The sequence below is a fragment of the Oncorhynchus gorbuscha genome, linkage group LG10 (assembly GCF_021184085.1).
Source record: "Oncorhynchus gorbuscha isolate QuinsamMale2020 ecotype Even-year linkage group LG10, OgorEven_v1.0, whole genome shotgun sequence".
NCBI classification, from domain to species: Eukaryota; Metazoa; Chordata; class Actinopteri; order Salmoniformes; family Salmonidae; genus Oncorhynchus; species Oncorhynchus gorbuscha.
In genome coordinates, this window is record NC_060182.1 from 25,264,195 (window position 1) to 25,335,628 (window position 71,434).

At 42.5% G+C, this 71,434-nt stretch overlaps 6 protein-coding genes across 11 annotated transcripts in view; all 6 read right to left on the reverse strand.

Moving 5' to 3' along the window:
* Window positions 1–5,232, reverse strand: part of LOC124045743 (interferon-related developmental regulator 2-like) — a 17,577-nt gene extending 12,345 nt beyond the window's left edge. Inside the window, exon 1 of the mRNA XM_046365319.1 lies at window positions 4,759–5,232. Within this exon, the coding sequence (XP_046221275.1) occupies window positions 4,759–4,798 (40 nt within the window). The 5' untranslated portion in view covers window positions 4,799–5,232. The remainder of the gene's footprint in view (window positions 1–4,758) is intronic.
* Window positions 5,233–7,334: 2,102 nt separating this feature from the next.
* Window positions 7,335–18,234, reverse strand: LOC124045744 (aminomethyltransferase, mitochondrial-like). Its single transcript, XM_046365320.1, has 9 exons — window positions 18,005–18,234; window positions 13,393–13,560; window positions 13,223–13,303; window positions 13,004–13,135; window positions 12,798–12,876; window positions 9,689–9,834; window positions 9,339–9,519; window positions 8,886–9,041; window positions 7,335–8,657 (listed from the first exon to the last, which is right to left on the reverse strand). Exons 1-9 carry the CDS (start codon window positions 18,119–18,121, stop codon window positions 8,479–8,481), a joined length of 1,239 nt encoding a protein of 412 aa, XP_046221276.1. The 5' UTR covers window positions 18,122–18,234; the 3' UTR covers window positions 7,335–8,478.
* A 2,759-nt stretch (window positions 18,235–20,993) lies between these two features.
* On the reverse strand, window positions 20,994–32,442 carry hyal3 (hyaluronidase 3). 3 transcript variants are annotated; one of them, XM_046365323.1, is made up of 5 exons: window positions 32,301–32,442; window positions 27,357–28,334; window positions 23,754–23,843; window positions 21,762–22,025; window positions 20,994–21,725 (listed from the first exon to the last, which is right to left on the reverse strand). In XM_046365323.1, exons 2-5 carry the CDS (start codon window positions 28,302–28,304, stop codon window positions 21,696–21,698), a joined length of 1,332 nt encoding a protein of 443 aa, XP_046221279.1. In that variant the 5' UTR covers window positions 28,305–28,334; window positions 32,301–32,442; the 3' UTR covers window positions 20,994–21,695. The 3 variants fall into 3 exon arrangements, with proteins under 3 accessions (XP_046221279.1, XP_046221277.1, XP_046221278.1); XM_046365321.1 differs by having other exon boundaries at window positions 20,994–22,025; XM_046365322.1 differs by lacking the exon at window positions 32,301–32,442 and adding an exon at window positions 28,853–28,985 and having other exon boundaries at window positions 20,994–22,025.
* LOC124045747 (N-alpha-acetyltransferase 80) lies at window positions 28,704–34,225 on the reverse strand. The gene is made up of 2 exons (XM_046365324.1): window positions 34,071–34,225; window positions 28,704–29,970 (listed from the first exon to the last, which is right to left on the reverse strand). Coding segments are annotated over exons 1-2 (846 nt in total). The 5' UTR covers window positions 34,073–34,225; the 3' UTR covers window positions 28,704–29,126.
* Window positions 34,226–35,563: 1,338 nt separating this feature from the next.
* On the reverse strand, window positions 35,564–54,953 carry LOC124045748 (cAMP-dependent protein kinase type II-alpha regulatory subunit-like). 2 transcript variants are annotated; one of them, XM_046365326.1, is made up of 11 exons: window positions 53,606–54,953; window positions 43,436–43,471; window positions 40,925–41,061; window positions 40,503–40,609; window positions 39,544–39,697; window positions 38,501–38,602; window positions 38,302–38,376; window positions 38,142–38,207; window positions 37,999–38,001; window positions 36,774–36,912; window positions 35,564–36,084 (listed from the first exon to the last, which is right to left on the reverse strand). In XM_046365326.1, exons 1-11 carry the CDS (start codon window positions 53,853–53,855, stop codon window positions 35,963–35,965), a joined length of 1,191 nt encoding a protein of 396 aa, XP_046221282.1. In that variant the 5' UTR covers window positions 53,856–54,953; the 3' UTR covers window positions 35,564–35,962. The 2 variants fall into 2 exon arrangements, with proteins under 2 accessions (XP_046221282.1, XP_046221283.1); XM_046365327.1 differs by lacking the exon at window positions 37,999–38,001 and having other exon boundaries at window positions 53,606–54,951.
* An 11,023-nt stretch (window positions 54,954–65,976) lies between these two features.
* Window positions 65,977–71,434, reverse strand: part of LOC124045749 (monoglyceride lipase-like) — a 28,992-nt gene continuing 23,534 nt past the window's right edge. For all 3 annotated transcript variants that reach the window (XM_046365329.1, XM_046365330.1, XM_046365328.1), the window contains one exon: window positions 65,977–70,296. In XM_046365329.1, coding sequence (XP_046221285.1) covers window positions 70,174–70,296 — 123 coding nt within the window. In that variant the 3' untranslated portion in view covers window positions 65,977–70,173. The remainder of the gene's footprint in view (window positions 70,297–71,434) is intronic.

Sequence of the window (71,434 nt, forward strand, 5' to 3'; positions counted from 1 at the left end):
ACACACTACTCATAAAACAAATTTAGAACTTTAAAAAAAAACATCAAATAATGTCCAAAAAAATAAACATTAATAAAAGAAAATACCATGAGATATATTTTGGCCATATTGCCCAGCCTTAGCTTACATGAAATGTTACATACACAGCTGGACCAGATGGAAACGGACATAGAGGCGGTACGCACCGAGGAACAGGCGCCACACACAGACAGCTGAAACTTCACTGCTTGACATGTATGATGAAATCTTGGTTGAGAATGAAAAGACTGAACAAATGAACAATGAAACAGCACAGCAAGTAAGTGAAAGAAATATTTTGATTATGTTTTACTGGTAATGGGAACATATGTAAATGCCAACAAAATAACTTTTTGGTCAGTTGGGTTTGGTGTCTGTGTAACCTTTATTTAACTAGGCAAGTCAGTTAAGAATAAATTATTATTTACAATGACGGCCTACCCCAGACGACGCTGGGCCAATTGTGCGCCGCCCTATGGGACTCCCAATCACGGCCGGATGTGATATAGCCTGGCTTCGACCCAAGGTCTGTAGTGACGCCTCTGGCACGGAGATGCAGTGACTTAGACCGCTCGGGAGCCCCACGAAATGGGGGTAGAAGCTGTTAAGGAGCTTTTTTGGTCCTAGACTTGGTGCTCCGGTACAGCTTGCCGTGCAGTAGCAGAGAGAACAGACTATGACTTGGGTGACTGGAGTCTTTGACGATCTAACCACTTCCGTATTGAGCAAGTACCTGGTACTTCCTGCTTTAGTTTTTGCTTGTAAGCAGGAATCAGGAGGATATAATTATGGTCAGATTTGCCAAATGGAGGGCGAGGGAGAGCTCTGTATGCGTCTCTGTGTGTTGAGTAAAGGTGGTCGAGAGGTTTTTTTTCCCTCTCTGGTTTCACATGTGACATGCTGGTAGAAATGAGGTAAAACGGATTTAAGTTTGCCTGCATTAAAGTCCCCGGCCACTAGGAGCGCTGCTTCTGGATGAGCATTTTCTTGTTTGCTTTTGGTCTTATGCAGCTGGTTGAGTGAGGCCTTAGTGCCAGCATCGGTTTGTGGTGGTAAATAGACAGCGACAAATAATATGAGAACTCTTGGTAGACAGTGTGGTCTCCAACTTATAAGTCTCTGAGCAATACCCAGAGACTTCTTTAATATTAGACATTGCGCACCAGTGAATGACATTCCACGTATAGCAGTTGTCAGATACTGTGACTCAGAGCAGGTAGGTGAGAAGCTGCTTTGTCCAAAACCCATGCATAGTAACACTAAAGGGGAAGATGTAGCAAAAGCCTTCACAGATCATTTTGAGGAGAGTGGTGTCGATATTAAAAACATTACAACTGACGGTGCCCCCACTAATGGCAGGGAAACAAACAATTCGCAAAGCTGATTGGCCACCCTATGGTTAAATTTCACTGTCATTCACCAAGAGAATCTGTTCCAAGATTTCAAATTCCGATTTTAGGTACTGTGAAAGCTTCTGTAGTTCAAATTGTGAATTTCCTCGTTGCTCACTTGTCTCTGACACAGCCAGTTTGTCACTTTTGCAAGAGATTGAACAAATCCACCAAGACTTGCCTCTTCACTGCAGTGTCAGTGGAGGGAAGTTTCTGGAACAGTTTGTGGAGTGTTTGGATAAGGTTAAAGCCGTTCTGGCTGAAAAGGGCCAAAACTACCCAGAGCTTGAGGATTGGCTTGTAAAACTGATGTGTCACACTGACGTAACAGGTCACCTCAATGAGCTCAACCTGCGCCTGCAGGATTCAGGCCAAACAGTGCTGGATGTGTTCCATGCATGGAAGGCATTCGTTGCCAAGCTAGAAGAAGTTTACTCGCGGGATATTCAAAGTGGAACGTTCCGCTACTTCAAGCAACTCAAAGGGCTGTCAACGCAATAGTCAGTACTGACGCCATCGGAGTGTACATGGGGGAGCTAAAGTCGGAGTTCTCTGTCAGATTTAAAGACTTCAAGCAACATGGCCCAATGTTTTATTTTTTGATCAAGCCAGACAACTTTGAGGAGAGCGTCTTGGATCGGTCTGCGTTTCATTGGATGGGAACCGAGGACTTTGAAATGCAGCTGATCGAGCTCAAGGCATCCTCCCTTTGTGGTCATCAAAATTCATGGAGCTGCGCAAAGAACTGGAAGGGACAGAGCGATCAAGGGGCCTCCATTATCCAATGTTGGGAGAGCCTGCCAGTGAAATGACAGTCTGAAGAAGGTTGCAATGCTTTTAGCATTCGAATCCACGTAGCTATGCGAACTTTTCACACATTAAGTCAATACTGAGCCCCTCACGCTGCCGGCTGACCACTCAGAGGCCTGTGTGCAGCTCAGTCTCCAAATATAGCCCAGATATTACATGGTTCAGCAATGGAAAGCAGGGACAAGGATCGCATTAAAAAATAAAATAAATAAATAGGTAAGATGTGATTTTCAACAGTCGTCTGTCTTTTTTATTGAACCTTGTATTTTTAAATAAATGTTATTTTTTTAATCACATATTATTTGGCCTTTGTAGTTCTGTAGCCTATATTGAAATGTGACTTACACAAAAATGAATGGAGGAGCAATTTAAAACGCATTATTTATTATTAACAAAGATGTATAAATCATATTTCCAAATGTTCTAACAACATTTCCATATAAACGATCAAAATGTAATTTCATCACAATGAAATCTGGATTCTATCTTGATAAAACTCTAACGAATATTGTCCATCATTCAAAAACGTAAATAAAACCAACATTTAGACAGCTTTACAAAATATACATAAAACCACTAACACAGGACATCAAGTCACAATAAAGAACACTTCAAAAGCACACTTCAAAATTGAAATGACCATCGCTTTAAATCTGCTAACCACAACTGCATGTCAGACAAATACACATAACGCAATGGAATAAGAAGCATAAAAGGAACTTACAAACCCGACAAAACAATGGCAAAAATCATTAAGTAGAATACAAAGATCTCTAGATGCGTTTTAAAAAGGAGCGAAGACAGCGGCCTTGGTGTGGCATCACTCATCTGATGTAGCTCGGCCTATAGTGGAGCGCCGTGGTGCTAACGGACAGCGGCCTTGGTGTGGCATCACTCATCTGATGTAGCTCGGCCTATAGTGGAGCTCCGTGGTGCTAACGGACAGCGCCTTGGTGTGGCATCACTCATCTGATGTAGCTCGGCCTATAGTGGAGCTCCGTGGTGCTAATGGACAGCGGCCTTGGTGTGGCATCACTCATCTGATGTAGCTCGGCCTATAGTGGAGCTCCGTGGTGCTAACGGACAGCGCCTTGGTGTGGCATCGCTCATCTGATGTAGCTCGGCCTATAGTGGAGCTCCGTGGTGCTAACGGACAGCGGCCTTGATGTGGCATCGCTCATCTGATGTAGCTCGGCCTATAGTGGAGCTCCGTGGTGCTAACGGACAGCGCCTTGGTGTGGCATCGCTCATCTGATGTAGCTCGGCCTATAGTGGAGCTCCGTGGTGCTAATGGACAGCGGCCTTGGTGTGGCATCACTCATCTGATGTAGCTCGGCCTATAGTGGAGCGCCGTGGTGCTAATGGACAGCGGCCTTGGTGTGGCATCACTCATCTGATGTAGCTCGGCCTATAGTGGAGCTCCGTGGTGCTAACGGAGAGCGCCTTGTTGTGGCATCACTCATCTGATGTAGCTCGGCCTATAGTGGAGCGCCGTGGTGCTAATGGACAGCGGCCTTGGTGTGGCATCACTCATCTGATGTAGCTCGGCCTATAGTGGAGCGCCGTGGTGCTAATGGACAGCGGCCTTGGTGTGGCATCGCTCATCTGATGTAGCTCCATTTACGAGCCAGTGCAAGCCAAGAAACAGAGATACAGTATTGCGATATAGGCCTACATATTTTGTTTACCGATACATGGTTCTGACTGTACTGCCTGCCTGGTGGCCCACCTGCCTACCAGTGACCCTGCCTTTTCTTGGTCTTTCAACTACTCATCTCCTCCATTGCAAAATACTGAATCTTAGTGGTAGTAGGAATTAATCTAAGCTCGGGTTGAAGGGCAAAGAATCAACTCCCCACCACAAATCACAGGCACATGCCATTACTTTTTCAGACTAACACCAGCCTTGCTAGGAATACTCCTAGTGCACAAGCGTACTATGTAAGAGCTATGTGGCAATGTCACTTTGAATGCGTTTGCTTTTCATGTAGTGTAATTGATGTGTATACAGATAGTTATGTATACTGCAATTGTTGTTTATTGATGTTTGACAGGTCACTGTAAATAAGAATGTGTCCTCAATCGACGTAACTGCATAAATAATGATGAAATAAAATGATCAAGTGGTCAATTATAACAAGCAAAGTTAGCTAACGTTAGCTAGTTAAGGCAAAATTGCTTGCAGATAAATCTAGCTAGCTAACGTACTGAGCAAGATAAACAAATTGTCTAGCTCAGAATGCAAACAAAACACTGCACACTGTACATATATATAGTGTGTTATAGCAGTTATATAAGGTGTTAGATAGCTAGCTATTATCAAACACCAGTTTGTCAATGCATTGCTACAAATAATGGTAATTCTATGAGAAAGTAGCTAACTACTGTAGTGTAGTAACTTTGTTCCATATGGAACCGATCAACTCAGGCAGTTGCACAGCATTTATGCCATCTTAGATTGTGATGCAAATAATATATATTAGCCCTTTGCTACACATAATCATATGTTAACAAATAAGACAGCAGTTAGCCAACTTACCCTTGTTTGAACTACGTTTCCCTTTTTTACTCCTTGGCATTTCGCCAATCAGGTTTCTTCACAAATTCACTTCCAAGTCTCAACAGGGCACCCCCGGAGCCGAAACTGAACAATTAATATTCAAGGCCTTGACAGTCTTTTGAAAACAACCTCGGAGGTCACGATGTATTCAAGATCTTAATTAGTGTGATGACACCATATATCAAAAACAAAAATAATTAACGTTAGCTAGACTCGATCCCCCACTTGTTTTTAGTAGCACCACGTTTCACCACCGCAGATGATGTGGAGTTGGCTTTACAAGTCGAGGAATTTGTTTTTCTTCATTACCTGTGATTGTCCCCGGGTAACCGATATCTAATGCCAGATTGAGATACAACATGTTTTTTAAAGTGTTTGGAATGGAGTATCGAGCACGTTGCTGTTCCAAATTCACACATCTTCTTCTTTGGTATAAAGGCGTTCCACAAGCAAACGTTTAAGGTGTATGCCGCCACCTATTGCGCTGGAGTGTGCGATCAATCATGGTTTGCCTAATTCTGTAGTAAGAAAAAACAAATCCCATTAACTTCTATCAAACCCTCCCCAAAAACTCAATCCCTCTCCAAACTTTCTCTATCATGCTCAGACAATCTAACTATAGGATTAAGCAGCATTTAAAAACCATGTCAACAGAAACATCTACTGTTATCCCTAATAACTGTTGCCGTATCCACAATCATTTTCAACCTGACATTTCTGCTTTTCACAATCCGAGTCGTGTTGATAACCTTCCCAAAGTCAATTTTATTCACCAACAAAGTGTCCTTTGACACAGCACATTTATGGGAGCAAGGATTCTGAAAAGGCCTCGAAACCGTGTCAGGAACACTGGGCTATAATAAGTAGGTCGACCAGTAAAAGCACCTGTTCTAACAAATCCACCATCTTCTCCTGGGTAAGTGGTAACTGCTTTCAGACCCACCTCTTATTAGACATATTAGGAAAAGTTGGGTTTTGTAGTCATATGATGATTCTCATTTAAGTGCCCAAAGCATGAATTTGTCTTCGACTAAACTACAGTATCCATAATACCCTAAAACAAATCAGCTGTTGGGGTCATCCGACAATTTCTTTTTGTTGTCAAACGAGCCAAATGCAACCGGTGTGAATTTTACTGTGAAACGCTTACTTATGAGCCCTTTCGCAACGATGCAGAGTAAAAAACATAGGGGCACTATGTTGAGGGTCAGTGTGGCAGATGTGTTACCTAACCTCACCACCTGAGGGCTGGCCCATCAGAGTCCAGGATCCAGTTGCAGAGGGAGGTGTTCAGTCCCAGGGTCCAGAGCTGGGTGATTAGCTTGGAGGGACTATGGCATTGAACGCTGACCTGTAGTCAATGAACAGCATTCTCACATAGGTATTCCTCTTGTCCAGGTGGAAAGAGCAGTGTGGAGTGCAATAGAGATTGTGTCATCTGTGGATCTGTTGGGGCGGCATTGGAATTGGAGTGGGTCCAAGGTGTCTGGGGTGATGGTGTTGATATGTGCCGTGACCAGGCTTTCAAAGAATTTCATGGTTACAGATGTGAGTGCTACAGGGCGATGGTCATTTAGGCAGGTTACCTTTGGGTTCTTAGAAACAGTTGGTCTGTTTGAAACATGTTGGGATTACAGACTGGGACAGGAGATGTTGAAAATTAAGATGCTTGCCCCGCTGGTCTACGCATGCTCTGAGAACACGCTCTAGTATGCAAGTGTTAACCTGTTACTCACGTTGGACACGGAGAGCGAGATCACAGTCATACCGGACAGCAGGGGCTCTCATGCCTGGTTCAGTGTTGTTTGCCTCGAAGCGAGAATTGAAGGCAAGCAGCTCATCTGGGAGGTTTGCGTCACTGGACAACTCACAGCTGGGTTTCCCTTTGTAATCTGTAATAGTCTGCAAATCCTGCCACATCCAACGAGAGTCTGAGTCAGTGTGGTAGGATTCTATCTCAAATTAATCACATCAAATGTTATTTATCACATACACATGTTTAGCAGATGTTATTGCGGGTGTAGCGAAATGCTTGTGTTTCTAGCTCCCCGACAGTACAGTAATATCTAACAATTCACACAACAATACACACAACCTAAAAGTAAAATAATTGAATTAAGGAATATATAAATATTAGGATGAGCAATGTCGGAGAGGCATAGACTAAATACAGTGGAATAGAATACAGTATATACATATGAGATGAATAAAGCAAAAATATGTCAACATTATTAAAGTGACGAGTGTTCCATTATAAAAGTGGCCAGTGATTTCAAGCCCTGCGGTTGCAGGTGGTGCAGTTGCCATACCAAACGATGATACAGCCTGACAGGATGCTCTCAATTGTGCATCTGTAAAAGTTTGTGAGGGTTTTTAGGTGCCAAGCCACATTTTTTTTTCAGCCTCCTGGGGTTGAAGAGGTGTTGTTGTGCCTTCTTCACCTTACTGTCTGTGTAGGTGGAACATTTCAGATTGCCAGTGATGTGTAAGCCAAGGATCTTCAAGCTTAATTATCCACACAGTACACAAATAAGATACATGATAAAATAACAAAATAATGGGAAAATCGAGTTTAATAATTTGCAAACAACAAAATCTTGAATGTTAGAAATACCATGTACAGGGCATTAATCAGCAGTAGATACAGTAGTCTATACATTTTGGCAATTGTCAAACAACATTAGTGACAGATGTTTAACTTACATCTAGTAGAGTCATGTGCAATGACAATTCTCCAAAGTTATGTCTTTCCCCAACAAAGAGAAAGGTATAATATATTATGAATTACCCTGAATTCTAATATTTAATTCTATGTGAATTATAACCTATATTACAAGGAAAATGAGGGTTTCAGATTCAAACTACATCATTACCTTGCTATACAAATTAAGGCATTCACATGAACAAAAGTGAATATCAAAAACATTGAGACAATATTTCAATAGTAGAGGGGAGATGCAAGACCATGAACACCTCTATAAGATACTTCACAGTAGTTACAAGCAAGGTATTGGAGTTTTGCCACACATTACTGCATATATTGTTTAGTTTTAGTTTGTTGGGAATGTGACAACTAGGATTGTGGTACAGGCCTAAAGACAAAGTATCACAAAAGCAATTTGGAATCATGAAGAGTTGTTTGTTCATGCTGACATTTAGTATTAAGTTAGCAATTAGTAAACATTAACACATCATTGTGCCACTTAGCCTGTAAAATGCTAGATTAGATTCATACTATTAGACAGGAGAAAATGTTTTGCTCAGCAGTCCTGAAAACGTGACTTTCTCCTGTGTCTCTTGGTTTACATAGCAAGTGTTGCTGCTTTTGCTGACTGGTCAGTGAGATCCCTGTCCTTCAAACCATATGGCTCATTCACACAACTCACTGTGGTCTAAAGACCATCAACAAGCTTCAGATAACAGGAGTGAAAAGCCTCATCCTCAAGAGTGTAGCTGTATTTGTGTAGTTGAGTGGACATTTGGGTGTAGGCAAGGCCACACACTCTCATAACCCTTTCTCTATCGCTAAAGAAAGCCTTACAGTCCTTCAGGTTTGAGTGTCACTGCTCAAGGTAAACACAAGGGGGCAGCATTTGTTCTGATAGACTGATCTCTTGTTGTCATTTGGAGGCAGTCTGTCCGATCAGGGTATTGTTCGCAGGCTGATCTCATAAGCCAGGTGTCCATTGAGGGACAGATCTAATGGCCAAAGTAGTAGTTTGTAGGCACAAAGGGCATCTTGGTGACCACTGCCTTCACTGCCTTCTTCCTCACTTCCACCTGAATGGGAGTTCCATTCTTGGCGTACGCCACATCCACATAACCCATGGCAATGTTCTGCTTCAGGCAGGGGGAGGGGCAACCACTGGTGACCTCACCTGAAAAAATAATAATAACTGATAAAAAGAAAGCTGCATCTAATCTCAACAGCAATCCACACACAGCTAAATTTTAGGCCTAAATTTGTAGGCCTAATAACAATGACAAACAATAACAGGAAATCATCAGGCCTGGTATCCTGATCCTAAGTAGGCATAATCAAACTCTTACGTATAATTATTCAGATCTTATATCTTGTAATAGCTAGTAGAGATCCTCTAACTGACCTATGACCTTTCCCTCTGGGCTGAGAATGGGGGTGTGCTGTCTGACAGGGGGTCCCGTGGACACCAAGCCCACACGCTTCCTCGTCGTCTTTGCCTTTATCTGGGGGACAATTATCTCAGCACCGTGGAAATCCTTCGCCTGACGCCGCCGCTTTCCTGCAAGTCCATCAACAACCTAATTAAGACAGACAGAGACAGACAGACAGACAGACAGACAGACAGACAGACAGACAGACAGACAGACAGACGGACAGACGGACAGACGGACGGACAGACGGACGGACGGACGGACAGACGGACAGACGGACAGACGGACAGACGGACAGACAGACGTACAGACAGACGTACAGACAGACGTACAGACAGACGTACAGACAGACGTACAGACAGACGTACAGACAGACGTACAGACAGACAGACTCCCTTATAGTGTCTATAATAATGAGGAGTCACCTATGGTCCACACCAGTGTTGCCTCCACAGGGGTGGTGGTCTCATCGATGTCGTTACCATAGAGACAGAGGCCTGCCTCCAGTCTCAGACTGTCTCGCGCCCCCAGTCCTGCCAGCTTGACCTCACTGTTGGCCAACAGGCGCTCCGTCAGGGCCACCACACCAGATTTAGGCACTGAGATCTGAACAGGAGGATGAGGAGGAAATTACTAACACAATCTTGCAACACAACGAAAGAAACACATTTTTTACAAATGCCAATTGCTTTCAGACAAAGGATTCTTAAAAGAAATGCACAGAAAAATATCCATCTCTACTGAAGTACAAAGAAAATTAGAGTGAGAGGCCCACCTCCACTCCGTCTTCTCCAGTGTAGCCACAGCGGGTCACCCTGCAGCCCTGGATCCCAAACACAGTGGCCAGAGTGCTGGTCATGAAGGTCAACTTGCTGAGGTCATCTGTCAATCCCGGCTGGAGCACCTTGGCCATGGAGGGACCTGAGGAGGACATTACAGGGTCATATTCTTTAGTACACATAGTAGCAAAATGATTTGCAAAGGAAAATCGAAAATATCTTATGGGACAAGTTCAGGTAGTTCCTCCCTGTTTCCGTTGGCCAAATCAACATTTATTTGTCACATGCGCCAAATAGTTACAAGCCCTTAACCAACAATGCTGTTGAAGAAATAGAGTTAAGAAAATATTTATTAAATAAACTAAAGGGGGAAAAAAACTCAAATCAAATAATCAAATAGTAACAAGAAAATTACATAACAATAAGGCTTTATACAGGGGTTACCGGTAACGAGTCAATGTGCGGAGGTATAGTTTAGTCAAGGTCATTTGTAAAGTGACTAGAGGTCGACCGATTAATCGGCATGGCCAATTAATTAGGGCCAATTTCAAGTTTTAATAACATATGGTAATGGGTATTTTCGGACGCCGATTGTGGCTGATTACATTGCATTCCACGAGGAAACTGGGTGGCAGGCTGACCAACTGTTAGGCAAGTGCAGCAAGGAGCCAAGTTAAGATGCTAGCTAGCATTAAACTGATCTTATAAAAAACAATCCATCTTCACATAATCACTAGTTAACTAGTGTGGTTGATGATATTACTAGGTTAACTAGCTTGTCCTGCGTTGCATAGAATCAATGCGGTACCTGTTAATTTACCATCGAATCACAGCCTACTTCGCCAAACGGGGGATGATTTAACAAAAGCGCATTTGCGAAAAAAGCACAATCGTTGCACCAATGCCTTTCTTAAAATCAATACACAGAAGTATACATTTTTAAACCAGCATATTTCGTTAAAGGAAATTCATGTTAGCAGGCAATATTAACTAAGGAAATTGTGTCACTTCTCTTGCGTTCATTGCATGCAGAGTCAGGGTATATGCAACAGTTTGGGCCACCTGGCTCGTTGCGAACTAATTTGCCAGAATTTTACATAATTATGACATAACATTGAAGGTTGTGCAATGTAACAGCAATATTTAGACTTAGGGTTGCCGCCCGTTGAATAAAATACAGAACGGTTCCATATTTCATTGAAAGGATAAACGTTAAATTTGTTTTCAAAATTATAGTTTACAGTCTTGACCATATTAATGACCAAATTTGATAGAGCAGTCTGACTGAGCAGTGGTAGGCAGCAGCAGGCTGGTATTTCTGTATGTTATATTATAATTAAGTCTATGATTTGATATTTGATAGAGCAGTCTGACTGAGCAGTGGTAGGCAGCAGCAGGCTGGTATTTCTGTGTGTTATATTATAATTAAGTCTATGATTTGATATTTGATAGAGCAGTCTGACCGAGCAGTGGTAGGCAGCAGCAGGCTGGTATTTCTGTGTGTTATATTATAATTAAGTCTATGATTTGATATTTGATAGAGCAGTCTGACTGAGCAGTGGTAGGCAGTATTTCTGTGTGTTATATTATAATTAAGTCTATGATTTGATATTTGATAGAGCAGTCTGACTGAGCAGTGGTAGGCAGTATTTCTGTGTGTTATATTATAATTAAGTCTATGATTTGATATTTGATAGAGCAGTCTGACTGAGCAGTGGTAGGCAGTATTTCTGTGTGTTATATTATAATTAAGTCTATGATTTGATATTTGATAGAGCAGTCTGACTGAGCAGTGGTAGGCAGTATTTCTGTGTGTTATATTATAATTAAGTCTATGATTTGATATTTGATAGAGCAGTCTGACTGAGCAGTGGTAGGCAGTATTTCTGTGTGTTATATTATAATTAAGTCTATGATTTGATATTTGATAGAGCAGTCTGACTTAGCGGTGGTAGGCAGCAGCAGGCTGGTATTTCTGTGTGTTATATTATAATGAAGTCTATGATTTGATATTTGATAGAGCAGTCTGACTGAGCAGTGGTAGGCAGCAGCAGGCTGGTATTTCTGTGTGTTATATTATAATTAAGTCTATGATTTGATAGAGCAGTCTGACTGAACAGTGGTAGGCAGCAGCAGGCTGGTATTTCTGTGTGTTATATTATGATGAAGTCTATGATTTGATAGAGCAGTCTAACTGAGCAGTGGTAGGCAGCAGCAGGCCCGTAAGCGTTCATTCAAACTTTACTGCATTTGCCAGCAGCTCTTAGCAATGCTTGAGTCACAGCGCTGTTTATGACTTCAAGCCTATCAACTCCTGAGATTAGGCTGACAATACTAAAGTGCCTATTAGAACATCCAATAGTCAAAGGTATATGAAATACAAATGGTATAGAGAGAAATAGTCAATGTGTAATAATTCTTATAATAACTACAACCTAAAACTTCTTAACTGGGAATATTGAAGAACTGGGAATATTGAACCACCAGCTTTCATATGTTCTGAGCAAGGAACTTAAACGTTAGCTTTTTTACATGGCACATATTGCACTTTTACTTTCTTCTCCAACATTGTGTTCTTGCATTATTTAAACCAAATTGAGCATGTTTTTATTTGAGACTAAATTGATTTTATTTATGTATTATATTAAGTTAAAATAAAAGTGTTCATTGTTCATTCAGTATTGTTGTAATAGTCATTACAAATATATATATAAAAATCAGCCGATTAATCGGTATCGGCTTTTTTTGGTCCTCCAATAATCGTGTCGGCGTTGAAAAATCATAATCGGTCGACCTCTAAAAGTGACCATGCATAGATAATAAACAGCGAGTAGCAGCAGTGAAAAAACTAAAAGGCGGGGGTACTTTCATCAAGGCAAACGGTGGCTACTTATATATAAAATATAAAATATATTTTCATTCGTTTAACACTTTTTCGGTTACTACATGATTCCATGAGTTATTTCATAGTTTTTATGTCTTCACTATTATTCTACAATGTAGGAAATAGTAACAATAAAGAAACCCTTGACTGAGTAGGTGTGTCCAAGCTTTTGACTGGTACTGTAGGTCGAGTAGAACTGACGTCGCCATAAGAGAACTTACCTTGAACGGCAATCAAACATTCCTCCAGAAACTCCAGCTCCACATCGTGACCTTCTGCTTTGAACTTGGCCAGTCTAGCCTACATGAACACAGAAAGGATCAGATATATGAAACACAAACAGACATGACACTTCATCAAAGCGTTACAATCCATCCAAAACTTTGAGTGATGGTCGTCAAACACATGAGCTCTGTGGACTACTGACCTTCATGTTGGCGGAGTCCTTGTCTGCACAGCCAGCATTGGACACCACGTAGAGGTAGCCTTGGTCTGTCTTGGTGACGATAAGATCATCATTTATTCCTCCCTTGTCATTGGTGAAGAGGGTGAGCGTGCCCTGGAGATAAGTGTGAGAAGAGTGTGTCGGTGTGTGGGAGAAATAAGTGTATGTGCGTGTCTTCTTGCTTGCAGGCATTTGTCTCACCTGGTTGTCCTTCAGCTCTGCTATGTCTCCAACGATCATAGACTCTATAAACTTGACTCGGTCTCTTCCGTGGACTTTGCTCTGTTTGAGACACACAATGGATGGTATAGCCCATAGAATGAGCACACAATATCGACCCATGCAAATTTGCTAAATGAAATGCCTCTCACCTGTAGCATGTGGCTGACGTCAAAGATGGAGCAGTGCTGGCGGGTGTGAATGTGGGAGTGGATGTGGCTGTCTCTGTACTGGACAGGCATGCTCCAGCCAGCAAACTCCACCATCTTACCCCCCTGGTCCCGATGGAAGTCAAACAGAGCGGTCTTCCTAATACAGGCCTGGCTCAGGAGGAAAACACTCGGTCATTATTGTTGTAACATATTCTGCTGTACCGCCATTACTGTAATGGTATCAGTAATGTAAAACTCATAGCCTGGTCGCCAGTCTGTTTCTGCCCTCCTGCCGACTTCTTATGGTATTGTCATGCCAATGACAATGGAGTAGAGAAAAGCACAAACAGAGTCATGGAAGTTCATGTAATTCGTGTAACTGATTCATACAACAACCGCAGTGTACAGTATAAGTCTGGTGCGCAATATTAATAAAATTCACCCAAGTTATTATGCAGACTTCTTCTACTATAACCATTGTCACTTTTAACCCAGCCACTGCTTGCTCTTATCAGTCAGCCATGCACTTTGGGGGCCGATGTCGGCCTGCTTACGGGTCCAGTATTTTGTGAAACAAGTCCAAAGTCATCTCTCTCTCTCTCTGTGTAGTCTAAACGAACACTGCTAACTAATCTCTACTGCTTAATGGGTACGATGTGTTCAGGGTGCCTCCCTGTTCTTATTCATCTCCTGTAAGAGTGAACAATAGGCACACATACAGTGACTTCGGAAAGTATTCAGACCCCTTGACTTATTCCACATTTTGTTACGTTACGGCTAGGGTTGCACATTTTGGGGAATATTTGGAGGTGGAAACTTTCTTTGGGAATTAAGGTAAATATATGCAAATTATATTAATACCATTTAAATGTATATGTTTTTGCATTGGATATATTTACCATATTATATAGAGACAGAAACATAAACCTTTTACCTTATCATAAGTAGACATAATTGCAAATGATAAAATCCTTCCAATATAATTTTTTTTAAACGATTTAGTTACGAATTGAACTTTAACTAAACGAGTTGACTCTTCACATAGGATGATTTCACTGAACAACAAAAGAAAGTGAATACTGAATGATCCATCGCATCTCCCAAAAACATTTTCAACATACATCTTTAAAATGATAATCAACGCTATAGTTTCTAGACTGTCTTCCTCTCCGGCTTCCATGTCTTCTCCCTGGACCTCCTCAATGTCCACCTCTTGAACATCAAACTCTGAGGCCTCATCTTCACTGTCACTTTCCAACCTTGTTGAGGAAGGCTCGTTGTCAGGCTCAAAAAGCATCACATTAGCCTAGATGGCCCCTAATTTTTCAACCCTTGTATTGGTCAGCCTGTTGCGTGCTTTGGTGTGTCTGTTCCCAAAAAAGGACCAATTGCGCTCTGAGATGGCTGATGTTGGTGGGATTTGATGGATGATGGTGGCAACAGGGGAAAGAGCCTCAGATCCACAGTCCCTTCCACCAGGTGACTGAACATCAGACAGGATTGCATTGTCTCCCTCAATCCGTGCAATGGATTTTCAGGCTGCTTATACCACTCTCTCTCTCAAAATACATCATCCAGGAGGATCCTCTTGATGGGGCTGTCCATATCGGCAGACTGTGATATGGCCATTTCTTGGGGAGACTCCTTCCCCTCCAGGAGATTGTCAAACATGACAACACCACCCCAACGGGTGTTGCTGGGCAGCTTAAATGTGGTGCTCTTATTCTTCTCACTTTGCATGGTGAGGTAGATTGCTGCTATAACTTGATGACCCTTCACATAACTAACCATTTTATTGGCTCTCTTGTAGAGTGTATCCATTGTTTTCAGTGCCATGATGTCCTTGAGGAGCAGATTCAATGGGTGTAGCCAATGGGTGTGATGTGAGGGTAGGACTCCTCCACATTAGACCAAGCAGCCTTCATGTTCGCAGCATTGTCTGTCACCGGTGCAAATACATTCTGTGGTCCAATGTCATTGATGACTGCCTTCAGCTCATGTGCAATGTAGAGACCGGTGTGTCTGTTGTCCCTTGTGTCTGTGCTCTTGTAGAATACTGGTTGAGGGGTGGAGATGATGTAGTTAATTATTCCTTGCCCACAAACATTCGACCACCTATCAGAGATGACAGAAATACAGTCTGCTTTCTCTATGATTTGCTTGACCTTCACTTGAACTCTGTTGAACTCTACATCCGGCAAATGAGTAGATAAAGCATGTCTGGTTGGAGCGGTGTATGCTGGGCGAATACACATTGCCTGTGAGTATGAGGTGAACCATTTGCATACACAGCTTGTGCAAGACATTCATCAGCATTTCACCGACTACGTTCCTCTGCTGAGTCAAAAAAACTTCTGATTCCAGGGGGACCATGAGCTGTTGCTGTCGATAAGGTGTCTGATTCATAATTTTCACCTCGAATAGATGTAGAGGGACTTTTGTCAGAGGTTGCTTGTTGTGAGTGCTGAAGGAACTTTATGCACTTGGCCAGATGATTCTGCATCTTTGTTGCATTATTCACATTTGATTTGGCACAGTATTCGCAAATGTACACAGCTTTTTCTTCTACATTAGCTGCAGTGAAATTTCTCCACACATCAGATAGTGCCCGTGGCATTTTCCTATAAAGATTAGAAAAAAAGAGAAAAAGAATAAAATTCCATGTACAGATAAATAGTTAAGCAGTTAGATTAAACAACTCCTTTGTAAGATCTATATTTTTAAATGAAGCATGTATGGCAACAGGTGAATTAACACTCCTCAGTTAGCAGGCTCAAGCAAGCTAAAACCAAACATGGTAGCAAAAACTAACCAGCAGAAATGGTTAAGTTATAAATGATTTAAACACACTTTGCTGTAGGCTACTATTTACTAGTTAACAAAAAATCATGTGTCATATAAAATATATTCACCCCACCCAGTACTGTATTCAAAACTTACCAGAAAGCATATAAAATGGATTAAAATGGATTAAAATTCAAATAAATCTCTGCAATCTGCACACAATGACAAACCAAAAACAGGATTAATACCTTATTTACATAAGTATTCAGCCCCATTGCTATGAGACTCGAAATTGAGCTCAAGTGCTTCATGATTTCATTGATCATCCTTGAAATGTTTCTACAACTTGATTCAAGTCCAACTATGGTAAATTATATTGATTGGACATGAGTTGGAAAGGGCACACACCTGTCTATATAAGGTCCCACAGTTGACAGTGCATGTCAGAACAAAATCCAAGCCATGAGGTGGAAGGAATTGTCCGTAGAGCGCCGAGACAGGATTGAGTCGAGGCACAGATCTGGGGAAGGTACTAAAAAAATGTCTGCAGCATTGAAGGTCAGCAAGAACACAGTGGCTGGCTCCATCATTCTTAAATGGAAGAAGTTTGGAACCACCAAGACTCTTCCTAGAGCTGGCCGCCCGGCCAAACTGAGCAATCAGGGGAGAAGGGCCTTGGTCGTGGAGGTGAACAGTGCAAAGTACAGAGAGATCCTTGATGAAAACCTGCTCCAGAGTGCTCAGGACCTCAGACTAGGGCGAAGGACAACAACCCTAAGCACACAGACAAGACAACGCAGGAGTGGCTGTGGGACAAGTCTCTGAATGTCCTTGAGTGGGCCAACCAGAGCCCAGACTTAAAACCGATCTAATATCTCTGGAGAGACTTGAAAATAACTGTGCAGCAACACTCCCCCCTCCAACCTGACAAGAGTTTGGGTGGATCTGCAGAGAAGAATGGGGAGAAACTCCCCAAATACAGGTGTGTCAACTTGTATTGGCACGACAATGATTTAATCCATTTTAGAACAAGGCTGTAACCTACCAAAATGTAGAAAATGTCATGGGATATGAATACTTCCTGAAGGCACTGTACATTCTTTCCTACGGTAAATGGCAGCGCGAGGCGTCAACAAGATCTTAATAAGATACTTTATCCCACTCAGAACTGATTAGCATCAACCCGAACTCTTTCAACTGGATAGTAACAGTCCAAGGTCCATTCCTGTAAAGAATCCTGACCTGCAGTGGGCCAAGACACTACACTACACTACATTCATCATTTGACAGTAAATCAGGAAGTCTTCAGCAGCCTAAACTATTAAATGAAATCTCACTAGAACTGATTAGAGTATGACTGGAAGAAAGTGTATATTCAATAAACTAGTTCTAGAGATGGGGATCTGAGGCAGACCTATCTATACCCTGACAAGCCACTATTATACTTTTAATAAAACCATAATCTGCAGCAGCCAGTCAAGCGAAGTGATCTGTGCGGGCTCGGGGGCATTCTGCGGGGACAGATGTAGATTTGATTTGCATGACCAAGCGTGCCACAAATAAGAGAGGGAAAAAACATGGAGCAAACGGGGCAAGCGCAATATGATCTCCGTTCTGTCATATTGCAATAGCTTATGCAACGAAATTATGTTTTTTTAAATCAAGGTTTGACGACTAAATACATCTAAAACATATGAAAAGATAAACAAATTACGTTCTGAAGGATGTGAAACAATTAATATTCGAAATTTCCCAGCACTAGGCCAAATGCATGGGTCGGTTTTAGTGAGAAAGCAGAAATTTGTCCTCGAGGTTGATGGAACAGTACCTCTGAACTTGAAGCATGCCTCCTCGCTATTCCGAGTCCAACGCCACGTAGACACTCCCTCGGAACTCGGAAACAGAATCCGAACCCGCGGCCGCCAGACAGAATCCGAGCCCACATCGTATATTCCTTGCAGACGAGATCCAAAAGTTAACGTAACATAAACACCTCGCCTCGCTGTCGTCAACAGTTTGGACTCCGCACTCAGAATTGTGCTTTCTCTGCAAAACAGCGACCCTAGCCAGAGCAATGTATTTTGGGAAATGTAGTTGATGAAATTAGACATTCTTCAAACATTTGGAGGAAAACTCAAAACACAGGCAGGCCTGTTTGTTGCACATGTTCTGTGTCAATACTAAATGTTGCTGTCATATGAACAAATAAATATATTCTCAACTATTTGTTTCTACACATTTCTTTTTTTATTTTATTTTGGTCTTTCTTTAATTCTTTCTTTTTTCTTTCTTTCTATACATACATATTATGCATAGCCTATTGCAAGTATATTATGCACAGCCTATTGCAAGTGTTTATGATGTAATAACACAAGCAAAATGTTCACACCAATGCTCTGTAACATGTCTTATTGTCATTACCTATATTTGAAAATGTCCATAGGCCTACTGTCAGAGGACACTTTCAAAACACAACAATCTCTGTCATGGCACAGATAGTACACTGACATCTCGCTATGTGACAGTCTGACTGAGGGGAAATTCACAATGCTCAGCACCATAACATAACGTATCCTATACTCAAGAAGAAATGTCATTACCACTGACCCAGAAAATCCAAGGAATTTCTGGATCTGGGATGACAGTGGCTACATCTCAGAAAACCAATAACAATGTATTACACTGTACAGTTAACCAGTAACTGTTATCTTTACACTGTCATTATATCTTTTGTTGTAAATTAATAAAATATGAACACACTAAAAAGCAGTCTTTTTTATATTCATGGACTTTCACATTGCTCTGGGTCCTGTTGCTTACTATACCTCCTCTTCCCCTGTTGGATAATTGAATGATCCTGTGGCCCAGTAGCAGCTATTAATACCACCCTCGTCCCAGCTTCTATTTTAGGGTAGGGGCTGTTGGGGTAGGGGCAAGCAGCAGTGAGCAAGGCAGGGATTGGGGGCACAGAGACACAGACACAGAACACTGGGTCTGGACTCACTTCCATGCGATAAGGCAATTATTCAACCTGGACTATATTCAGAAGGCTAATTAATACAGTTGTGGATGTATATTTTGTTTGATCCTATGACACTGGATAACATTTTCCATCATTTGTTGTTGACACGTATTGGGACCGTATTGACAGCAACTTTCCTTTCTTGAGGAGACGCACACGGAGACGTACTGTACGTGAATTCTCCTCAGATACACATACTATACATGTATCTTTCTCCCCTGTTTCATATTAACAGAAGGTAAGAGCAGAGAGAGGGGAGAATTCAAGGTGGCTGATTTGGTGGAATGGCACTATCTGGACACTTGATTGATTGTGAGGAGAAAATTCATGGGAATTGTGTCCCTAAAGTTTTTGGGTGAAGCCCGGATACCTGAATAGAAAATGGGGTGGGAGTGTCTGGTTTGATGAATCATGCATGTCTTTTTGTGTGTTAGAGAGTAGGACTATATCATGTCTCCCTTCTATCATTGAAATAATAGTGCTTGCCTGTCAATGCCACCATAACAATATGCCAATATACAACTTAGTGTGCTTAAAGCATTCTTGAACATTATATCAACTAGGCTGCATGACTGAAACGGCTTCTCATTTTGGCTAGACTTGTGGAAACATTCCCAGTCAGACAAAGGGCCTGTTCTCAATCACCTTTCCCCTGGCCCTGGCCCTGAGTCCAAATTACAACTTCCTGATAACAGTTTTATTTTGATTATCAGTAATAATATTTAGAAACCTGGTGTCCTCTTCTCTCTCCCTCCTTCCCTCCAGGGATTATGGCGAAACAACCTCCATCCCCTACCACTCCAGTATTTTTTACCCGGATCAGTGATCGGGATCTGACTGAGATCGAGCTACATTCCGTGGAGTCCATCAACGACCTGCACCGCACCCACCCAGAGCACAACCACAAAGGTACCAGATGTTTCCAGGCTGTATTGTGTATAGTGATTGCATCCAAAACCACCATTGAAATGTGACTCTCATTACTCTCCAGTCACTAGAATCTCCACTGTCTCTATGGTCTCTATAGGCAGCAGACGACCTCCCCTTCCTCCTGCTCCCTCCACCAATGGGAACCTCCATCTCCGGGACAGACCAGTTGTCTATCAGACCGAGCATCCAATGAGAAGCCGATGGCAGAGCACGCTCCGAGACCTGTTGATGCCCACCTCGTTTCGATACACCATGGGGTGTGCAGTGACATCACTGACGCTGTTGACACTACTTCTTATCTTCTATTTCTTAGGTAACGATATTCACTTACTCTTTCTCAATCTTGATCTGAAATCCAACCAGGCCTCAACATTTTGCCCATCCCTTTCTGTGACTGTGTTTCTGCGTTACCGCTCCAGTGCAGCAGGGCAGCACTCTCCGGTCCCTAACGGAAGCAGTGAGGGAGAGACAGGCTGTGGCCCTAGAGGTCTCCCAGCTCATCCAGGAGCTGCAGGCGCTGCGCCACAACCTCACAGCCATCACGGGAGGATCCTGAGGAGCAGAGGTCACGGAGAGGAACACCCTTCACCCCTGGACCCTGAAAGCCCCGTCCTAGTGGCCCCTGAACACTAATGTAACACCAACTGTTAACTACCTGCCCCAACATCTCCACTCAAGTAAAATCCCTGCCCTGCACATGGTATTGGAACTTGGGCCCATCCAGAAACAACCCCTACTGCCATATGCACAACAGAGCCCGGGAGTTGGGACCCACAGAGAATGTTTCCATATACTGTACTGTATATTTATGAGTTGTTTGATTTGCAAGACAAATAGGGGAAAGAAAGAAACTCATTCAGTAAGATTGCAGGGTACTGAACACTTTATAGCATCTTTAGTGACATCACAGCTTAAAGGACCACACTCTTCAACTGACAATTAATGTATTTGAACAACTGCATGAGGACAGAAATGATTCAGGTTCGAGATGTCCATGTGATCTGTGACTTAAACATACTGTACATACAGGTTACAGCTGTAACTTTTAGAAGCGGTCCGCTTTTACATGTACGCATGAGACAGACAATGTAAGATGAAATGTCACACCCATTTTGTTACTGACAAAACACAGTGCAAATTTGTTCTGACTATCACAACGTAAACATGTCACAAGTGGAACTGAATTGTATAGAATGAATACGCTGAGAAAGTGCCTTAGCAACTGCCACAGTTTTCACTTCGATACACTTGGTGGAATTGCAATGATGCTACTGTATGCTGCGCATCAACCAAATAAACAAAAGAGGTGATATTATATATTGGTTCATAGAGACTATATATTTTCCTGACACTAAGTGTTAGTGATTGAAGCTATCCTTTCCTGACACTAAGTGTTAGTGATTGAAGCTATCCTTTCCTGACACTAAGTGTTAGTGATTGAAGCTATCCTTTCCTGACACTAAGTGTTAGTGATTGAAGCTATCCTTTCCTGACACTAAGTGTTAGTGATTGAAGCTATCCTTTCCTGACACTAAGTGTTAGTGATTGAAGCTATCCTTTCCTGACACTAAGTGTTGGTGATTGAAGCTATCCTTTCCTGACACTAAGTGTTAGTGATTGAAGCTATCCTTTCCTGACACTTCTCCCCCGCCCAGCCCTGGTAGCACTGGCACAGGAAGTTAGTGCGGAGGTGGCTGAGATCATGAGAGGGGTCAGGGAGGAAGTTGGAGAAGGAGTCAGAGAGTGGGATCATGTGGTCAGAGTAGGGGTCCCTTCTGGCACAGCGACCGTTGCCATGGCATCGCTCCTCGCTGCAACGCTGCACCCCTCTCTTCAGGGTGCTGATGTACACTCCCAGTTCAGAATGAATGTAGTCCCTCAGTATCTCACACTGACGCTGCCGAGAGAGGAAGGGAAAGAGATATTCATATACAAATACAGAACAAAAACAAACAATCTAACAGAAACTGAACTGCATACACACTCAAGGTTGTAGAGGTACAGTGCATTCGGAAAGTATTCAGGCCCTTTGACTTTTTCCACCTTTTGTTACATTAAAGGCTTATTCTAAAATGTAATTAAATAAATATCCTCAGCAATCTACACACAATACCCCATTAATGACAAGTGAAAACAGGTTCTAGACATTTTTGAAAATGTATAAAAAATGAAAAACAGAAATACCTTCTTCACATAAGTATTCAGACCCTTTGCAACGAGACTCGAAATTTAGCTCAGGTGCATCCTGTTTCCATTGATCATCCTTGAGATGTTTCTACAACTTGAATGGAGTCCACCTGTGGTAAATTCAATTGATTGAACATGATTTGGAAAGGCACACACCTGTCTATATAAGGTCCCACAGTTGACAGTGCATTTCAACCTTATAAGCCATGAGGTCGAAGGAATTGTCCGTAGAGCCCTAAGACAGGATCGTGTCGAGGCACAGATCTAGGGAAGGGTGCCAAAAAATGTCTGCAACATTGAAGGTCTTCAAGAACACATCATCACAAGGCCTTCATCATTCTTAAATGGAAGAAGTTTGGAACCACCAAGACTCTTCCTAGAGCTGGCCGCCCGGCCAAACTGAGCAACCAGGGGAGAAGGGCTTGGTCAGGGAAGTGACCAAGAACCTGATGGTCAATCTGACAGAGCTCTATAGTTTCTCTGTGGAGATGGGAGAACCTTCCAGAAGGACAACCATCACTGCAGCACATCAGGCCTTTGTGGTAGAGTGGCCAGACGGAAGCCACTCCTCAGTAAAAGGCACATGACAAAAGGTGCCTTTGACAAAAGGCACCTAAAGGACTCTTAGACCATGAGAAACAAGATTGTCTGGACTGATGAAATCAAGACTGAACTCTCTGGCCTGAATGCCAAGCATCACATCTGGAGTAAACCTGGCACTATCCCTACAGTGAAGCATGGTGGTGGCAGCATCATGCCGTGGGGATGTTTTTCAGCGGCAGGGTCTGGGAGACTAGTCAGGATCTAGGCAAAGTTAAATGGAGCAAAGTACAGACAGATCCTTGATGAAAACCTGCTCCAGAGCACTCAGGACCTCAGACTGGGGAGAAGGTTCCTCTTCCAACAGGACAACGAACCCTATGCCCACAGACAAGACAATGCAGGAGTGGCTTCGGGACAAGTCTCGAGTGGCTTCGGGACAAGTCTCTAAATGTCCTTGAGTGGCCCAGCCAGAGCCCGGACTTGTACCCGATCGAACATCTCTGGAAAGACTTGAAAATAGCTGTGCAATGCTCCCCATCCAACCTGAAAGAGCTTTAGAGGATCTGCAGAGAAGAATATCAGAAACTCCCCAAATACAGGTGTACCAAGCTAGTAGCATCATACCCAAGAAGACTCAATGCTGTAATTGCTGCCGGAGGTGCTTCAACAAAGTACTGAGCAAGGGTCTGAATACTTATGTAAATGTGATTTTTCAGTAATGAGGTATTTTGTGTAGATTGATGAGAGGGGGGGGGACACTTTAATCCATTTTAGAATAAGGCTTTAACATAACAAAATGTGGAGAAAGTCAAGTGGTTTGAATAATTTCCGAAGGCACTGTATGTATATTATAGTGGATGTATATGCACAAACTGTGAGGTTTCCAGGATCTGACCTTTGACTTAGCGAACGCCTGCTCCCCCCACAGCACCACTCCTGCCATCCCCAACGCTGCACTCTCTCCCAGTGTGTGCTCCAGATCCGTCTGAAAACACACACAAAAATACATACACTTGAGGTGAGATGATTGAGTCTAATGGTTAAAGACCTGGAGAATAAACCCTGCTCCTCACAGCTGCCCATGTCCATTAACGTTGATGATGTGGTTGTTACTGACAAGGAGCACATGGCTGAGCTCTTTAATCACCTCTTCATTAAGTCAGGATTCCTATTTGACTCAGCCATGCCGCCTTGCCCATCCAATTCCTGCTCTCCCGCCCCTTCTAATATGACTATCCCCGATGCTCCTCCCTCTTTTTCCCCTGCCCCGCTACAAAGTTTCTCCCTGCAGGCGATCACTGAGTCCGTGCTGCTGAAGGAGCTCCTTAAACTTGACCCCAACAAATACAGTGCCTTGCGAAAGTATTCGGCCCCCTTGAACTTTGCGACCTTTTGCCACATTTCAGGCTTCAAACATAAAGATATAAAACTGTATTTTTTTGTGAAGAATCAACAACAAGTGGGACACAATCATGAAGTGGAACGACATTTATTGGATATTTCAAACCTTTTTAACAAATCAAAAACTGAAAAATTGGGCGTGCAAAATTATTCAGCCCCTTTACTTTCAGTGCAGCAAACTCTCTCCAGAAGTTCAGTGAGGATCTCTGAATGATCCATTGTTGAACTAAATGACTAATGATGATAAATACAATCCACCTGTGTGTAATCAAGTCTCCGTATAAATGCACCTGCACTGTGATAGTCTCAGAGTTCCGTTAAAAGCGCAGAGAGCATAATGAAGAACAAGGAACACACCGGGCAGGTCCGAGATACTGTTGTGAAGAAGTTTAAAGCCGGATTTGGATACAAAAAGATTTCCCAAGCTTTAAACATCCCAAGGAGCACTGTGCAAGCGATAATATTGAAATGGAAGGAGTATCAGACCACTGCAAATCTACCAAGACCTGGCCGTCCCTCTAAACTTTCAGCTCATACAAGGAGAAGACAGATCAGAGATGCAGCCAAGAGGCCCATGATCGCTCTGGATGAACTGCAGAGATCTACAGCTGAGGTGGGAGACTCTGTCCATAGGACAACAATCAGTCGTATATTGCACAAATCTGGCCTTTATGGAAGAGTGGCAAGAAGAAAGCCATTTCTTAAAGATATCCATAAAAAGTGTTGTTTAAAGTTTGCCACAAGCCACCTGGGAGACACACCAAACATGTGGAAGAAGGTGCTCTGGTCAGATGAAACCAAAATGGAACTTTTTGGCAACAATGCAAAATGTTATGTTTGGCGTAAAAGCAACACAGCTCATCACCCTGAACACACCATCCCCACTGTCAAACATGGTGGTGGCAGCATCATGGTTTGGGCCTGCTTTTCTTCAGCAGGGACAGGGAAGATGGTTAAAATTCATGGGAAGATGGATGGAGCCAAATACAGGACCATTCTGGAAGAAATCCTGATGGAGTCTGCAAAAGACCTGAGACTGGGACGGAGATTTGTCTTCCAACAAGACAATTATCCAAAACATAAAGCAAAATCTACAATGGAATGGTTCAAAAATAAACATATCCAGGTGTTAGAATGGCCAAGTCAAAGTCCAGACCTGAATCCAATCGAGAATCTGTAGAAAGAACTGAAAACTGCTGTTCACAAATGCTCTCCATCCAACCTCACTGAGCTCGAGCTGTTTTGCAAGGAGGAATGTGAAAAATTGTCAGTCTCTCGATGTGCAAAACTGATAGAGACATACCCCAAGCGACTTACAGCTGTAATCGCAGCAAAAGGTGGCGCTACAAAGTATTAACTTAAGGAGGCTGAATAATTTTGCACGCCCAATTTTTCAGTTTTTGATTTGTTAAAAAAAGTTTGAAATATCCAATAAATGTCGTTCCACTTCATGATTGTGTCCCACTTGTTGTTGATTCTTCACAAAAAAATACAGTTTTATATCTTTATGTTTGAAGCCTGAAATGTGGCAAAAGGTCGCAAAGTTCAAGGGGGCCAAATACTTTCGCAAGGCACTGTACATCTGGTTCAGATGGTTTAGACACTTTCTTCTTTAAGGTTGCTGACCCTTTCATCGCCAAGCCTATCTCTGACCTTTTTAACTCTCCTCTCTGGGGAGGTTCCCATGGCTTAGAAGGCAGCCATGGTGCGTCCTTAATTTAAAGGGGAGATCAAACTGATCCTAACTGTTATAGGCCAATTTCTATTTTCCCCTGTTTATCTAAAGTGTTGGAAAAAACTTGTCAATAATCAACTGAGTGGCTTTCTTGATGTCTATAGTATTCTCTCGGGTATGCAATCTGGTTTCCGCTCAGGTTATGGATGTGTCACTGCAACCTTAAAGGTCCTAAATGATGTCACCATTGCCCTTGACTCTAAGCAATATTGTGATGCTGTTTTTATTGACTTGGCCAAAGCTTTTGATACGGTAGACCATTCCATTCTTGTGGACCGGCTAAGGAGTATTGGTGTCTCTGAAGGGTATTTGGCCTGATTTGCTAACTACCTCTCTCAAAGAGTGCAGTGTATAAAGTCAGAACATCTGCTATCTCAGCAACTGCCTGTCACCAAGGGAGTACAGCAAGGCCTGATCCTCTTCCAATTTATATCAACATCATAGCTCAGGCAGTTGGAAGATCTCTCACCCATTTATATGCAGATGATACAGTCTTATATTCAGCTGGTCCCTAACCGGACTTTGTGTTAAATGCTCTACAACAAAGCTTTCTTAGTGTCCAACAAGCTTTCTCTGTCCTTAACCTTGACTGGAACAAGCTGCAACAAACACTGAAACTGGACAGTTTTATATCAATCTCTTCATTCAAAGAATCATGGACACTCTTACTGACAGTTGTGGCTGCTTCGCGTTATGTATTGTTGTCTCTACCTCCTTGCCCTTGGTGCTGTTTTGTGCTGTTGTCTGTGCCCAATAATGTTAGTACCATGTTTTGTGCTGCTACCATGTTGGGTTGCTACCATGTTGTTGTCATGTTGTGTTGCTACATGTTGTGTTGTCATGTGTTGTTTCCATGCTATGTTGTTGTCTTAGCTCTCTTTATGTGGTGTTGTGGTGTCTCTCTTGTCATGATGTGTGTTTTGTCCTATATTTTTATGTTATTATTTATTTTAATCCCAGACCCCGTCCCCGCAGGTCTTTTGCCTTCTGGTAGGCCGTCATTGTAAATAGGAATTTGTTCTTAACTGACTTGCTGAGTTAAATAAAGGTCAAATAAATCAATCCAAATAATGCAGGAATAGAATATCTTTCCATTGCTTCCTAGCATCTCCTGCCAGGTGTGCTCATATGTCCCTGTCTGCATGGCAAGGTCAATGAGAGACTAGTGTGATTACTTGTAAGCCACAAAGTGATATCAGCACAAATAATAGTAAATTCTGCCAAATATCATATCAAATAGTTTATAATATTCATAACATACGTGCATCACTGTTAGTGTATGTTTTGAAGGACTGATTATAACTCTGTAATAACACAGTCATGGGATAGGAAACATTTTCCAACTTTACTGTTATACTTTACCTTGTTGAGGAAGTGGAGGGTGTGGGCGAATGCCACTCTGGCATAGGGCAGTACAGGAGTTGCATGGGTGCTAGTGGGGTACTGATTCGCCACCCTCAGGGCCTCCAGAAGCCTATGTCTGACCAGGAGGGTAGCATCAGAGGACCCTGCCAGACGTTTGGGTAGGTAGATACTAGGGTAGAGGGCAGTGGACTGGCGCCACAGCCAAGCTAGCTGGTCATTCTTCTGCCTGGTCTTGGAGTGGCATTGACCCGTGTAGCTGTGGCCTTTCTGCTTCCTGTGGTAGTTGAAGCATTCAGGGAAGCTGTAGAAGCCCCAGAGTCCCCTCGGTCGCAAACACACTCCTAACTGCAGCGTCTCAGACATGAACTCCCTGGCACCCCTCTCAAACTCCTTACGGGCCAGGGAGTTCACTTCCTGTTTGGTTAGCTCTGGATGCTCCCCTCTCACTAGTTTTTTAGACAGCCGGCGGTACTCCAGCTTAATGCCAAAGTCTCTCACCCACAAGGGGCGCCACTCCTCCCAGTCGATGACGGCCAGGCCGCTGAACCCTGTCCTGAGCAGGGCTGAGATCTGGGTCTGGGCCAGGGCCAGGTGGGCCTCCAGGTCTCCCCTCTGGGGAACACCTCCATTAACCTGCAGACCCTCCTGGGTGATGTAAGGGTAGAGCCCTAGCTGATTGTGGTAGAAGATGCTCATGTTCTGGCCCTGGAAGCGCTGGTGGTGGTTCTCCACGATGTCGAAGGCCCCCAGGTCCAGGTGGATGCCATAGTGTTCCTGGCAGCTCGCTGTGGGCATGTTCCAGACCATGGTAAAGGGCTTGCCCTGGACCACTGGCCCTGCAGCAGCCACAGACCTTCCAGACTCATCACCCACTACCCCCCACTGGTGAGTGACAGGGATGGTGGAGAGGAGGAGGATGGTGAGAGGGAAGCTATGTAGCAGCATGGCTGTTCACTGGTTAATGTGTTGTCGTGCCTAAAGAGAACACACAGACAGACACAGATCTGTTCAAACTAAATTCATTCTGGCTGATGTTAATATTTCAAGAGGATCTTAAGGACTTACAAATTCTTAACATATTGTACAAATTGGAATATTTTTCTGCAGGATGTAGCATATCACAGGAAATGGATGACATGTACTCTACTGTGCACAATTTTCAGGGAACCCTTTTAGCTCGCGAGCACTACTTTCCAAACTACTGGCTGAAATTATACACAACCTCGGTTGCATCCCTTTCAAGACAAGACCATTGGAGATTGTCTGCACAGATGCTTGGATGAAAAGGTATTTCAACATGTGCCATCTTAAACGGTGACCCATAGAAAACACATAACAACACACTTTAGTACGCTGTCTTTTATTTCAACATCGAACTGATTGAAACATTAGGTCCAAAATATAGACCCAGTGATAAATATTCAGTTTGATCAGGTCAATTTAACCATTCATTAAATAAATGTTTTATTTTAGGACAAGAAAAAACAACTTACTTAAGGCACATGAGATCAAACATTTGGTATTCTCTGTTCAAGTGCTATCTCAGTCGACAGCACTAAGTATCTCTGTCAAGAACTCAAGGAGAGCCAGCCAGACCCCAAAAATATCCTTCCTTCTCAGTCTGTCAACCTCTTGTCAGAACCCTACAGGCTGTGGTACTAAATAGGCCAAAGGCAGCATCCTTTTCCACAATGTCCTGAGCATGTGTGTGTGTGTGAGGCTGAGTGACATGGGTGACATGGTCTGTGGTCAGCCAGGCCCTCACACTCAGATGTCCTTGTGCATCCAGAAGATAGGAACTCCTTTAGCATCTCTGTAGGGCGTCTCATCAAGAGTCTGAAACACCAGTCGGGCCGGACACTGAGGAGGAGGAGGAGGAGGAGGAGGAGGAATAGAGGGAGGAGGTGGAAGACCAGAGGGAGGAAAGGGAGGTGGATGACAAGATAGAGCAGAGGGAGGGAGGAGAAGAGGTGGAGGAGTAGGAAGACTAGAAGGATGAGTGGGTGGTGGAGGAGGAGGCAGAGGTGATGGAGCAGGCCCTATAAAGGAAGGAGGGATCTGGGGTGGTGGTGGTGGTGGTGGGCCTCCCTGTACCTCACCCTGGGTGTCGTCTGTCCCTGGGAGCTTGGAGAACCTCTCCAGCACCTCCATGGGCATGAAGGAGGCCATGACACCAGCATTCTGTACCGGCATGGACAGAACATAGCCCAGGTGGGCATAGAAGTGCTGCTTGTCGTGGGTGGTCAGACACAGCCTCCGGAACCCTCGGGCCTTAGCGTAGCACTCCGTCTCCTGCATCAGTGTACGACCGTAGCCCTTCCCCCTCTGGGCCTTGGACACCACCACCGACTCCACAAAGAGGCTCCCAGGGCGGGACACCACGCGGGACAGCCGGACATGCCCCAGGAGGGTCTCCCCATCCCCACCGTCCCTGTTCCCAGAGCCCTGCAGCAGCACCAGGGCTACGGGGAACTCCTGGCAGGATTTCTGGAGGGCGTGGACCCGGGCACCATGGCTCCGCTGCCACTCGCTGTTCACCAAGTCGGCACAAGGCTCCAGCAGGTCCGGACGCTGATGCAGGGGGATTGCCCACACCCCCCCACTGTCATACCTGTGACCCCCCCCAGACAACACGGGACAGCCAGGGTCAGAACACACAGAGGGAGGGGATTCCATCTTCATGCACATGCCCCTGGTCACATCATCAGAACTACTAAATTCCCCAGTGTGTCACAAAGTATAGTTATGACACAGCAGTTATTAGATAGACACCAAATTTGACAACAAACAGTAGATAGGCATCATAGACAAAGATTATAGAAGCAACCTCAGTGTAATTCAGGCAGTCTTGCAATGATCTTGGTTTTTACTGACAATCCATGGGCTCATCGGTGGTTGAAATAAGACCCACACCAGCCAGGATAAAAGTAGAGACTTTTAATCTCGCTCTCTTCCTCCCCTCCCTCCCCTGTGACCTTCTCTGCTGGCCCCTTGTCCGGGACACCGAGGGTGAAATGATACCTCGTTTCACTGCACCTACTGTACAGCTAAAGTAGGATGCATGCCCAAGTGCATTGATGAGACTCAGTTAACATGCAGCCCCTGGACAGGAGAGAAGCTGTTAACATTTCAACAGTGCATTTTTTTCAAAAGGTACTACAGTACATCAAGTATCATCATTTCCATTTCTCAGATGCTATACAAAGCAGGCCTCCAGTTTAGTAGAGTGTTCCAGATAGGCCTGGCCACACGCTGTGTGACAGAGTGTGGCCAGAGCTGACAGGCTTAAGATGATCAAGAGAAGTGCTGAGTGTCTATAACACCAGTTTCCACACTATCTCTCTCAGGCATGAATGGGGAAGTTATTACTCCACAGCGTTTCTTGATAATATCAGCTTCGAGGAAGAGACACACTGAACCCACTCATTCTTGCGATACATGTAATGTACATCCATGTTCTCCACAGAAAATGTACCGTTTAAAAAACAAGGTTGTGCATCATTACTATCCTTATTTACCACTGAGGAAAACATGTTTCTTCTCCTCCCCCTGGTGATTGGAGGAAATAAGCTGAGTGGACTAGTTGAGAATATCTGACACAACAAGACCTGAGGTTGCCAGCTTGTCAACTTTTGACAAAAAAACGTGTGTCGTGTTGTATGGTCAAAACCAATGCAGATACACAAATAAAAGTCAGAAAAATTGGTTTCATTGTTATATATTCAGTCAGTTTGTAATACTTATTTTGGAACAATACATCAACTTAAATAGATACAATAATTGTCATTATAGAAAGCTCATAATGTAGCCTACTTATGAGCCTATGTGTTTATTATTTTTTCCCACAAATATTTGTCTTAATATTAACAACATTTGAAATATATATTTTCACAGACCAAAGTATCAGCTATCATCACACCATGTAAAGGAACAACCTCCTAATTCTTCCATTTCTTCATCAAATGCAACTAACTGGATGTATGTCAGACACCTTAAAATAAACATATTTGCACCAAAATGTATATCCTATCTTAATCTATCAGGGAGATAGAGTTGACAGTTTATGGTTGAGACCATGGTGATTTCAATATTGTTTGTTTAAATCTATCAAAAGTAGAGAACATCCCAGACCATGAGCAGTCTTGTTGCACTAGATGTAATGAAGACAAGAAGAAGGGATCCCTATGGAGTAGTTATCCCTGCTCATTCCTCATTCATTTAGGATTTCACACACATTTGACGGAGTTGACCAAATCTCTGGACACGTTTTTTTAGCAACTACAGTTTTGAGAGAAATATTCAAAGAGGGCTATTGCAAGACACTGCATAATAACATTTTTCAGTTGATATTAATCATTGCCTGTTTTTGTAACATTTTCAACCTTTTTTGGTGGCATTTCCGAGCATAGAGCCGACATGGAAATGTTGCATTATTTAAGCTCAAATAATGCAACAAGATTTTTTTTTTTACTATAAAAGAAAGTTTCCCTGCTGGACAAGGTTTGTCCCGACTTTCAAGAATCCCTGATCTACATCTTAATATCATTGTCAGAATTTTCTACAAGAGTTTTATCATTTATGAGAGCAGCATCCTTTACAACTTTGCAAATGACTCTCAGACAAACTCATGAATTGATCTAAATCTATGACCTGGTATGTTATCAAAGCCTGGGGCTCCTCGCACAACACTGGGTAGCAGTGAACAAGAGCCACCATTCCTTAAATGCAGAAAATATTTGCTGAGCATTATTTTGTATAATAAAGACAACAGAGGCAAAGAGAAAACTCATGCTGCTGCACTGTAAAATGTTCTATTTGCTTACACATAGAAAAGCCTCCTAAAACCAGTAGAGAAACACATATGATAAGAGTACAATACTAGGCCTATACCAAGCAAAATACAAAAGAAAATAAATGCCCTTGCAATTGCAGGCATCTTACCTCGTTCTACTGCAGAGTGGACTAGTGACTGGCAGGCAGAGAGGAGAGAGAATGCCAATAGTCTAATGACATGACACTGAACATGCTAATAGACGTCACAAACCAGGAAATAACCTACATGACAGTTGTGACAGCAGCTCAACCACAAACTCATTATCTAATTTAGTGTTAAATAACACACTTCCGATGTGACAAACATGGCAAGGGCTGTTTTTTCCAGTAAATTAAATTGTAAGTGTGTTAATGTTAGCTGATACATACATCATTTAGTTACAAATTAGATGTACTGCATATGCAAGCATTGGTCGTAGGCAAAGCATTTTCCAAATAACATGTGGAATTTAGTGGGGAGATGTAATTATGATTTGTAGACTATATGGCATTTTACAATACAGCCACGGCTGCAGCTATCTAAAACGTACAGTATGTGGATACAAATTGATTAAGTATAGAGCCCCTACATTACTGAATAACAGCATTATGAAGGGGAGCTTGTCATTGATCTTCTGTATGACACATGAGTTGTAAAATAGTATTTTCTTAGGAACACTGTTCTTATCTCAAGATATTACTCACTGGTTCCTCTTATGTAAAGGATCTCACCACCACCAGAGCCTTATAAGACACTCGGGCTCCCAGGTGACACAGCGGTCTAAGGCACTGCATCTCAGTAAAGAGGCGTCACTACAGTCCCTGGTTCAAATGCAGGCTGTTTCACAACTGGCCGTGATTGGGAGTCCCATTGGACGGCTTTACAATTGGCCCAGCATCGCCCGGGTTTGGCCAGGGTAGGCCGACATTTTAAACAAGAATTTGTTCTTAACTGACTTGCCTAGTTAAATAAAGGTTCAAATAAATAATAATCATTTCAAAAACATGTTTATATAACCACCAGGTCAAGTGATTTTAAAGCCCATCTTTCTCAATTGGTTCAAATATTTTGTGTTTTTTAAACAGGCAATCTGCAATCGCAACATCCATTTTTGGACTTTAAATTAATGATATAAACCCATTGATTCCTGAAGAATATAACTAATGAATGCCTCATGAGCTTAGTTTAACTTTCAAACCCAAATATAAGCTTGTTTTTCTCCATTGTTTGTAAACAATGTATTTGTAAACAAACACTGTATAGCCTCAAAACATGGTTAAAACCATTTATAATAAAATGGATGGTCAGTCCTTGCATCCATAGCTGTCTATTCATTTGAAAGTCTTGACATTGCTCCACCCCCCATACCTTTACCAAAATAGTGGTGGGGTCACGACTTTGTTAATGTTTGAACTGCAAATTTCCCCTTTAAGCTGCAGGTATGGAATTATTGTCTTTACAACTAGGTGTTGGTTAAATAAAAAATACAACATAATAATGAGTGAAATCATAAGAAACACTGTCAAACATCTCAGCTACTGAAAAATGACAGGATAGGCTTTTCACTTCCACTGCCAAATAAGGGCAGGTCCAAAAATAAGTGACACCACATCAGAATGCGCCCTAACCATTTTGTCGTAAATGCATTGCGTTCACAGTACAGAATGCAACAAATAATCTCTGTGAACGACTTCATAGGCAACATAAATCGTGCTGGCTCGGGAAGTGCATTGAGTAATTCAAATGACGCCTCGACTTCGAGTACTTCCAGAAACCATTATTTAAATATCATATTCCAAATATCCAAGACCTAATAGCCTAAATTTGTATTTGGTTAAAGTGGAAAGCAATTGTGACAAATGTATGCTGTTAAAGCCTAAACCACAGCTAATACCTACATGTTCACGGTTTCACGCTTCTTCCACGGAAAGTTGGCTCGAATCTGAGACACGCGCTGTTCCTGGATCGGTTTTGGTTTCCTTAACCAAACTAATCAGGGTAATGGTTCAGTAGCCTTCACTGGTCTGCGATCGGGATTTACCGCACTTGGTCAGGAAATATACTTGGTTAATCTTTGGCTGTGATCACTGGATTCACGTGGACAAGAAACGTAATGCGTCCACCCAGCGTATGGGAGGTATCATAGCATCTTTTAGAAAACGATGGGGATAGATCAATGTTGGATATGGCAGTGGTATTGAAGACCAACTCGTGTCTCCTTATTTAACACGATTTACTTAAGGCACATCTCAATAGGTGGTCCAGGTATGTAACGAGTCCCAAATTGGGGGAGGGAGGGGGGCATAGCAGCAGAAAGTAGGGATACTGAGGTGCTGCTGCGCACCCTGAAAAATCAGCATACCAACATCAAGAACAAAGTCCTGTATTAGCGGTCCGATAAAGCCTTCTGTAGTGCGGGCTAAAGACACTGTATCAGACCAACTCCTTGAAGTTTGCCGTTGTGTCTCCCCCCCACTATTTTGCTAAACTTTTTTTATTTGACCCTTTAGCCTGTACACTCGCTTGGGATATCGTTTTTCAAAGGAAACGTTCAGAAATCATTGGAGGATGTATTTCATGGATATGACTTTCACTTATTCAGGGTTAAATAGGGGTTGATGCCCCCCGCCTTGCATTAAACAATAGCTCTTCCATAATCAGGAAACCATAACATTAATTAAATGTATATTTTCACCCCATCTTGAGTCAGGGATAGAGAATGAGAACTGGAAAGCCAGTGAGAACTGCCCACAGCCTCAAACTATCCCTCAAAAACACCAATAAACAGCAATATAATAAAGACAGGGCAGTTTAACAAAATGTTTGCTTTATTCTTATCCAGGACAACTCATTCAGAATGACCCAGGAGAAATAAGCACTAGATTTTTGTTTTACATTGTCAGAGATGGTACTTTAGCTGAATAGGTCAAAGTAAAACTAAATGAATATATAATACATGAATCAATACATGTGTGGAGTTAACGATAACAACAATAGCCCTGAAACAGGGTATTCTGTGGTAATCACCGGCACTGAATCAACAACAGTAGGAGAGCTTTCAGAAAGGACTCAACCCTGAATCAATCAACAGTAGGAGAGCTTTCAGAAAGGACTCAACCCCAAAGAGGAAACACTTTTTATTGAAATAATATTTTATCAAAGCTTCTGTTCATCTTCATAAAATGTTTCTAAAACTTCTCTTTAAACCTTTATTTTTTGTGGTCATTTTAAACTTTTTAATTTGTTTCTTCTTTTTCACCAGGTGTCTGTGTGTGCATGTGTCCTTGGCTGAGGTTTGTGTGTGTGTGTGTGTGTGTGTGTGTGTGTGTGTGTGTGTGTGTGAGAGAAAAGGGCACGCCTGTATGTATGTGTGTGTGTGTGTATGTGTGAGAGAGAGAAAAGGGCACGCCTGTATGTATGTGTGTGTGTGTATGTGTGAGAGAGAGAAAAGGGCACGCCTGTGTGTGTATGTGTGAGAGAGAGAAAAGGGCACGCCTGTATGTATGTGTGTGATGTCCTTGTTGAGCTGTGGCGGCGTTAAAGTGGTAACAGCAGGGACGTTGCTTTTTAAATTGGCTGGAGCAGGTTCAAGCAACTAAGAATGTCTGTGTGTGTGTGATATTTATGGGTGAGTAGAAAGTGTGTGTACCTATGCGCGAGCTTACAAAGGAGTGTGTTAAGCTAGAAATGTGTGTCAGGGTGTACTTATGTAAGTGCTCGTGTCTCAATGTCTATGCATCTGTTCATCAATGTAAATGTGCGCGTGTGTGTAAGGCACGGAGAAGGGCGGTCATTTCAGGTCCATGCTGGAGCCAAACAGAGCCACCAGCTGCTCCTCGTAGTGGGTGATGTTCCTCTTCATGATCTCCTTACAGGAACCCAGCAGACGCTCAAACGCCTGAATGTCTATTACTGAAAAACACAGACAGAATCACTCACACAGCTGCACAACAGATAGATGGCGACATGGGCCCGTATTCATAAGGTGCCACGGAAAAACAGTGCTGGTCTAGGATCAGGTGCCCCCTGTCCATCCCACTTATTCATTAGGATGTAAAGAGCAACACTGATCCTAGATCGACACTCCTACTCTGAGATGCTTTATGAATAGTGTGTCCTGGTAAAGGAATAGAAATACACTGTTTTAGCCTATGCTCCTGTATAGTTTATTTCCAACAGTTCTTTGCCATGCTTAGCTTAACCACCACACGGGTTGAGCCGGATATAGACCTTCCTGTCAAAGCACCGAGATAAAACTACAGTAGAGCACACTGCTTTCAAATTAACATTTTTGAACTCTACACCTGTAGAATTGTTAGATGTGTGTACACTTCGAAGTCATAAGGGAGATGACTATCACTATGAGAGAGAGAGAGCATCACACAAACACCTGCTTGTCTGAGGGAAACATCTCTGCATTAGGTACTGAGAGACCGTGAAGGAGCGATACTCATCTAGAACACTTACAAGCCAGAAATCTGCAGTGAAGAGATTCAGGGAGACAAGCAGAAAATAGCACTCTGTCACACTGATGGACACCCACTCAGAGCCCAGGGCCTTTCAAATAAACTGACATACACACACATATGAAGTGGCCTTACCCAAGCACTTGACCTCTCCCACAGCATACGCTGATGCAGCGCGGGGCTTGTTGGTGACCAGTGCCAGCTCCCCAAAGTACTGACCCCTGCTACAGCGGGTGATCTCCACCTCCGCATTATCCTCCTGGTTCACCTTCGTCTGGGGGAGAGAGGGGGAGTGAGAGCAGGGTACAGAAAAAAAGAGGACAGGATGGGTTGTGGCTGATTTTGTTTACAATGATTTTAATATTTTTTTGCAGATTCAAATGACTGGTTGCCGATTTCAAAATTCACAAAAATGTTTTATCATGGCACACGAGCCACAGGAAGCCCAAACATGTTGTTCACTAAGCAATAGGCCATGTCTGTTGCAGAGAGATAAGAACAAGCCAGATCTGGGTTAAATACATGTGTATTTAAGTATGTTATTTAAATACTTGGTGTATTTTTAAATAATGTGGCCAGATAAGCTACTTCTATTTGAAGTATTTTCAAATACCCATCCTAAAACGATTCAAATACGTTTCTCCAAATACATTTTTTCAAATACCCCTAGGAACAAACAGACCTGGGTTCAAATACATGGAGTATTAAATATTTGAAAATACACTTGTATGAGTATTTTCAAATACATTCCAATATTCAACTACTTGTATTTTGAGAAAAACTATCCAAACTACTTCAAAATATATTTTAAGTAATTGAAAAGTAATTAAATTTAAATTAATTTAAAGTAATTGAAACCTAAATATTATTTGAACCCAGGTCTGGATAGAGCCATGAGAAAATGAGTTTGGTTTGTCATGGATATAAGAGTACTTTTTAAAATCCATTTAATTTCACCAGCTAATACAAAAGACAGCAAAAAATAACAGATGCAGAAGAATGGAAATACAGACTTAAAGCAGCACATCAATGCATTATCAAAATGAAAAAGCCTTTGTCTCACACTGTTCGGTTTTATAAACAAAGTGCTGCCACACCATTTACTAAGAAGAAATCAGATGGAGAAACTATCAGGATGAGAAGGAGTTCTGATGCAGGTACAGCCATCTACAGCTAGCTAACATTAGGAACCATAGCTTGTTATTATTTTTTTGGGAGGGACACAAACATTTTGTGGATTGTAGATTTGACAAATATTCTGATTCGAATCACTAAATGTTGTTTTAAGGTACGCCGTGCTCAACTTTTAATTCTTACTATTCATATGAATAATGATTATAATTCAGAGGATTAGTCATACCATCTTTGTGTTTGGGTGCAGGGTTAAGCAGTACATACGAGAGAAAAGGAGAGAAAAACACAGGGTGACATGAACATAAAGCCACTTTTTCCACATTCTCTGGTGAGGAGGCAGAAATGACAGGAGAAAACAAGTATTCTTACTTTGCTCTTCATCATTATCTTCACGTCTCCGGACTCCACAATGTAGAAACAATCTGCCCCGTCCCCCTATACAGCAACACAAACCGTTTACAATTGCCCATGGTCATCGTTACTAGTAAGCTTTACAGTAATACCAAGAGAATCTTGGAGAACATCCTACCTGCATGATGATGCGTTCTTCATCAGAAAACGTCTTCATTCCTAATACATCCACAATCTTCATCCTCTCAGATAACTGAGAGAGACATACGTTTGATAAGGAAAAGCAAAGGGAGACAAATTAATATCCGTGCTACATTTTTCACTGTCGAGCTTCCTCAACTTCCTCCCATCCCACTCCCTTTCCCCTCCCCTCTCACCTCCAGAGACTTCAGTAGGGGCACAGACTCGACAAATTGCTCATACAGCCTCCTCTTTTTGGCGTTGTTCTTCACAATGAGCCTACGGAACGTGGCCCGGTCCTGGTAGTGCACACAGACAGCATCCGTCATGGTCACACAGACAGGATAACACAATCACACCGACACAAACTGTTTCATTCTCCTGCTATAGGTTACATATCTAACAGACAAAAGGTATGGATAGATGTACTAATCTTCTATAATATTTACTATCATGATTAAAAATATGAATCATAAAGAATTTATTAAACTTTTATAGCACTTTTCATTACATAAAGAGTATTAAAGACCAAAGAATCTTAAAGCACAAAATCTAAGATCTATCTCCTACAAATTAAAGACCCACAACAGCCTCCCTGGCACCCAATTTAGCACCCAAATGGGAAAAGTAAAGAAATAGCTGTAGCGGGTCTTTAATAACACTGAACAAAACAGGAAATGTAAAGACTGAACAGAATTAAGATGGGCTTCTGCTTCTCCAACAGAAATCGCAATCAGACTTGTCGGCAATGTCATGGCGACGTTGGCTAGCTAAGCTCATGTGTAGAAACACGTCATCGGGTCTAACGGTCGTCTCGTGCCGAACTGAGCATGTGCAAGCAGTAAAACTAGTTTTATATCGATATGAAGTAGTTTGACAAAAATGAAAAGGTGTCAGTTTGTCACTCTCATGAGGTTGGAGTACTAACATGTTCAGCTACTTAAGACATTGGCTCAAATCTAGGTTGTGCCTTTAGATTGAGAAAATATACAAATAAGGAACTATTTTTCACTTCTCTCATTGACTTCTCAAACCCCAAACACTGGCCTGGTTTGTTTGGCAAGCGTTCCCAGAAACCTTGCGATGTCTGGGTTTAGAAACTCTGTGGTAAATCTTGTATCTGTAATGCCATTATGTTTACCATTCTCCCTAGTGTCCACTGGGAGGTGCTGTGGCAGAGCACAGCAGTGAACTAGAGGTCAGAGGGTTAGGCCAGTGTGTGTGTGTGCATGATTCTCACCAGGCCCCAGAGCGCCCCCTCCTGGGTGGCAATGATGGTGGCAGCACGGGGGGTGTTGTACATCAGTGCCAACTCCCCGAAGCTGCCCTTGTTGTCATACTGGCCCACACACTTTCCTACACCATCAATCAGTACCACTATGTCATAGATTCCTCTGGAAGAATAGGGGGAGGGAGACAGGGGGAAGGGAGAGAAATTAAGAATGTTCTAATAATATTTGATCTCTCTACAAAATGCATTGTGTATAGTAATAACATAGGAGATATTTGCAGACTAATCTTCATCTATAATAAAGTTGATCACTGATCTAAATCTGCTGCAGTTAGTGATTTTTTTGTAAAAAACAATTGGAGTATTGGGCTCTACTCTTGGGATTAACCAACCAGGGGTAGGGGGACTAACAGCACGAGGAATTCATTTGGATGATACACCACCTGATTGGCTGCCAGGGTTGGCATTGTGCTGTGGTAGCCAGTGAGCATTCACTTTGTTTGGGGGGATTAGTATGATGATCACTTGGCTATGTAGGTGACCAGGGGGTTTCCCATGAGGCTTTGCAAGGCAACACACAGGGAGGGAATAGGTTTTAACATGCTTATGACGTGCATCTAGCCCTAAGCCTCTCAGGGTGAGGCTCTAGCATGACTGAGGATGGAGCTTAAGGTGCAGAGAATAAGCCCACTCATTCGCTGCGTCAAAATGGCACCCTATTCCCCATGTAGTGCATTTCTTTTGATCAGGGCCCACAGGGCTCTGTTCAAAAGTTGTTCACTATATAGGGAATAGGGTGCCATTTGGGAAACACCCATGAAGACTAGGCCCAGGACACATGGTGGAAACAACAACTAGTAAAATAAGGCTCAAGGGGGACTTTTGTATTGTGTTTGGTATGAACGTTGCTTTCTAGCGAATGCCTTGATTGTAACGATTCTGAAGAAACCGTGCACGCATACACACACCTCTCGATCACATAGAAGTTGTCTCCATCGTCTCCCTGGTCAATGACATGCTCCTGGGGCTGGACGCGCAGTTCAAACATGGCATCCAGGACCTCTGAGAACTGTTCCTGTGAGGGAGGAGGGCCACATCAGGAGGGAAAGAGGATGATTGAGAACAAAGACCACACAATCACTGTCTGAGAAAACTACTCAACTTAATAATGGACAGAGTGAGTTGTGCCTGTCTGGCAGCTTGTGTATTACTGTGTGTTACTGAGTGTACCAGTAAGTAAAGACCAGGAAACCTTAACCTTTTATGAGTCAATGTGACCCACAACCTATTAGAACAGAAGTGCATACAACGGTGTGGCCCGTTATACTCTAATAGAGTGTTGGGGTTTCCTGTCACTGTGTGGTTAAAACCTCGGTCTCATCTTTTCTACCTGTTCCAGGGTCTTGAACAGTAGAATATCTTTGCAGGCGTCCTGCAGTCGACAGCGCTGCTCGTCTGTTTTAGGATGCACCACCCTCGGCTCCTCCACCTCGTCATCGTCGTCTGGGTTAAAGGCCTCCGCGCACACTGGCGTGAGAACACTTAGATTGTAACAAACACTTGGGGGGTAAACAGAGATTGCCAGCCTGTAGTCCTAAAAAACTGAGTTACATCTGGTTTGTTCGGCCAGTCCTATGGTGGAAATGAATGGTGACAATGGGATTTTGGGATAAATGCGGTAAATAAAGTCTGAGGTTAACAGGCTTAGATGTTATATGTTTTGTTTTATGAGATAATATCAGTCAGTTAACATGACCTTTATGTGCTGTTTGTGCTTAAAGTTGATTACATAAATGAGTCAAACTGTACAAAAAGTAAGATCTCCTAAGGCTGTGTTACCGCAGACCTTATTTTCGGTGTTTCTATAATAACACCATTCATTTTCCAATAGGCTTTAGCCAACGAGCCATGGCGGGGGTGGGGGTGGGGGTGTCATCTTTAACACATACTGAGGGAACAATATTACCGTAACACTTCAATTGTAACATGGTGGGGCAAAGAGTTCTAACTTATACTGTAACACATACGGGCCTGGGGTCACAATATTAGCACCACGATCAATACACCTAAAGACTCATTGTAAGGGATTACTCTGTGTGCTGGACACGAGGGAAAACATTGAAAACCACGCTCCAGGGGACTAATATCAGTGTGACACACACCTACTAGTTAAGACAACCAGTAACTTAGTGTTAACACCAAGCAGGCATAAAGAGGCCAGGTAAGATTACACCAGATCAAAGCACAAACACTTAACATGCAAACGAACGTCACTGCTGCAGATTACATTAGGGCAGTACTATTCAGTCAGGTGGGTGACCCCCGGAATTGCAGTGGTGTAGGCAAAAAAAGATCTACACAGTGCCTTCAGAAAGTATTCATACTCCTTGACTTATTCCACTGATACAGCCGGAATTCAAAATGGATTAAATAGATGTTTGTTCTCACCCATCTACACCCTATAATGACAAAGTGAAAACACGTTTGTAGAAATGTCAAATTTCTTGAACATGAACATGCAGAAACATCTCATTTACATACGTATTCAAACCCGAGTCAATACTTTTTAAGAGCCACCTTTGGCGGCGATTAGAGCGGTGAGTGTTCTTGGGTAAGTCTAAGAGTTTTGCACACGTGAATTGTACAATATTTGCCCATTATTATTTTTTAAAATTCAAACTGTCAAGTTGATTGTTGCTTATCAGCCATTTTTTAAGTCTTGCCATAGATTTTCAAACTGATTTAAATCAAAACTTTAACTAGGTCAATCAGGAACATCTAATGTCGTTTTGGTAAGCAACTCCAGTGTATATTTGTTCTTGTTTTTTAGGGTATTGTCCTGCTGAAAAGGTGAATTAGTCTCAGTGTTTGGTAGGAAGCAGACAACCAGATTTCCTCAAGGATTTTTCCTGTGCTTATAGATGTATTCCATTTATTTCTATGTTAAAAACTCCCTAGTCGATGACAAGCACATACCATAACATGAAGCAGCAATCACCATGCTTATGTTTTTCTGTATTATTTAAGTACTTTTTTTGCAAATAGGATGCACGTTGGATTCTTTTTTTCTGTATAGACTTCTTTTCACTCAGTCATTTAGGTTAGTATTGTGGAGTAAATACAATGTTGTTGATCTATCCTCAGTTCTCCTATCATAGCCATTAAACTTGAACTGTTTAAAAGTCACCATTGGCCTCATGGTGAAATTCCTGAGCAGTTTCCTTCCTCTCTGGCAACTGAGAAGTGACTGGGTGTATTTATAATTGCAATAACTTCACCATGCTCAAAGGGATATTCAGCTTCTGCCTCTGTTGCGAAGCATTGGAAAAACATCCCTTTCTTTGTGGTTGAAAATGTCTTTGAAACTCACTACTAGATTGAGGGACCTTACAGATAATTGTATGTGTGGGGTACAAAGATGGGGAAGTGATTAATCACGTTAACTATTATTGAACACGGAATTAGTCCATGTGACTTGTGATTTGTTGTTGCCATAAAAAATGTGTTGAATACTTGACAAAATATTTTTATTTAAAAAATAAAATAAAAATAAAAACATTTCTACAAACAAAATTCCACTTTGACATTATGGGGTAGATCAGTGACAAAATGTGGAAAACGTAAAGGGGCGTGACTACATTTTACTGAGAAAGATCATTTGAAAAATAAAAATAGAGTAAATGTATGTTCTTGTTCTAGAGAGATTAAAATGTAGCCTAATGAACTGAAGGTTATTTGTTGATGTGAAAATAACAATGTACACATTCTAAGGTTGTGCCATTAGAATTGGTGAGAAAATGGAGTCCCCAAAAAAATTGGATAAAAAAAAAAAAACTGGGTTCCTACTGAAAAAGTTTGAATAACACTGCATTAGTGAGTAGTGACATCAAACAGGACTTACCTGACACTCTCCGGTTATATCTGCTGGGAGGAGGGGCTGGAGAGAGGGAGGGAGAAAGGGAGGGAGAGGGTTGGTGAACACTCTCTCCTGTTCACAGATCGCTGCAACTGTAGAGCCTGTGGTTACGACCTCTTGACACATAGCTAGCACTCTTGAAACGGCAGAGAAAAACAACTCAAACACATGAAATGAGACCGTGCCGACACACACACACACAAACTTCTACACTGCAATACGATCTTCTACACTGCAATAAAGCCAGACAAAATAACACTAAAGTAGAATTTAACAGCTCTTTTATGAATTTTTAAGCTGATTAAATGACATGATCATTACAGGTGCACCTTGTGCAGGGGACAATAAAAGGACACTAAAATGTGCAGTTTTGTCAAACACCACAATGCCAAAGATACCTCAAGTTGAGGGAGCGTGCAATTGGCATGCTGACTGCAGGAATGTCCACCAGAGCTGTTGCCAGAGAATGAAATGTTAATTTCTCTACAATAAGCCACCTCCAATGTTGTTTTAGAGAATTTGGCAGTACGTCCAACCGGCCTCACAACCGCAGACCACATGTAACCACGCCAGCCCAGGACCTCCACATGAGGCTTCATCACCTACGGGGTCGTCTGAGACCAGCCACATGGACAGCTGATGAAACTGGAGTATTTCTGTCTGTAATAAAGCCCTTTTGTGGGGAAAAACTCATTACGATTGGCTGGTCTTGGGCTCCCCAGTGGCTACGCCCCTGCCCAGTTGTGAAATTCATAGATTAAGGCCTAACGAAATTATTTTAATTGACTGATTTCCTTATATGAATTGAAACTCAGTTAAAACGTTGAAATTGTTGCATGTTGCATTTATATTTTTGTTCAGTATAGAAAAAGTGCATCATTGTCAAAATCTTTCACTATCGCTGTAAGATCAGAGTGACAAGTTACAACATCTTTGTAGCCAACAGAGCGAGCATTGGTGCAAATGAGAGCCACGAGCACACAGCCACCACTTGCTCCTCATCTCCCTACAGTGCAGTGGCAAGCATGTGTTACGTTTCAGATGGTGTTAACATAATTACATTTGTATGGATTTTTGGAGTAGAATATATATATTTTTTAAATCACCAGAGTTGTTCTACAAATAAACATTTCCCAAGGGGCATGTGCACAGACCCCCGCAGCAAAGAGAACCCCCCCACCGCTGCTCAAACAGATCCTAGGGGAAACACTATATTAACATAGTGATTGTTTCAGTGTCATTATACTAAAGTGCATTTGTGGGAAGCAGGGGATGAGTGTAGACTAAGTGTGTCATTGTGCAAGGACATGCGTGTTTGCATGTGCTGTGTAAGGAGAGTGTATGAAGTGCTCTTGCCCGTCATCACGTGTGGGGGATAACAAGTGCCTGAAGTTGCCATGACAACAAAACACAAGGAAGACCTCATTGCCATAACAACCTCCTCCTCCTGAAACCACTTCTTCCTAAGTAAAAGGTCCCCCCTCTACCCAAACACCCACTCACAAACTACCATAAGGACGAGACGTTATCACTGTCTGCTGGCCTTACTAATTGCAGCTAGAGCTAAAGACAATCAAAGTGGTACTTGTTCGTTGAACAGACATCCCTCACCCTCCCGCCTGTTGCTCTCTCCGGCTTTCTGTCCTCTCAATCCCCACACCCACTCATTTTCTGTCAGTCTCTCACTATCTCTTAGCCCCTCCCTCTTTCCCTCCTTGTTCATGCCCACCCCTGTAAAAAAATAAAATAAACCATGATAAAGTGGAAAAGGAAACAAATGCAAAAAGGAATGAAGTGTTTGTGCTCGCTGGTTACGTTCTTGCAGTCTTCGACAGCCCCCCCCCCCCCCCCCGTGCAGATGATCAGACCTCAACGCCTGGAGAAGTGTTTATCCTGGCCCCACATGAACACGACAGAGCATCATCTCATATGCACAGACAGAGTGACTGTTTATAAAGAAAGGGCTGTGAAGCAGCAACCAGTGTCAATGGCCTATTGGGCAGAGCAGGAACACACAAGGACATTGAGAAGGGAAGTGTAGTTGTGTGGCTGGAGGGTGGGGGACTAGGGGGAGACTAGGGGTTAAATCAGCACATGCTCAGTGTTGGCATACTGTTATGGTTGGAGCACCGCGGGGACAGGACAGGGGCGTCTGTGTCTCCAAACCAACACGGCTGACCTTGCCTCCGCGGCAGAGCCAGCCATGGAAGCAGCAAGGACAGAGGCGGTTAGCCTGGCAGGGAGCTCTCCCTTTTAGATACTGCCACAGCTGTATACACCTGACTCCCCATGAAAACAATCTTTATTGCAGTCAAGGCTATCACACTGCTCAGATGATCAGATCTCACAATGCCTGGAAAAGTGAATCATCATAACTCAGGAACCACATTAATAAATATATAGTCTGAGATATGAGATGGCACAGCGGCAAGAGATGAGCTGGAAGGCGAGCCCATAGAAATGGAATGAATAGAACAAGGTCCACCCATTATGCCATCATTGACTTGAATGGGGACACCTGTTCTATTCATTTTAATTATTGGCGAGCCATTGGCTACTAATTCCTTGACGCAGCCATAGTGGACAGGGTGCCAACTCAGACGCAGCCATAGTGTCTGCTAGCTTGTTGTTGATGCTCCTCTGTGCTGATCCAGAACATCTCTTCTGCTAATCTAATTGTTTTGACACAGCCTCCTAACCAATAATCAGTGAGGCCCAAGCAGGGTTGGGTAGTAACGGATTACATGTAACTGGGATTACGTCATCAGATTACAAAAATGTACTATATGTAAAATCGGATTAGTTACATTCTTAAAAACAGCTTATTACTTTCAGGATCTCATGTCAAGAGAATTTTATGAAATTGTCATTGCTGTCATTTTGCACACAATCAAGACTTATCACATGCTCTCAAAGATTCTATTGTTCGGTTGATCGTCCATCAAGTGTGGATTGCCTCTTATGGTAATAGGCTATATTTAGAGTTGGCGATCGAGCTAACTACTTCCTCAACTGGTGAATTAGCCACAAATTAATTAGCCTGTGTGATATTAGTGCCCAAAAATGATGTAGAGTAATGAATGTCTATTGAACCCAAATATCAAAAAAAATTCTGGAACCCTTATTGCCTAGTTATCATACACCAAATTCATGACAAACGCTGGTTCAGGTTGCACATCAAGATATCTGGTGTCATGCATTCGTGCCTGAACATGTTGTTAGAGTCAACTTTATTTCTTGAATCATACTGTTTTCGTAGTCTAGTACACATCTGAATGAAACCCTTTGAAAGACTTTATAAGACTGAGGCTACAAATGTGTTCAATTGCGTGACCCCACTGCAATTGTGGCGCAACCAAGTCATGAGCTGGTGCCACCAATTGAAAATGTTAGTTTGGAGCCCTTGTGACTATGCTCTTACACATCGAATAGAACGTGTGAATTATAGGATATACTCTCATGCTAGTCCCCATTTGGAAATGCTCATGTTACTAAATAAAATAAAAATGCTATGTTAGATTCATGTTTTAAGTATCTGGGTTTTAAAAGTGAAAGTAATTCAAAAGTATTCCAAATGTAATAGGATTACATGACTCATTCTGACTAATTGAAAACGATTACGTTACTGATTACTTTATTTTTCAAGCAACTGTCATCAGTAACATGACCTTTTTCAAGTAACTGTGCCCAAACCACAGACAATGAAGTATGAACTAAGGCTAATCTAGTCTAGGTTCCATTTTTAAATGTTTATTTAAACACATGGATGTAGCCTACTCATCTGTGTGTGGGTGTGTGTGTTTTCCCCCTGTATGTTTATAGGCTAGGCCTTTCATTTTTTTTATGATTTAACCAGGATCGTCTAACAATTGAAAATGTTTTCCAGGGAGACCTGGTCTTGCTCACACACACACGTATGTTAATGCAAACACGTTCCAAAAAGCCCTGATGATGGGTCAAGGAGCATTGCCATGGTCTTCATTCACCCATAGTCCACCATGCAACCAACAAAGTGCATTTATATTCCTAGACGTCACCAGTCAATGTGGCACATCCCAAAGTGCAGTGCTCAGCACTCTTCGACAGCACTGTATAGACTAGTCACAAGGCTTGTGTAATGAGTAAATCCACACACACAGTCCACCATTTTCCCTGAACATGAGGATGATGGTGTGGCAAGGTAGCATATAAAAGTGTTCCTGCAGAGTTCTGCTTTAGAGACTTAATAACTTTGTCATGTTTTGGTAGCAGATTGTAGAGGCCCCGGCCACACACTACAACAAGACATGCTTAGCAAGGACCGCTGAAAATTATTTATCATATGGTATGTCAGTAAATTGCTAGGGCAGGCCAAACACTGGGAAAAACATGTAGTTACGGGTCTAATTTTCCCACACCCACAAGTTTACCACTGTGTGAGGGAGAACATCAACATTACACACACACACATTGTGTTTCTGCTCTTTGCAAGAGGATTTCCACTACAAGCTGAGGTACAAGAGATTACTCTGAATTTTCAGCTTGACTTTCAACTGTCGTACTCATGGAAATTAACTACAGTATATTTTCTCCCCATGTCTTTTCCAGCTTTCCCTCTCCCCTGTCAATCTGCCTCCTTTACTACACCCAACCCTCACTTGTCTCCTCTCTCCACATCCGCGCCCCCCTCTCATTCTCCAGGCTAGTCCTTAAAAGGAGAAGTGGCCTTGTCCTCTTTAGAGCTTGTGTTGTTAACCCCTTCTGGACTGTCAGTAATGGGTTAGCCCTTATACGTCAGAGTGGTCTGGGTGCCAATTTAATGGCGGACACGCTAGCTAGGACCTTGGCCAAAGACGTAACCCCCCCCCCATTGGAAGGCTTTAGCCTAAGTCAAGAGAAACACTTTAGGAGGAAGAGCAGTGGAAGGTTGTGTGGTCAGAGAGACAGTAGTGATGGTATCAAAGAGCACTGACTCACTATCTGAGCCCATTTAAAGTAACAAAGGTTTCCTGAACCCACATTATCAGGCTTATGTTTAAAATTTAACAATTGAAAGCGTGTAAACTATCAAAGAAATACTAGATGGGTAATGGGATTGGGCAGAATGCCTAGCAACCAAATATGAACATATTGGCCTTTACAGAGCTGTGTAGACTAGACTTGCTCCTGGAAATCAAGAGTGTGGTGCTGGTGCCAGGCTGGTGGATGTCCTAATTTGACCAGCCACCCCGCTTCACCACAGTACTGTTGAGATTCTCTCTTCCAGAGCTGACACACACAAATGTTGATTTTTGCATTGAGAGAAAAAAAAATGCTTGCAAATGCTCTGTGTGACCACCTGCCAATGTAGCTGGTAGCGATAGACATTCTTCCAGCCAATGCCAAACTATACCAGCATTTGGTGTGTGTTCATTTCCCACCCTGGTGCCCTTTCAGATAATAAATTATTGAAGCTATGCAAAGATGCCTGTATCAAAGCCACTTGTGGATGGCTGAGGACTGAACTATTACTGAACCCCTGCACTTTATCTACTGTGTGATTAGGCAAGGTCTTTGCCTGTCCACTTTATTCCCACTCCAATGTGTTTGTGAGGACAGCGCCAAGGTTGCCGGCCCAGTCTGTATTCCCTCTGCACTGACAGGACAAGGTCACCACAAGCCAACACTCATTTTTGTTCCATGTTTGTTCTGTGGGGGGTGTCAGACATCTTCCATGACCATTTTCATGTATTGCAGCCTATACGTCAAAAATGTAGTTGCTTGGGATAAAGGCGTCTGCTAGTAAAAGGTCATATAAAAAATACAATTGTTTTTAAATATGTCATATATAAAGTGCTATAATAAACACCAACAAATATATTTGTTAGCAAGCCAGGCCCTGAAGGCCCCCCCCCCCAGCATCTTTACAGCGACTGCCTGGTGCTCCCACCCTCGAAGCCCCTTTGTCCCGTTAAATCGTACAAATGACATCTTCTCCCTAAACCACCTTGTCTAATCAGATTGAGAAGCTATCCTGTTCGAGAGGGGAGAGGGGGAGAAAATGGAAAAGAGTCAGGGAAGGACAGCCATGACGGTCTGTTTTCAACTTGATTTCAACGTTGATATTACAGTGGACCGGTAGCATCATCAACTGAAAGGCTAATTGATGCACAAAGACAGATGATTAACTATCTGAGATAGTTAATATAAGCATGTTTGCAGCCTTCCTGTTAGCCATATCAGAATTTAATCAGAGGTTATTATGCATTGCATGATAATATGCTATTAGAATGATCCAAACGGATGGTTTCCACATCCTGCAGAGTAGGGAAGCCCATAAGGTCCACGACCAAGTGACTAAACACGGTGACAGCCCGTCTTTCAACGTGGCGACTTCATACGGCAAAAATGGCATATGGGAGAGAGGCCCGTGTGAAATGTATATAAAAGAGAGGATGTGATTTTCCTTCTTTTTCTGCCACAGAAAATGGGCAGGGAATGAGGAAGTGCCAAAGTTCAGATGCTTTTCAAAACATGACTAATAAATGAAGCAGTAAACTGCATGCATGCCTAGTTTGCCTCCCAATTCACGCTCACAGGGAGAGACTGGGAGCGACTTTAAAGCCAGTGTGGAGTGTGGCTCTCAAGGGATGCTATCCATTAGATTAGCCTAAATGCACAGTCTGGACTGGTAATTAGGTCACCTGTTGCACAACTGACAGAGACCACATTTTCCCTAGTGATGGGCGGGACGATTTCTATAGTAGAGTATCGCAATATGGGCCTAATCTCAGTCCATGCCACATAACACTAACTGACATTTGTTATTTCTCTTCTCAATGGCACCCAAACGTGTTTTTCAAAGTTTGTATGTAATGCAGAAATACTAGGATATTTCCAAGAATGCATTTCCAAACTTCTGTGACAGAAAATGTAATGTTTTGGCATGTTCCTGGCAATCATACAGCTGGGAGTTGTATGGCCAGTTCATGGGATCCAGAATCTGGTTACAGCAAACCTGAAGCAAAGTGACCTCACAATGGTCTGCTGTCTGTCATGTCTTCATTCAGGTGACTCATCTATTCATAGGGCCTTATAATGCCCTATCAGACAAGCTATGAAGTGCCAGTGTAAACCATTCCTTCTCTGCCTATACAAACTCCCTCTCTTAATTAGAGGTCGACCGATTAGTCAGGGACGATTTCAAGTTGTTTTCATAACAAATCGGTAATAGGCATTTTTGGACACCGATTATGGCCGATTACATTGCACTCCACAAGGAGACTGCGTGGCAGGCTGACTACCTGTTATGAGAGTGCAGCAAGGAGCCAAGGTAGGGTGCTAGCTAGCATTAAACTTATCTTATAAAAAGCAATCAATCTTAACATAATCACTAGTTAACTACACATAGTTGATGATATTACTAGTTTATCTAGCTTGTCCTGCGTTGCATATAATCGATGCGGTGCCTGTTAATTTATCATTGAATCACAGCCTAGTTCGCCAAATGGGGGATGATTTAACAAAAGCGCATTCCCAAAAAAAGCAATGTCGTTGCACCAATGTGTACCTAACCATAAACATCAATGCCTTTCTTTAAAATCAATACACAAGTATATATTTTTAAAACTGCATATTTAGTTAATATTCCCTACTAACATTAATTTATTTTAACTAGGGAAATTGTGTCACTTCTCTTGCGTTCCGTGCAAGCAGAGTCAGAGTATATGCAGCAGTTTGGGCCACCTGGCTTGTTGTGAACTGGGTGAAGACCATTTCTTCCTAACAAAGACCGTAATTAATTTGCCAGAATTGTACATATTTATGACATAACATTGAAGGTTGTACAATGTAACAAGAATATTTAGACTTATGGATGATGTCACCCGTTAGATAAAATACGGAACGGTTCCGTATTTCACTGAAAGAATAAACGTTTTGTTTTCGAAATGATAGGTCATTAATATGGTCAAAAATGCAAACTAAGGCTCGTATTTCTGTGTGTTATTATATTATAATTAAGTCTATTATTTGATTGAGCAGATCAGACTGAGCGATGGTAGGCAGCAGCAGGCTCGTAAGCATTCATTTGAACAGCACTGTCCTGCATTTGCCAGCAGCTCTTCGCTATGCTTCAAGCATTGCGCTGTTTATGACTTCAAGCCTATCAACTCCCAAGATTAGTCTGGCAATACTAAAGTTCCAATTAGAACATCCAATAGTCAAAGGTATATGAAATACAAGTGGTATAGAAAGAAATAGTCCTATAAATACTATATTAACTACAACCTAAAACTTGTTACCTGGGAATATTGAAGACTCATGTTAAAAGGAACCACCAGCTTTCATATGTTCTCATGTTCTGAGCAAGGAACTTAAACGTTAGCTTTTTTTACATGGCACATATTGCACTTTTACTTTCTTCTCCAATACTTTGTTTTTGCATTATTTAAACCAAATTGAACATGTTTCATTATTTATTCAAGACTAAATTTATTTTATTGCTGTATTATTTTATTGATGTATTATATTAAGTTAAAATAAATTAATTCAGTATTGTTGTAATTGTCATTATTACAAATAAAATAAATACACAGACGCCCCCCCAAAAAAGGCGGATTAATCGGTATCGGCTTTTTTGGTCCGCCAATAATCGGTATCTGCGTTGAAAAACCATAATCGGTATCTGCGTTGAAAAACCATAATCGGTATCTGCGTTGAAAAACCATAATCGGTCGGTCTCCCCCCCCCCCCGAGTTCTATTCTCCCCCTCTTTAGAGCTCATCTATTCCTCTTCATCTCCCAGTCCAAGGTCACTGAGGAAAAAATAAAATGTGCAAAAGATAGGCTATTGGTTCAAATGAGCCCAAATGGCACTTCTAACTCAAGGAAAATAGGATTGATGCAACAGTTTTCAAAAGTATACCATAATTAATTTAAGTAGCTTAAAATGGGAAATCTGCAGTTGAAAGAATAACAAAGCGGTCACACCTCCACTGAGTTGGTAAACAGCTAAGGGACAGGGCTGGAGAAATGGAAGCACAGACATAGCTATGAACACAAGGACTGACCATCCATGAGATCAAAATGACAGTTTTAACCATGTGCTGAGGCTACAGTATACAATGTTTGATTAAGATTACTTTGTTTACAAACAAAGGAGTAAAATAAGCTTATATTTTGGTTTCTGATGGAGTTACACAATTGAACTAATCTAATCAGACACTTATATGTTTTAGTCTTCAAGAATGTATGAATTTAAGTCAGAAAATGGATGTAGCAATCGCAGAACCCTTCTAACTCTGGAGCTGAATATTACTTCAGCTACGGTCACTTACACAAACATGCTACAAAACTTGATTATCCTCAGTACATCAAGTTCGACGATGGGAACCCTATCTTGAGGACAAAAAGTCTGCTATAATATGCCAATAACATTAAGAAATGTCCTAGTGGGTCAGTGTCTGCCTTTCAGGGGTATGAGAGGAGTTGAGTTATGCATGAGACCCTTTCCCCACTAAGAGAGGAATTCAAATAGATGCGATTGTCATTACAGATCTGTTTACACACACACCCCACACATACAACCAATGAGGCAATTGCAATCAATCTCACAACCGCCAAATACAGCCAGAGATTAAACTGAAGTCCAAGTCATTCCTCAGCCAATGAAAACACATTTGGAATTGCTGTGATCACAGACCTGAGCTCATTGACAAAAACAGAACGTCCATTCACAGCAAAACAGCCCCTGAAAAGCAATGCGGTCTGGGTCACGTTGCTCTCTCAGCCTGCAGAGAGCAGCGGATTTCCTGGCATCTTATGTCCGGGAACAGCCTGGGCTGGCAGATGTTATGCTGGCCACATCTTGTTTCTGTAAATAGGGTTTTCATGGCTTGTGTGTGTGGTGAATGCACTTATGTCATCATTGAGGACATTAAACAGTAAGATCAGCAGACATCTGATATAACATGTCTAACCTATATAACGTCACAAACAGGATTGCAGCCATAAGTCTTACTAGTTTAGTTAGGGTTCTCCAACTCCAGTCCCGGAGTGCTACTGGTTGTGCAGACTTAGTCCAACCCATCTGTACTCATCTCTATCAAATCAGTTTCAAATAACCAACTAAGCATGATCGTATTCAGTTTGGGGAATGATTAAGTGAATCGGCCACATCATCAGGCTGCAACTTACGCTCGAAATCAGACTCGTCGGACCCGTCTTCATCGTCGCCATTTGACTCTGTTTGCATCGGCTCCCCATCGAACACCACTCCCTTCCCGAGCTTGACAGCAGCACCGCCCCCGTCTTGGCTTCTGGTGTCCCGCAAGCGCGTGAAATATTGCACGGCGAATTCCACCAGGTCTGTTGGCCTTTGTCGAAGCACCTCCACAGTGTAGCCTTGCAGCAATTCCGTCAATCCCACCGGTATCTCGATACTCATGACTGTTTTTCGATGGTGCTATCTAACTAGAAAGATGTTCAGGTATACTGTGTTTTTCGTACAAAAATATATATATATGAATTCAATATCCGTCCATGTGTTGCACGCTACAGCTCCTACTGGGGGGAGATAGCTGACACTTACAACAGCTTCACAAAACTGGGTTAGCTTGCTGACATTGATAAACAGTTAGCGGTTGCAAATTCGCTTAGCTAGCTAACAAAAATGTCTAAGCGAGTAACGTAGTGACACTGTCGATGGAAGGCCGGTCTTGTTGTGTAAAGAAAGCAATATAACCCCAGTGACGTTAACGTTAGTTTATGATATCTGAGCTGTCAAGTTGGGTAACTAGATAGCTAGCTGCTGCTATACCAAGCTGACAAATGAGCTCGATGGCTAATAAATGGATGCCACAAATGATAACGGACGTTGTTAGTTAGCTACAGTAATGTTACTATAGTTTGTTCCCTCGCGGTCCTCCCTGTTCTTTATTTCGCCTCCTCTTTTTCGCTCGTTTCTTTGCCAGGGTAGCGACCAAACCCCGCCAGCTAGTGGTATATCCAATCAATACCCGATCAAAACTTAGCTGATCAGCGAACAGGCGATGTATAGTACACCACCAGCCACCAAACGTTAGCATATAATTAATGGGTGGGCACTGGGACTTGTTACGTTAGCTAGCTAGATTAGCTAACTACAGTACTAGCCAGTTGGTTTCGAGGAAAGAATAAACATCTATTTAAATATCCGAAGTATTTCGCCTTCGTATTATACGGATAAAGTAATGGCGGCTAAAATCTACCAATAAAGTCCCTTAAGCTAAATGCCGGTAGCTATAACTAACAGCTGACTTCTTATTGCTGAGTCCAGGCAGACAGTTCAGTTGCAGCAGACAATCCGAGCCCGGCTTATTCCAAGCCCCTGTAGACAAGGAGCGGCAGGACAACCCAAACGTTAGCTTGAACCCGAATTACCCAGTGTTTCTCCAACGTTAAAATAAAAATGTGTGGCATAAATATTGGTAACGACGTTCCTCGTGATTTTCCGTAAATCTGTTTCTACCTCCAGATGAGGCTCTTCTTTTCGTTACTTCGGGGTGAGTGGTAGACACGGTTGATTGACATGTCAATGTACCAATCCAATCTAAGACTCATGACACGCAAGGATCAATTAGGGGATTCGATGAATTCCCCGGGTGAACCGAGTTAACATTGAATACATTCGATTTTGAACCGGGCTTCCTCCGGGCGTGAGCCGGGTGTCCCGTTCTGGCAGACGGGGAAGTCGGCTCTAAAGAAAAGTGACAGGTTAAAGCTGCAATATGTAATATTTACATAGAAATGTGAGTTATAGATCTGTCATTCTCATTGAAAGCAAGTCTAAGAAGATATGTTCTATGTGCGCAATTTCCCGATCTTAAGTTTAGTTTTTGCACCTTTTACTTTCGGATTTGTACACCATCTTCAACAAGCTGAGAAGACAGCATTGTTGGGTATTGAAAATATATTTCACAGCGGTTTAGATTTACATTTACATTTAAGTCATTTAGCAGACGCTCTTATCCAGAGCGACTTACAAATTGGTGCATTCACCTTATGACATCCAGTGGAACAGTCACTTTACAATAGTGCATCTAAATCTTAAAGGGGGGGGGGGTGAGAGGGATTACTTATCCTATCCTAGGTATTCCTTAAAGAGGTGGGGTTTCAGGTGTCTCCGGAAGGTGGTGATTGACTCCGCTGTCCTGGCGTCGTGAGGGAGTTTGTTCCACCATTGGGGGGCCAGAGCAGCGAACAGTTTTGACTGGGCTGAGCGGGAGCTATACTTCCTCAGTGGTAGGGAGGCGAGCAGGCCAGAGGTGGATGAACGCAGTGCCCTTGTTTGGGTGTAGGGCCTGATCAGAGCCTGGAGGTACTGAGGTGCCGTTCCCCTCACAGCTCCGTAGGCAAGCACCATGGTCTTGTAGCGGATGCGAGCTTCAACTGGAAGCCAGTGGAGAGAACGGAGGAGCGGGGTGACGTGAGAGAACTTGGGAAGGTTGAACACCAGACGGGCTGCGGCGTTCTGGATGAGTTGAAGGGGTTTAATGGCACAGGCAGGGAGCCCAGCCAACAGCGAGTTGCAGTAATCCAGACGGGAGATGACAAGTGCCTGGATTAGGACCTGCGCCGCTTCCTGTGTGAGGCAGGGTCGTACTCTGCGGATGTTGTAGAGCATGAACCTACAGGAACGGGCCACCGCCTTGATGTTGGTTGAGAACGACAGGGTGTTGTCCAGGATCACGCCAAGGTTCTTAGCGCTTTGGGAGGAGGACACAATGGAGTTGTCAACCGTGATGGCGAGATCATGGAACGGGCAGTCCTTCCCCGGGAGGAAGAGCAGCTCCGTCTTGCCGAGGTTCAGCTTGAGGTGGTGATCCGTCATCCACACTGATATGTCTGCCAGACATGCAGAGATGCGATTCGCCACCTGGTCATCAGAAGGGGGAAAGGAGAAGATTAATTGTGTGTCGTCTGCATAGCAATGATAGGAGAGACCATGTGAGGTTATGACAGAGCCAAGTGACTTGGTGTATAGCGAGAATAGGAGAGGGCCTAGAACAGAGCCCTGGGGGACACCAGTGGTGAGAGCGCGTGGTGAGGAGACAGATTCTCGCCACGCCACCTGGTAGGAGCGACCTGTCAGGTAGGACGCAATCCAAGCGTCGGAGATGCCCAAATCGGAGAGGGTGGAGAGGAGGATCTGATGGTTCACAGTATCGAAGGCAGCCGATAGATCTAGAAGGATGAGAGCAGAGGAGAGCGAGTTAGCTTTAGCAGTGCGGAGCGCCTCCGTGATACAGAGGAGAGCAGTCTCAGTTGAATGACTAGTCTTGAAACCTGACTGATTTGGATCAAGAAGGTCATTCAGAGAGAGATAGCGGGAGAGCTGGCCAAGGACGGCACGTTCAAGAGTTTTGGAGAGAAAAGAAAGAAGGGATACTGGTCTGTAATTGTTGACATCGGAGGGATCGAGTGTAGGTTTTTTCAGAAGGGGTGCAACTCTCGCTCTCTTGAAGACGGAAGGGACGTAGCCAGCGGTCAGGGATGAGCGAGGTGAGGTAAGGGAGAAGGTCTCCGGAAATGGTCTGGAGAAGAGAGGAGGGGATAGGGTCAAGCGGGCAGGTTGTTGGGCGGCCGGCCGTCACAAGACGCGAGATTTCATCTGGAGAGAGAGGGGAGAAAGAGGTCAGAGCACAGGGTAGGGCAGTGTGAGCAGAACCAGCGGTGTCGTTTGACTTAGCAAACGAGGATCGGATGTCGTCGACCTTCTTTTCAAAATGGTTGACGAAGTCATCTGCAGAGAGGGAGGAGGGGGGAGGGGGGGGGATTCAGGAGGGAGGAGAAAGTGTCAAAGAGCTTCGTAGGGTTAGAGGCAGATGCTTGGAATTTAGAGTGGTAGAAAGTGGCTTTAGCAGCAGAGACAGAGGAGGAAAATGTAGAGAGGAGGGAGTGAAAGGATGCCAGGTCCGCAGGGAGGCGAGTTTTCCTCCATTTCCGCTCGGCTGCCCGGAGCCCTGTTCTGTGAGCTCGCAATGAGTCATCGAGCCACGGAGCGGGAGGGGAGGACCGACAATAAAAAGTTGGTACCATGACTCTCTACATTATGCATGGCTTTTTTTGTCACAAAATGAAATTAGTCGAAATATTCACATTTTTGCAACCAGGAAATGGCTGAGCGATTTCTGCATATTGCACCATTAAGTATGTGGAGTAATTAGTTTTATTATTTCGATAAAGTGATTGCTTTAAATAAAACATCTTTATCTGCCTTCCCAATGAAAATAGATGTATGTTTCTGAACGATGCACTATGCACTATATGCACTATAACAATACAGTTGACAACAGGGCCTGCTCCAGGCATAAGTGGTGCTTATGGTTGTGCATCAGCATTTGTTCTCTTGTTATGTCAGTCACTGACAGTCACTCAATTAGCCATGTCAGCTAACAATTTTTTGATTGGTAAATTAGTCTAGCCAGCTATCTAAACTTGTAGTAATCATGGCCGAATACCAGATAGGCATGCAGGGCACATGCCCAGGGGCCCTGACCTCCAGGGGGCCCACGTTGATGTTTTTGTTAGTCACGCTCACTCAGATATCATTAACATGACATACGTCTAGGCAAAATGTGTAGAATTGCCAGAAATTAGGTTTAAAACTGAAATAATGTCTCTCTACCCCATTGCAAAATGGGTAGAATTGCAGGAAATTTTCTCTTTCACTTAGGGTCTCCAAAAGGCCAGCACCGGCCCTGGATAACAATATGACCGAGTGCTGCAGATTACTGTTCATTTTTAGCAGGCCATGCTTCCCTCATGGCTTCATCCGTGACCGGAAATGGCCTGGTTCAAACCGTGGCAGCTTTATTTGTATTTATTAAGGATCCCCATTAATTGGTGCCACAGCAGCAGCTACTATTCCTGGGGTCCAGAAACATTAAGGCAGTGATATACAATTTAAAATATTACATGAACATTACATTTCATAGCACTTTTCACAACACATTAAGTGTGTTGCCTCAGGCCACTACTCTACTATCACATATCTACAATAGAAAATCCATGTGTGTGTATCTTATCATGTGTATATGTCTGTGCCTGTGTGTGTGTCTCTACACAGTCCTCCCTGTTCCATTTTAAAAATAAATCTAATTCTACTGCTTGCATCAGTTACCTGATGTGGAATAGAGTTCCATGTAGTCATGGCTCTATGTAGTACTGTGGTCCTTCTGTAGCTCAGTTGGTAGAGCATGGCGCTTGTAACGCCAGGGTAGTGGGTTCGATCCCCGGGACCACCCATACGTAGAATGTATGCACACATGACTGTTCTGGACTAAATGGCATATATTATTATATTATATATATTACTGTGTGATAGTGTGTTCTGGACTTGGGGATTGTGAAGAGACCTCTGGTGGCATGTCTTGTGGGGTCTGCATGAGTGTCCGAGGTGTGTGCTAGTAGTTTAAACAGACACATTGGTGCTTTCAGCATGTCAACACTTCTTACAAAAACAAGTCGTGATGAAGTCAATCTCTCCTCCACTTTGAGCCATGAGAGATGTACATGCATATTATTAATGTTAGCTCTCAGTGTACATTTAAGGGCCAGTCGTGCTGCCCTGTTTTGAGCCAATTGTAATTTTACGAGGTCCCTCTTTGTGGCACACGACTGAACAGTAGTCCAGGTGCGACAAAACTAGGGCCTGTAGGTCCTGTCTAGTTCATAGTGTTGTTAAAAAGGCAGAGTGCTCTTTATTATGGACAGACTTCTCCCCATCTCAGCTACTGTTTTATCAGCATGTTTTGACCATGACAGTTTACAATCCAGGGTTACTCCAAGCAGTTTAGTCACCTCAACTTGCTCAATTTCTACAATATGTATTACACGATTTAGGGTTTAGTGAATGATTTGTCCCAAATGCAATGCTTTTAGTTTTTTGAAATATTTAGGTCTACATTATTCCTTGCCACCCATTCTGAAATGAACTGCAGTTCTTTGTTAATTAAGTGTTGCAGTGATTTCACTCACTGTAGTAGCTGACGTGTATGGTATTGAGGCATCCGCATACGTAGACACACTGGCTTTACTCAAGGCCAGTGGCATGTAATTAGTTAAGATTTTAAAAAGTAAGGGGCCTAGATAGCTGCCCTGGGGAATTCCTGATTATACCTGGATTATGTTGGAGAGGCTTCCATGAAATAACACCCTCTGTGTTCTGTTAGGCAGATAACTTTATCCACAATATAGCAGGGAGTGTAAAGTAGGGAGGAGGGATGTACGTTACACTATATTAGGCTAAACCTTTGGAACTATGATTTCCCTAGATATGGCTACTAAATTGTGATCAAATCCAATCTTATTTGTCACATGCGCCGAAAACAACAGGTGTAGACCTTACAGTGAAATGCTTACTTATAAGCCCTAACCAACAATGCAGTTTTAAAAAATACAACAAAAAAATAAGAATATAAAATAACTCTCTCGCTCTCTCTCTCTCTCTCTATCGTTCCGTTCCTGCTCCCAGCTGTTCCTATTCCCCTAATCAATCATTTAGTCTTCCCACACCTGTTCCCGATCCTTTCCCCTGATTAGAGTCCCTATTTCTTCCTTTGTGTTCCGTTCCTGTCCTGTCGGTTCCTTGTTTAGTATTCACCGTGCTGTGTTTGTGTATCGCCCTGTCGTGTCGTGTTTTCCTCAGATGCTGCGTGGTGAGCAGGTGTCTGAGTCTGTCTGGTTCAAGTGCCTTCCCGAGGCATAATTCAAAGAGTCTCCAGCAGTAAAATTGTGTTTAACTGGATTAAAGACTCTGTTTTCACAGTCGCTTTTGGGTCCTCTTTCACCTGCATGACATAAAGAGTCAATGTGTGGGGGCACCGGTTACTTGAGGGAATATGTACATGTAGGTAAAGTTATTAAAGTGACTATGCATAGATAATAACAGAGGGTAACAGCAGTGTAAAATGGAGGGGGGGGGCAATGCAAATAGTCTGGGTGGCCATTTGATTTGATGTTCAGGAGTCTTATAGCTTTGGGGTAGAAGCTGTTTAGTAGCCTCTTGGACCAAGATTTGCGCTCTGGTACTGCTTGACATGCAGTAGCAGAGAGAACAGTCTATGACTGGGGTGGCTGGAGTCTATGACTTGGGTGGCTGGAGTCTTTGACAATTTTTAGGGCCTTCCTCTGACACCGCCTGGTATAGAGGTCCTGGACGGCAGGAAGCTTGGTACTTGGGGACGTACTGGGCCGTATGCACTCCCCTCTGTAGTGCCTTGCGGTCGGAGGCCGAGCAGTTGCCATACCAGGCAGTGATGCAACCAGTCAGGATGCTCTCGATGGTGCAGCTGTAGCAACCTATTGAGGATCTGAGGATCCATGCCAAATCTTTTCAGTCTCCTGAGGGGGAATATGTTTTGCCCTCTTCATCCGATGGATTTGGATACGGCTTTGAAGCAAATTTTTGCAGCATTAGTAAATATGTGATCAATACATGTTGATGATTTCATTCCGGTGCTGTTTTTAACTACCCTGGTAGGTTGACTGTTAACCAGTAACATTTTTAAGCCTTTTCTTGAGTTGGCAGCTTGATGAAAGCCAGTCAATATTTAAATCACCCAGAAAATATAGCTCTTTCATGATATCACATACATTATCAAGCATTTCACACATATTATCCAGACACTGACAGTTAGCACTTGGTGGTCTATAGCAGCTTCTCACAATAATTGGCTTTAGGTGAGGCAGATTAACCTTTAGCCATATTACTTCAACAGTATTTAACATTAGATCATCTCCAAGCTTTACAGGAATGTGGTTCTGAAAATAAACAGCAACACCTCCACCATTGGCATTTCTGTATTTTCTGTAGATGTTATAACCATGTATTGTTACCACCACTGTATCATCAAAAGTATTATCTAAGTGAGTTTCAGAGATTGTCAGAATATGAATGTCATCTGTTACTAGCAAATTAACATATGTAGTTTAAGAAACAAGGTTAATCAAATCAATTATTTGCTTAATTGAAACCCCCCAATCACATTGTTGCTCAAACAGTTCAGCAAGACCTAGCAATACAATATCGCTACACACATAATGCAAAAAGTTTAAAAAATATCAGAAATATCTAAGCAATGTCAGAGTCCGGAATATATACCAGTCAAAAGCTTTAACACACCTAATCATTCAAGGATATTTCTTTATTTGTACTATTTTCTACATTGTACTAGTAGTGAAGACATCAAAATTATGAAATAACACATATGAATCATATAGTAACCAAAAACAGTGTTAAACAATTAAAATATATTTTATATTTGAGATTCTTCAAAGTAGTCATCCTTTGCCTCGATGACAGCTTTGCACACTCTTTGCATTTTCTCAACCAGTTTCATGAGGTAGTCACCTGGAATGCATTTCAATTAACAGGTGTGCCTTGTTTGTGGAAATTTGTGGAATTTCTTTCTTAATGCGTTTTAGCCAATCAGTTGTGTCGTGACAAGGTAGGGATTACATACAGAAGATAGCTCTATTTGGTAAAATACCATATTACGGCAAGAACAGTTGAAATAAGCAAAGAGAAACGATAGTCCATCATTACTTTAAGACATGAAGGTCAGTCAATCCGGAAAATTTCAAGAACTTTCAAAGTTTCTTCAAGCGCACTCGCAAAAACCATCACTACTGTCACAATCGTCTGAAGAAGTGGACCAAAGCTTAGTGTGGTGAGCGTACATTTCTTTAGTTATAATGTCGCCAACAAAAACAAGCAACCACCGCAAAGCTTACGAGGGCTATAGTGCCACTAACAAAGATAACTTCCCACAATAACAAAAGGGAAAAAGGCTGCCTAAATATGATTCCCAATCAGAGACAACGATAGACAGCTGTCCCTGATTGAGAACCATACCCTGCCAAAACATAGAAACACAAAACATAGAAATCAGAGCATAGAATGCCCACCCAAATCACACCCTGACCAAACCAAAATAGAGACATAAAAAGGCTCTCTAAGGTCAGGGCGTGAGAACTACGATGAAACGTGCTCTCATGAGGACCGCCACAGGAAAGGAAGACCCAGAGTTCATTAGAGTTACCAGCCTCAGAAATTGCAGCCCAAATAAATGTTTCAGAGTTCAAGTAACGGACACATCTCAATATCAACTGTTCAGAGGAGACGTGAATCAGGCCTTCATGGTCGATTTGCTGCAAAGAAACCACTACTAAACACCAATAAGAATAAGAGACCTGCTTGGGCCATGAAACACGAGCAATGGACATTAAACCGGTGGAAATCTATCCTTTGGTCTGATGAGTACACATTTGAGATCAAATCATCATTCATTGAACTTGAGAGTAGGTGAACGTATGATCTCTGCATGTGTGGTTCCCACTGTGAAGCATGGAGGAGGAGGTGTAATGGTGCTTTGCTGTTGACACTGTTGGTGATTTAACTCAGGAATCACACCTGTGTGGAAGCACCTTTCAATATACTTTGTATCCTTGATTTACACAAGTGTTTCCATTATTTTGTCAGTGACCCATATACATAGACTGATGGAAGGCCTTGTTAATTTATGGGAGGCAATGGGAGGGGTTCAAAACATCTCCCATCTGTCACTGTAAATCTTTCTCAGGCCTGCATCATTTACCCAGTGAAACAAACAGTATCTACCAAGAGATTAACCTCCCCAAGGAGTCAATCATTGTTTTACCATAGAGATTAACCACTAGTATTATGTATCTCGTTTTACAGGCCCTGGGGAATATAGTTCAGAACTGGCACTGTTGTAGCATAATCGTATACTCCTTGCTGTGGGACTGTCCACCAGAGGCAGACCCAAGACAAGACTCTCTAGGGATGTCTGCCTGCCCCCTAGGACATCTACAGTACCCGGTGTCATAGGAAGGCCAAGAAGATCACCAAGAACTTCATCCACCTGAGCCACAGCCTGTTCACCCTGCTACCAACTAGCAGACCAAGAGCCTGAAAAACAGCTTCTGGGACGTTCTGCAAAATGAGTTCCTTTTGCATGACCTATATAGGGAAGGTAATCAGGGAGGTGATGAAGTCCAGGTGAGTCTGATGACGTGCAGGTGCGCATAACGATGGTGACAGGTGTGCGCCATAACAAGCAGCCTGGTGACCTAGAGGCCGGAGAGGGAGCACACCTGACAGTACCCCCTCACCGAAGCGAGTGGAGGACAGAGGAGCCTCTTAAAGAAGAAGTTACAGGTCTGTGAGAGCCAGAAATCTTGCTTGTTTGTCGGTGACCAAATACTTATTTTCCACCATTATTTGCAAATAAATTCATTAAAAATCCTACAATGTGATTTTCTGGATTTTTTTCTCATTTTGTCTGTCATAGTTGAAGTGTACCTATGATGAAAACTACAGGCCTCTCTCATCTTTTTAAGTGGGAGAACTTGCACAATTGGTGGCTAAATATTTTTTTGCCCCACTGTATGTAAACCATATGCCATGGTCGTCTCAGTCACCAGATTTCAACCCAATTGAAAAGTTATGGGAGATTCTAAAGCGGCGCCTGAGACAGCGTTTTCCATCAACAAAACAACAATTGGTGGAATTCCATGTGGAAGAATGGTGTATCATACCTCCAATAGAGTTCCAAACACTTATAGAATCTATGCCAAGGTGCATTGAAGCTGTTCTGGCACGAGGTGGCCCATTGCCCTACTAAGATGTTGGTGTTTCCTTTATTTTGGCAGTGATCTCTAGTGACTGTATGGCCTATTCACAATGCCTTTTACAGAACTGTGTTTGGTTCTCTTTCAATCAGAATATATCAAACAAACAGTGGAATAATGGGGACACAGCCAGACTTGCTGATGGGTAAGAATTTCACGTTGTGTTCATCATCACAGACATCCATTCTGCATTTACCATTCTACGACTCCAACACAATCATTAAGTTTGCCGACGACACAACAGTGGTAGGCCTGATCACCGACACCGATGAGACAGCCTACAAGGAGGAAGTCAGAGACCTGGCAGTGTGTTGCCAGGACAACAACCTCTCCCTCAACGTGATCAAAACTAAGGAGATGATTGTGGACTATAGGAAAAGGAGGGCTGAACAGGCCCCGATTAACATCGACCTGGGCTGTAGTGGAGCAGGTCGAGAGCTTATCGTTCCTTGGTGTCCCTATCACCAACAAACTATCATGGTCCAAACACACCAAGACAGTCATGAAGAGGGCACGACAACAACTTTTTTTTTAACTCAGGAGACTGAAAAGATTTGGCATGGGTCCCCAGATCCTCAAAAAGTTCTACAGCTGCATCACCGCCTGGTATGGCAACTGCTCGGCATTCGACCGTAAAGGGGATACAGAGGGGAGTGCGTACGACCCAGTACATCACTGGGGCCAAGCTTCCTGCCATCCAGGATCTATATACAGGTAACGAGTGGAGGACAGAGGAGCCTCTTAAAGAAGAAGTTACAGATCTGTGAGAGCCAGAAATCTTGCTTGTTTGTAAGTGACCAAATACTTATTTTCCACCATAATTTGCAAATAAATTCATAAAAAATCCTACAATGTGATTTTCTGGATTCTTTTTTTCTCATTTTGTCTGTCATAGTTGAAGTGTACCTATGATGACAATTACAGGCCTCTCATCTTTTTAAGTGGGAGAACTTGCACAATTGGTGGCTGACTAAATACTTTTTTGCCCCACTGTAATTATATTGTGCTACTTTTTATTTTTTTATTTTGTAAATATTTTCTTAACTCTATTTCTTGAACTACATTGTCGGTTAGTGGCTTGTAAGCATTTCACGGTAAGGTTTTATTTACCCCTTGTATTCGGCGCATGTGACAAGTATATTTGATTTGATTGTGTGCCCAATATAGCGTCAACCCCATATTATACAATTATAATTTTTATTTAACTTGGCAAGTCAGTTAAGAACAAATTCTTATTTAGAAATGACATCCTACTGGGAAACAGTGGGTTAACTACTGCTTTGCTTTATCTTGGCCAGGTCGCAGTTCTCAACTGGCCTACCTGGTTAAATTAAGGTGAATTAAAAACATTTAAAAACAGCCTTTTTCAGGGGCAGAACAACAGATTTTAGCAACCTTTCGGTTACTGACTCAACGCTCTAACCACTAGGCTACCTGCCGCCCCAAAATGACTGGACAATCCACAACATCGGTTTATGGAACACTACAATTCTGTACGTTGATATGACACGTTACAATATGATTGATTTTATGTATGAGAAGTATTTTCTCATTGTTTTAAATGCCAGAGCCCTTTATGTGGCTGGGAGAAATGTTGCATTATATTGCCATCTACAGGCCAATGTGTAATGTCACACTGCACCTTTATGTTAAATTGAGCAATTTAGTAATAAATAATAGACAACTTTGTCAATCTAGTATGACGCCTGGATTATTATTGATGACAAACTCATAATCATTTCCCAACTACCAAACAGACAAGCATCTCCTGACTTTCCACCATCCATATAGTGACGGACAGACCTGATATTGATCCCAGTCAACAGGTTGTTTCGGAAAGGAAACGAGGCAAGGAAATAGCTCAAGTCAGATTAGTTCAACAGTCAAGGTTTATTGGGAACATTGTTTGAATAGGTTTTAGCTTATTTAGTAAGTTTCTTGTTTCTCAGTGGTCACAAGTCATTTCAAAACATCATATGTTACAGCAGTTTGTGTTACAAAAATGTTCAGTTTGAGGAATACAAAGGACAGATCATTAAACATTGTTCCAACATCTTCCATCAGGCTCTCATCAACATTTTGTACGTAACCAAAACCATCATAGCACCAGACCTAGGTCAAATACTGTATTTGATGTGCTTTGCACTTTTCATTGGTTCCATTGTACTGGGCATGCCAAATCAAGTGCAGCTCAACTATTTGAAAGTATGTATCTATTAGACCCAGAGAACACCTCGGGCTCTATTCAATCTGTAGTGCTGAAGCGTTACAGTTGCACAATAAAAATGTAAACGTTTCTGATTGTTCCGACATCTGCAGCTTTTACCGTGAATGCCATGTCAGCTATAACATGGGAACTTTGTCTTTACATTTTTATTGTAATGATACAGATTGAATGGAGCCCCTACTGGCCAAATTTGTCTCCAGTCTGATTTTATTTGCCCCCCCCCCCCTCTAGTTTGCTGAGCAGAAAATCTACAAATTATTTGCAATTATTTTCCGGCCCCCCTGACCATCCGCTCAAGAAGAAAAGAAGAATTCAAATGAGCCAGCGGCTGAATCTAGTTGATGATACCTGTCCTACTGTATGAGGTGATTCAGCAATAACTGTTGGATCGGCTCAAGCCCCAGTCTCTAGAGACTGACTGCTGTTTGGCATGGCTGATTCTAGTGCAGTGTTTCCCAACTCTGCTCCTCCAGTACCCCAACAGCACACATTTTACAACAAACACACCTCATTCAGCTCAATGAGGGCTTGATGATTAGTTGACAAGTAGAATCAGGTGTGCTTGTCCAGGCCCACAACAAAATGATATGGGGAGAGTTGGGTAAATTGAGCCACCCTTGTTTCTAGGAAACCATACACAGAATGGACTAAATATTTAGAAAGAGATCCTAATTGCATGTAGTCTGGGAAGAAAGAAACCACATGGAAACTGTAGTAAGCAAGTTCGGTCCAGAAAACAGTCAAATTAATGTATTGATCGTTCTATACGTCAGTTGGGGTCAACCTTTGCATGAAAGTGCATCCTTGTAGCTGTGTAGGCTAATATAGTCTAAATGTTTGCCTTGGTATGTTTAGCCAATGGCAAGTTGAGCAAATTGAAGCGTTTTCTTCGCAGGCGTGTCCTCAAAGTGTTTTTGAAAAGTGCAAAGTGTTTGTCATGTGTTAAGACTGTGTTAAAATATGATTAATAGACAAATGTGATTGTGTTTGGGAAATAAAGACATGTTTTTCAAAAGGTAGGGGTAATAATTAATTCAGTACAGAAATGTGTAGGTGGCTTAACTTACTCTGTCCTGCGGGTCAACTTAACCAATACCTGAGGTAAGCTAGGTTTTCAAAACTAATGTTTACATCAATTCTGATTATTTCTAGGGACACATAACATCCGGTGTTGGACCGGTGTTGGGAAACACTGTTCTAGTGGGTCACATGAGAATGTAGTTTAAGCCCTTCAGCAATTTTCAGTCAGTCTTTAAGTGACCAAGGAGCCCAAGTTGTTTTCACACAGGTTATGGGAATAAAGCACAAAGGAACACGAATCACATAGTAAAATACATTACACTTCATAAAAAGGGCCATTCAGATTCTTACTTCTCAAAATCAGGTGTTAGTTCTGAACGCTCAATAAAAAGTAAGTTGACTATAGTATAAAACCCTTATGTTCCACATCACATTACTTTAAAAATTAAGAATGCATATCAATAGAGTAGACAAGATCAATAAAAGTAGTTATATAGATGCAAACAGAATAATACTTATGTCCTTCACATATTATTACATTTGTTATGAGCAAGCTGACAGTTTATCAATATTTATTGATAAGAACATGTCTGGTTTCAGGAGTAACACATTTACAATTAGACAAATTCTGCCCTTTTCAAATATATGCCACCATATTGTTCTTAAATGTGTGTTATTTAAAAACGGGTCATTCAGTTCACACAAACACAATGCTGATTTACTTTGTCCAAGATGTCCGACTGTTGTGTTCAATGTAATCTACTCACATTCGCCGATTCATGGAACGGCTACATCCGGTTTACACAGCACAACTTCACATGCACATAGCAGACATTGGATGAATATAACATCTGAATTTCTTCGGCTGTGAGTGATGAAGGAAAATAAAACGGCCTCGGCAACAATTTGAATAATTAAATGGATGTTTTGTGCATAAAGATGACTAAAGTGTCTTTTATTAGGAATTTTCTAATCTGACTTCTCTATAGAGCCCCACAGTAGAGGTGTCATAATACCCATAAAACCTAGTGGTCAAACAGGAAAATGGTTCCAATAATTTCTCCATCATTCATATTTCCCATAGGTGATTTTAGAAACACTTTAAATATGGGCTGTGTTTGTGTAGGCTTACCCTGGTGTGGCGTTTCAATAACCGTGTAAATCTCACTCGGGCAAGGTGACTTATATTCGGCAAGACTACAAATCCCTGCAAGCTCCTGCACGTCATCTCTAGCTGACACCTTAGATAGTTAATCCAGATTCTTACCTTTGCCTCGATTCAGCTGTCTCGTCCAGATCATCATGGTAATTTGTAGTAGTTAATGATAACCACATTAGCAGCTAATTAGCATTTGATTTTGGGGGGGTAAATACAGAATTTATATAGATAAAAGTCACCTTGTCCGAGAGAGATTTACACGGTTATTAAAACGTCATGCCAGGGGGGCACATTTATGGTGGAAAAATGATTGGAACCAGTTCCTTGCTTGACCGCTAGATTTTATGGCTATTATGACTCATACTGTGGTATTCTATATGGCCAACTAAGGAAATTGTATTTCTGGGCCGGGTATCAGTTAAACTGCAGTACCAAAGCAAGACTGCCGGAGTAGTCAAAACCGTGCTTCTAGACAGAAACCCTGGCCCCTTGGTTGAGTTACTAACAATGGTCTATTGACAAATGTCTAGTCAATTGAATTTCACTTTATTAAATGCTCAACGCATCAGACAATTAGATTTACCAGTCTTCCCCTTACAAAACAACTTCCACCATTTAAAAAAAGGAATATCGGTAACATGGATATTTCACATTATTACATTTACATTACATTTAAGTCATTTAGCAGACGCTCTTATCCAGAGCGACTTATACATTAAAATCTGTATTAGTCGTTAGCAATGCAAATATGGAGAAACACAGATAAATGGTGAGGTTGTAGGTGATGAATTGAGGCCGTCATCTTTTTCAATATAAGAACTGCAGCGAAGTGACGCCTTTGTCTGTACACAGCATGTACTGTATAATGATTCACAGCATGTACTGTATAATGATTCACAGCATGCCTCACCATACTGTGGTGCTCTAATGGATTCAGCCTTTTTTTCCCAATAGGGTTTTTCCTGAGGTGTTGCCATAGTAACGGGCAACTTCTCCATCTTGGGTTGCAGCCACCTATACCCTGCAGTTCTGATAGATGACCACTAGTGGCAGCAATCTGGGGAGCTGGGTGTTCAAACAAGTCCAAAATGTTTGACTCTATGAACAAAGGATTTGAGATACAGTGGGGATAACAAAGGCCAGTTGTCTCCATGGCAACACACAAAAGGGAACACCTCAGCCTGGGCAAATTCAATATGTTTCTATTGGCCTATTGAACACTGTGATTACAAAGGAGGAAAGAAATCCCTCTGTGAATTGCGCCTGGCCTAGCTCTCAGCATTGTTCTCTTTGAACTCAGTACAGGGAGACATGGCTGATATATGTACTATGAAATGCTGCCTGGCAGCTGGGGCACAACTGTTGTCCCTAATGAAGAGCCTAGAAAATCAGGACCTACATTGGCCATGGGGGTCAAAGGTCACTGACAAGTTGACCTTAAGGAAACCTCCTGTGGGCCTCCTGACCTGTCACCCCCCACTTCTCCCCAGAGGACCAAGAGGTTTTAAGTCTGACTGACGTGCACAGGGCTGGGGTAAGGTGCACTTAACTACATTTGTACTGAAAATGATCACTCCTGGTCGGCTAGCAGTAGAGTATATGCTGTCAGTACAAATGTATTTAGGTCATACAGTGGGTTGGGGGGTGAAGAGGAGGAGGGGACTAGGAGCCCTGAGAAGGAGACCCAGCGAGACGCTCAGAGATCCAGCCAGTGACTTCCTTCAGCACCGCTGCCGCCGTCTCTGGGAGTTCATGGTGCAGGGCGTGGTATGCTCCGTCGTACACCTGACAGAGACAACACACACATCGGGATTTCCATTAGGGAAATGTGGAGCATGAAATTTGACCGGCAACATTTTCATTTACCGGACATTTGAGAAACTCACCGGACCCATATGCATTTGGTGCATAATCTGGTTAAGGCGTCTACCCACGGCGCTCAGAATGACACAACATGTGCATAATCTGGTTAAGGCGTCTACCCACGGCGCTCAGAATGACAACATGTGCATTTGGTGCATAATCTGGTTAAGGCGACTACCCACGGCACGCAGAATGACACAACATGTGCATAATCTGGTTAAGGCGTCTACCCACGGCGCTCAGAATGACACAACATGTGCATAATCTGGTTAAGGCGTCTACCCACGGCGCTCAGAATGACAACATGTGCATTTGGTGCATAATCTGGTTAAGGCGTCTACCCACGGCACGCAGAATGACACAACATGTGCATAATCTGGTTAAGGCATCTACCCATGGCGCTCAGAATGACACAACATGTGCATTTGGTGCATAATGTGGTTAAGGCGTCTACCCACGGCGCTCAGAATGACACAACATGTGCATTTGGTGCATAATGTGGTTAAGGCGTCTACCCACGGCGCTCAGAATGACACAACATGCAAGTGAGGATGCAACGATGTGTGGTCCTTCTTAACCGAATTCTGATGTGCACTTTGAACATGTTAGAATAACAGTCCACATGTAATTTTCCTCAGCCAACAAGCAAAATCACTAGCCTCAATCTACTACAGTAGAAAAGTTTAAGCTACCTATTCAATTGGTCAGTGTGTCGAGAACGAAATGGGACAGTTGTGGGATGATAGATCCCACATTAATACAACCAGTAGGCATAAGCTACATACAGTGCCTTGCGAAAGTATTCAGCCCCCTTGAACTTTGCGACCTATTGCCACATTTCAGGCTTCAAACATAAAGATATAAAACTATTTTTTTGTGAAGAATCAACAATAAGTGGGACACAATCATGAAGTGAAACGACATTTATTGGATATTTCAAACTTTTTTAACAAATCAAAAACGTAAAAATTGGGCGTGCAAAATTATTCAGCCCCTTTACTTTCAGTGCAGCAAACTCTCTCCAGAAGTTCAGTGAGGATCTCTGAATGATCCAATGTTG

Coding starts and splice junctions, on each gene's coding strand:
- LOC124045744 (XM_046365320.1), bottom strand. CDS start 18,121: ATGTGGGCTCGGATTCTGTCTGGCGGCCGCGGGTTCGGATTCTGTTTC. Junction 13,136..13,222: donor CAGAGCTGAAGGACAACCAG/GTGAGACAAATG, acceptor ACTTATCTCCAG/GGCACGCTCACCCTCTTCAC. Junction 9,835..12,797: donor ATGTTTGATTGCCGTTCAAG/GTAAGTTCTCTT, acceptor TGTCCTCCTCAG/GTCCCTCCATGGCCAAGGTG.
- LOC124045748 (XM_046365326.1), bottom strand. CDS start 53,855: ATGAGTATCGAGATACCGGTGGGATTGACGGAATTGCTGCAAGGCTAC. Junction 40,610..40,924: donor TGTTCAAGACCCTGGAACAG/GTAGAAAAGATG, acceptor CCTCCCTCACAG/GAACAGTTCTCAGAGGTCCT. Junction 38,377..38,500: donor CCCTACTGAAGTCTCTGGAG/GTGAGAGGGGAG, acceptor TGTCTCTCTCAG/TTATCTGAGAGGATGAAGAT.
- hyal3 (XM_046365323.1), bottom strand. CDS start 28,304: ATGCTGCTACATAGCTTCCCTCTCACCATCCTCCTCCTCTCCACCATC. Junction 23,844..27,356: donor CCCTCCACTTCCTCAACAAG/GTAAAGTATAAC, acceptor GTGTGTTTTCAG/ACGGATCTGGAGCACACACT. Junction 21,726..21,761: donor GGGCGGGGGAGAAGTGTCAG/GAAAGGATAGCT, acceptor ACTTAGTGTCAG/GAAAGGATAGCTTCAATCAC.